At 44.9% G+C, this 72,089-nt stretch overlaps 1 protein-coding gene across 1 annotated transcript; it reads right to left on the bottom strand.

Annotated features, from left to right (window-relative positions):
* Positions 1-34,056: 34,056 nt before the first annotated feature.
* LOC100193449 (vacuolar protein sorting 26) lies at positions 34,057-37,526 on the bottom strand. The gene is made up of 11 exons (NM_001138567.1): positions 37,291-37,526; positions 37,079-37,153; positions 36,890-36,964; positions 36,724-36,796; positions 36,312-36,356; positions 35,946-36,057; positions 35,756-35,822; positions 35,446-35,490; positions 35,044-35,099; positions 34,774-34,949; positions 34,057-34,573 (listed from the first exon to the last, which is right to left on the bottom strand). Exons 1-11 carry the CDS (start codon positions 37,291-37,293, stop codon positions 34,386-34,388), a joined length of 915 nt encoding a protein of 304 aa, NP_001132039.1. The 5' UTR covers positions 37,294-37,526; the 3' UTR covers positions 34,057-34,385.
* Between the last annotated feature and the right edge of the window lie 34,563 nt (positions 37,527-72,089).

The following is a 72,089-nucleotide window of genomic DNA, read 5'->3' as shown; positions in this document are numbered from 1 at the left end:
GTTGCCCCTTTGCTCCTTTATTGAATCCAAAACTTGGTCTTTTTATTGGCTGAGGGTGAACCTTTTACACCTGTATAATCTACACACTTGGGCAAAACTAGTTAGTCCAATTATTTGTGTTGGACAATTCAACCACCAAAATTATTTAGGAACTAGGTGTAAGCCTAATTCCCTTTCAGTCAAGTTGTAGCACTTCTCCCCCTAAAAATGTGCATCATTCACACATGGACTTGTGAGGTCCGGGGATCCCTTGCACAACTTGAGCACCATAAATAAACAATAAATCTCATAAATGCATAAAGTAACTTGATCAAAGGCATAAAACAGATGCATGCTATAAATCAATTCAAGTTACGCGAATCTAAGACATTTAGATCACTACGCAGCCTGCAAAAGGTTTTCTCATCTAAAGGCTTGGTAAAGATATCGGCTAGCTGGTTCTCGGTGCTAATATAGAACACTTCGATATCTCCCTTTTGCTGGTGGTCTCTCAAAAAGTGATGTCGGATGTCTATGTGCTTAGTGCGGCTGTGTTCAACAGGATTATCTACCATGCGGATTGCACTCTCATTGTCACATAGGAGTGGGACTTTGCTCAGATTGTAGCCAAAGTCCCGAAGGGTTTGCCTTATCCAAAGTAGTTGCGCGCAACACTGTCCTACGGCAACATACTCGGCCTCAGCGGTGGATAGGGCAACAGAAGTTTGTTTCTTTGAACTCCAAGACACCAGGGACCTTCCTAGGAATTGGCACGTCCCTGATGTACTCTTCCTATCAACCTTGCACCTGGCATAATCGGAGTCTGAATATCCAATCAAGTCAAAGGTAGACCCCTTTGGATACCAGATCCCAAAGCAAGGCGTAGCAACTAAATATCTAAGGATTCGCTTCACGGCCACAAGGTGACACTCCCTTGGATCGCATTGAAATCTAGCACACATGCATACGCTTAGCATAATATCCGGTCTACTAGCACATAAATAAAGCAAAGAACCTATCATAGACTGGTATGCCTTTTGATCAACGAACTTACCTCATTTGTTGAGGTCAACATGTCAGTCGGTGCCCATTGGTGTCTTCGCGGGCTTGGCGTCCTTCATCCCGATCCGCTTGAGCAATCTTCTGTGTACTTCATTTGGGAGATGAAGGTGCCGTCCTTGAGTTGCTTCACTTGGAACCCAAGGAAGTAGTTCAACTCACCCATCATTGACATCTCAAATTTCTGTGTCATCACCCTGCTAAACTCCTCACAAGACTTTTGGTTAGTAGAACCAAATATTATGTCATCGACATAAATTTGGCACACAAATAGGTCACCATCACAAGTCTTAGTGAAAAGGGTTGGATCGGCTTTCCCAACCTTGAAGGCATTAGCAATTAGGAAATCTCTAAGGCATTCATACCATGCTCTTGGGGCTTGCTTAAGTCCATAGAGCGCCTTAGAGAGCTTACACACATGGTCGGGGTACCGTTCATCCTCAAAGCCAGGGGGTTACTCCACGTACACCTCCTCCTTGATTGGCCTGTTGAGGAAAGCGCTTTTCACATCCATTTGGAACAACCTGAAAGAGTGGTGAGCGGCATAGGCTAATAGAATGCGAATAGACTCTAGCCTAGCCACAGGAGCAAAAGTCTCCTCGAAATCCAAACCTGCGACTTGGGCATAACCTTTTGCCACAAGTCGAGCCTTATTCCTTGTCACCACCCCATGCTCATCTTGCTTGTTGCGGGACACCCACTTGGTTCCCACAACGTTTTGCTTGGGACGTGGCACCAGGCTCCAAACTTCATTCCTCTTGAAGTTGTTAAGCTCTTCCTGCATGGCCAACACCTAGTCCAGATCTTGCAAGGCCTCTTCTACCCTGAAAGGCTCAATAGAAGAGACAAACGAGTAATGCTCACAGAAGTTAGCTAATCTTGAGCGAATGGTTACTCCCTTGCTTATATCACCCAAAATCTGGTCGACGGGATGATTCCTTTGAATCGTCGCTCGGACTTGAGTTGGAGGGGCCCGTGGTACTTCTTCCTCCATTGCTGGGTCTTCTTGTGCTCCCCCTTGATCACACGCCTCCTCTTGAGGAACCTGTCCATCATCTTGACTTGGGGAATGCACCATCGTTGAGGAAGAGGGTTGATCTTGCTCTTGTTGTTCTTGTGGTCACACATCTCCAATCGCCATGGTGCGAATTGCGGCCGTTGGAACGTCATCTTCATCTACATCATCAAGATCAACTTGCTCTCTTGGAGAGCCATTAGTTTAATCAAATACAACGTCGCTAGAGACTTCAACTAAACCCGATGATTTGTTGAAGACTCTATACGCCTTTGTATTTGAGTCATAACCTAACAAAAACCCTTCTACAGCTTTGGGAGCAAATTTAGAATTTCTACCTTTCTTTACTAGAATGTAGCATTTACTCCCAAATACACGAAAGTATGAAACGTTGGGTTTGTTACCGGTTAGAAGTTCATACGAGGTCTTTTTGAGGAGGCGATGAAAGTAGACCCAGTTTATGGCGTGGCAAACTGTGTTCACAGCTTCCGACCAAAACCGCTCGGGCGTCTTGAATTCTCCAAGCATTGTCCTCGCCATGTCTATAAGCGTCCTGTTCTTCCTTTCTACCACACCATTTTGCTATGGTGTGTAGGGAGCGGAGAACTCGTGCTTGATTCCTTCCTCCTCAAGGTACTCTTCCACTTGTAAGTTCTTGAACTCGGACCCGTTGTCGCTTCTTATCTTTTTCTCCTTGAGCTCAAATTCATTTTGAGCTCTCCTTAGAAAGCGCTTTAGGGTCCCTTGGGTTTCTGATTTATCCTGCAAAAAGAATACCCAAGTGAAGCGAGAAAAATCATCAACAATAACAAGACCATACTTACTTCCCCCGATGCTGAGGTAGGCGATGGGTCCGAAGAGGTCCATATGAAGTAGCTCCAGAGGTCTTGATGTGGTCATCACATTCTTGCTGTGATGAGCACTTCCCACCTGTTTACCTGCTTGACAAGCTGCACAAGGTCTATCTTTTTCGAAAGATACATTGGTTAGACCTAAGACATGTTCTCCCTTTAGAAGTTTATGAAGGTTCTTCATCCCAACATGTGCTAGACGGCGATGCCACAGCCAGCCCATAGTCTTAGCAATTAAGCATGCATCTAGATCGGCCTCCTTCTTCGAAAAATCAACTAAATAGAGTTTGCCGTCTAGTACACCCTTAAAAGCTAATGAACCATCACTCCTTCTAAAGACAGACACATCTACATTGGTAAACAGACAATTATAACCCATATTACATAGTTGACTAACAGACAATAAGTTGTATCCGAGCGATTCAACTAAGAACACATTGGATATGGAATGCTCGGATGAAATAGCTATCTTTCCTAGTCCTTTAACCTTGCCTTGGTTCCCATCTCCAAAGATGATCGAATCTTGGGAATCTTTGTTCTTGACATAGGAGGTGAACATCTTCTTCTCCCCCGTCATGTGGTTTGTGCATCCACTATCGATAATCCAGCTTGAGCCCCCGGATGCATAAACCTACAAGGCAAATTAGGCTTGGGTTTTAGGTACCCAACTCTTGTTGGGTCCTACAAGGTTAGTTACAATAGTCTTTGGGACCCAAATGCAAGTCTTGTCTCCTTTGCATTTGGACCCCATCTTTCTAGCAACCACTTTTTCATTTTTACATGAAAGAACATACGTAGTGTTGCAAGCATGAAAGATAGAGGTAGGTTTATTACACATTTTCCTAGGCCTACCATTAAAATTGGAACTTGAAGCAATCATGGCATGTGAACTCCTATTATAATGAGAACTTCTAGAAAATTTACTATCATTATACATGAAAGCATGATTCTTTTGATTACTACTAGCCATAGGGGCCTTCCCTTTCTCCTTGTTGGGAATGGGAGCCCTTTGGCTTGTTAGGTTCTTGACTTCCTTTTGAAAGCCAAGTCCATCCTTAATTGAGGGATGTCTACCAACGGTGTAGGCATCCCTAGCAAATTTTAACTTATCAAAGTCATTTTTGCAAGTCTTAAGTTGGGCATTAAGACTTGCCACTTCACCATTTAATTTTGTAATAGAAGTAAGGTGCTCAACACATGCATCAACATCAAAATCCTTACACCTATTACAAATGACAACATGCTCTACACAAGAACTAGATTTATTAACTACTTCTAGCTTAGCATTTAAATCATCATTAATACTCTTTAAGCTAGACACAGTTTCATGACAAGCAAATAATTCTGAAGAAAGCATTTCATTCCTTTTAACCTCTAAAGCAAGAGACTTTTGCACACTTACAACCTTATCATGCTATTCATATAAAATATCCTCTTGCTTTTCTAAAAGTCTATTCTTTTCATTTAAAGCATCAATCAATTCATTGATTTTATCTACTTTAGTTCTATCTAAACCTTTGAATAAGCTTGTGTAATCTACTTCATCATCACTAGAGTCATCATCACTTGAAGTAGTATACTTAGGGGTATCTCGAGCGCTTACCTTTTTCTCCTTTGCCATGAGGCAGGTGTGGCACTTGTTGGGGAAGAGAGACGACTTGTTGAAGGACGAGGCGGTGAGTCCTTCGTCGTTGGAGTCGGACAAAGAGCAATCTGAATCCCACTCTTTGCCAAGGTGCGCCTCGCCCTTCACCTTCTTGTAGGCCTTCTTCTTTTCCCTCTTCCCGTTCTTTTCTTATTCCTGGTCATTAGCATTATCGAAACAATTTGCTATGAAATGACCAGTCTTACCACATTTAAAACAGGAGTGCTTTCCCTTTGCTTTGCTCTTGTTGGGATGCTCCTTGCGTCCTTTTAGCGTCGTCTTGAAGCGCTTGATGATGAGGGCTATTTCATCTTCATTTAGCCCGACAGCCTCAACTTGTGCCACCTTGCTAGGTAGCGCCTCCATGCTGCTGCTTGTTGCCTTGAGTGCAACGGGTTGAGGCTCATAGATGGGCATTGGGCCGTTCAATGCATCATCAACATATCTTGCTTCCTTGACCATCATACGCCCACTCACAAACTTTCCAAGTATCTCCTCGAGCGTCATCTTTGTGTACCTAGGGTTCTCACGGATTATGTTCACAAGATGAGGGTCAATGACAGTGAAAGACCTGAGCATAAGTCGGACGACGTCGTGGTCTATCCATCTCGTGCTTCCATAGCTCCTGATCTTGTTGACCAGGGTCTTGAGCCTGTTGTACGTTTGCGTTGGCTCCTCTCCCCTGATCATTGTGAACCTTCCCAGCTCGCCTTCCACCAACTCCATCTTGGTGATCATGGTGGCGTCGTTCCCCTCATGCAATATCTTGAGGGTGTCCCATATTTGCTTGGCGTTGTCCAAGCCGCTCACCTTGTTGTATTCATCCCTGCACAATAATGCTAACAAAACAGTGGTAGCTTGTGCATTTTTATGAATTTGTTCGTTAATGAATACAGGGTTATCCATACTATCAAATTGCATTCCATTCTCAACTATCTCCCAAATACTAGGATGAAGAGAGAAAAGGTGACTACGCATTTTGTGACTCCAAAAAGCGTAGTCCTCTCCATCAAAGTGTGGAGGTTTACCAAGAGGAATAGAAAGCAAATGGGCATTGGAATTATACGGAATACGAGAATAATCAAATGAAAATTTTGAGTTAACCGGTTTCTTTTTCTCGTCGTAGTCGTCGTCTCTTGGGGAAGAAGAAGACTCGTCGCTGTCGTAGTAGACGGATCTTCTTGATGCGCCTCTTCTTCTTCCTGTCCTTCTTCTTATGACTCGAGCCAGAGTCAGTGGGCTTGTTGTCCCTCGGCTCATTAAAGATGGACTCCTTCTCCTTATCATTGACCACCATCCCCTTTCCCTTAGGATCCATCTCTTCGGGCGATTAGTCCCTTTCGTGAAGAGAACGGCTCCGATACCAATTGAGAGAACCTAGAGGGGTGAATAGGTGATCCTGTAAAATTCAACAACTAATAGCCACAAAACTTGGTTAAGTGTTAGTATGGCTAAGTAGCGAGCTCTTACGAACACAAGTGTCACAGAAAAACAATCACAAAAGACATGTGAGTTTATCCCGTGGTTCGACAAGTATAACACTTGCCTACCTCCACGTTGTGGCGTCCCAATGGACGAGGGTTGCACTCAACCCCTTTCAAGTGATCCAATGATCAACTTGAATACCATGGCTTTTCTCTGCTTATCTCTTTTCCCATTTGCGAGGAATGTCCACAAGTTGGAGTCTCTCGCCCTTACAATAAAGATTACGGTGAAAGCACAAGAGTAAGGATGGGAAGCAACACACACAAATCCACAACAATACACACGCACACAAGCCAAGACTTGAGCTCAAAATGAAGCACAACGAGTTCACTACAAGAAAGGAGCTCAAATCACTAACACGGTTGATCAAGTGCGCGGAGACAGATTATGGAAGACTTAGAATGCTCAAAGTATGCTTGGGTATCTCCTCCATGCGCCTAGGGGTCCCTTTTATAGCCCCAAGGTAGCTAGGAGCCGTTGGAGGCATTCTTAGAAGGCTAATCTTGCCTTCTGTCGGGTGGCGCACCGGACAGTCCGGTGCGCCACCGGACAGCTACTGTTCATGTCTGGTGCGCGATTCCCTTCCTAATCTGGCACAGCCGACCATTGTAGACTTGTGGCAGTTGGCGCACTGGACACTGTCCGGTGCACACCGGACAGTCCGGTGCCCCCTGCCGACCGTTGGAGCGGGCCACGCGTCGCCCGCGGATTTGATGGCCGACCGTTGGCTCACCGGACAGTCCGGTGCACCACCAGACAGTCCGGTGAATTATAGTCGTACGCCGCCGAAGTTTTCTCGAGAGTGACCAGTTCGCCGGAGCTGGCCTAGCACACCGAACACTGTCCGGTGCACCACCGGACAGTCCGGTGTGCCAAGCCGAGCTGAGTCTTTGCTGCTCACAGACACTCTTTTCTAATCCTTTCTTTTCCTGTTTATAGCACTTAGGTAACTTCATTAGTACACAATAACAAATGTACTAAGTCTAGAAACATACCTTGTAATATGATTTTCACTTCTTCACTCTTTGGCACAAATTTGTACTTAATCACCAAAACACTTTAGAAATGGCCCAAGGGCACATTTCCCTTTCAATTTACAACTGGGATGCTTAAAATATATCAAGTTAATTTAGGCGCAGAGCACTAAAAATAGTTATGAAGGCTCTCGAATATTTAAAAGAAAAAAGGCATAATGCTTACATATAGAAGATCTAGTTCCCTTGAGATAGCTAGGCATTCAGACGCCAACTTGACAAGATGTGTTGATATATTAAAATCCACTTTTGTATATACCTTCATATTTGTTAGGGGAGTGCAGAACCATAGTGTTGGTGGACAAAGCAGAGAAAAAATGCCCCCACATAACCAATGGTTTGGTTGTTTTGGACGCTCAAGCAAGATATGGAGTCTAGGGCTACCTGCCATTGTCTGCCTTTGATCATGGCTCACATAGCAGTTCACTTCTACAAGTTAACTACATTGTCGTCCCTAGGTGCAAAAGCTAGCTATGACACGTGGGGTACTTGAAATGGTCAACAGCGCACCAACAAAGTGAAAGTTCAAAGTTCCCAATGCCTCCGAAACCTATGAGCAATTGATCGGGCTGAGCCCATAGTAATGCAAGTATTTGTTTGGTTCAGACAAAAACAGTGTTGTTATTGTTGTTGTTCTAGTAGAAGATGTTGCGGTTTTATAGTTTTGAAGACGAGCAATGGCTTTATGTGAACCGGGTTAGTGTTGTTTATTTGCCCCCAACCTATTAGGAAAGTAGAAGAAAATGTCATCGTCATATGTGCTATATTGAAAGATCATAACAGGTGGTAGGTCAAAATTTAACACAATCATAAAAGATGGTAACAACCACTCATGATCTAAGGAGTGCTACTCATACCACCTAACCAACTTGGCTAGATGCTCTTTCATCTAGTGATAGACACATTGCGTTTTCATTAGGTAAAACAAAAAGGGGGCATTGGGTTGTTTGCGTAATCAACAAAATTAAACTTCCTGTAGTGTAAGACCAATTTCTGTGTTAGTAGCACATTTTGACACAAGCATCAGTTTGAATAGCAAGTGATTATATTTTATCCATTGGGTTGTGGAACTAGTTTATTTAATTGGATCATATGGTTATAATCATTTATTACTTCGTAAGAGCGCGATAATATATGAGATATATTTTTATTTGTTTTTAAATTTTGACAAAAAAAACTACAAGTCTACGACAAACAAGGTAGGCTTTTATATAAAGATCTCTTTCAAGATCTAATCGATACATACATGACTTATTGAAGGTGGTTTTTTAATTTTTTTATAAATTTACATGCTACATATTTTAATTAACATAAATTATATAAAGGCCAACACTATTTGTGGGTGAACCCTTGCCTCGCCCGACCAGCCGTCTAGTGTGCCCCCCAAAAAAAACAGCGCAAAAAATAACTGGAGAAAAAATGCCTAAAATTTGTTTCTGCGCCCGCAGCCAATTAAAAGTCGCTGGCTCGGATCCCGAAATAACCCTAAAAATAGTCTTGTTGGACCCTGCCGCCGCCGGCTGTAGTTCGCCTACATCGTTTCCACACCGCTGCCCGCCACCGGTGGTCAGTAACATCGTTCCTCCCCAACATCCTTCCTCGGTGTCGTCGTCTGCTGAGCGTCCCGAATTCATCAACTCTATGACGTCGAGGTTGCAAGAGAATTGTGTCACACCCAGATTTAGGGGTCCAAACCCGAGCTCGACTCACATATGTGCTGGGATGAAGTCTCACACATATGATAACTCATGACACAGAAATAAATGTCACATCTTTAATATATAATAGAGTTATGTACAAAATAGTTAAATAATCATATCATATGAAGACAATGATCTAGCAACCAAAGTTGACTGGGAGACGACAGCCTAGACCTCTCACGAACTCATCGCGACATCCTTCATACTCCTCATTCTATGGTACTTGTTCTTGACCTGTGGTGATGTGAGTAGAACAAGGGTGAGCTCACATATGTTTATCGCTCAACAAGTTGTGAGGAATAATGTCCATGAGCTCACTTACAGTGGGGCTCATGTGAAGTGTAAGGCTTACTAAAGGAGATGGCTAAAGCTGAGCATTGCTTTTAAAGTTGGTCAAAATTTTATTAGCAATTACTAAATATAAGTAGATACCAACCCAATTAAGTAAGAGATCACAATTGATAATAACACCCACAATGCAATGCAAATGTCAAATGAAGTTTAATTCCATAAATTAATCATGCGAGAGTCCTGAGTCATTCTTGACCGTGAGCACGACTGATATACTAGTTTTACACTCTACATAGGTTACACATCTTTACCCACAAGTCGTGTTACCCATTTGCCACGGGTTTGTACGGACCCCATACACCTCTACCGAGGAAGCGAGGCAGGGTAGCACTACGAGGCCTTTCTAAAGTTCCAATAGTTCGAGAATACCCACTACGGTTTCAGGAAGAAGGAAGCATAGGAATCCCTCGTCCGAACTGCCATCGCAGCAATTCAACCCGAGAACTTCCCTATACTCTGCAGCGACGCCTCCTTGCTTGCCCCTTTCGGGTAAGGTAATCTCTCCCTAGCTTTCCTAATTACTTGGCCAAGGGCGTCCCATTCTACCCTTCTGGTAGCACTGTTATCTCAAGTTAAGCCCCATGTTCCAATTAACACAATGATCTTGTCATGAACAATAATTAAAACAACAAGATAATTGGAACATGATCATAATTCAAATATAACATTAATCCCAAAACCAGGTAGAGCAATAGCAAATCTACCCAATAGTTCATATGTTTGCAAAGGGGTGGGGTAACCAAATCTAGAGAAACTTATTAGGTCCCATTAAATTAACCTGAGCATGTCACAGTGATTACCAGGAACATTATTAGGTAAAGAGAAAAGTGATCAAGGGCACAACTTGCCTTATACTTGAGACACCCAGGTACCAACTTGGTCTTCAAGTGACTCGTAACCTCGCTGCTACTCGTAGTAATACAAACAAACATGGTATAATCAAAATTAACATCACACCAAACATAAGAATAAACTGCAAAATAATGATTTACGCATCGTAACGAGATCCTAGGTTCGAGAGTCACTAAATTCGGAGTTACGGTTAAAAAGTTATGATTTTTCGAAGTTTTAAGTGTTAGATATAGAATAAATTAAGTGCATAATTTTTTAACCTATATTTCATAACAAAATAAGGTCTCTAGATGATAAACAATATTACCATGAGATTAATGTAACTGGAATGGATCAAAATGAGTTAAAATAAATTACTTATGAATTAAACAAGGTTCTGAAATTATTTTTATACTAGAAATCCCTTTCTTTATTAATTTTACTCATTTTATTTAATCCTTGGACTGCGGCCACTATTTTAGAAGAGTTCAGGGTTTATTCTGTAAATTCCAGGACCTAAACGCATTGATCTTTCTATAGCAGGAGACGACGGGTTTATTTATCAAAAACTAGGGGTCTCATATGTGAAAGTGACACAGCGAAGGGGTATGGGCGATCGTGAGTCGTTAGATCTCATGTCAACAGCCCAGGTGAGATCTACTCACTTAACGAATCGATACGCACAAGGCACCATCGGATTGAAGATCCACGGTCTGGATTTAAAACGACTAAGATCGACTTTCGTCCACCCGATCACTAACCTACGACCCAGATCCGGTCGGCAAAGGGGTATGCGATGTCATAATCTCGTCCACCCATCGACGATCCGACGGCCAAAACACTACAAGGCGAATCGTTATCCGAGGTTTTAATCTCAGCCCTCCATCTAGATCTCAGCGTCCATGAGCTATCACCTTCCTCCGTCAACAAGCAGGCCATGGCGCCCCTTGGCCTACGGCAGCGACGCACGCTGGAGCTCCGGGTTTTGACCTACCGACTATCGTGCCCTAATCCCAGGCCTGAACAGCACAACGTGAAGCAGAGGCAATAACAAATCACTGGAGAAGGTACTCACTGTCGCTGAAGATGTTGCTAGGTTTGCAGACAGATCGGTGCGGCTAGGGGCAGACGCCTGCCAACGGTGAGCAATTGCTCGATCTCCGCCCCCTCTGTGGCTCCACAAGACCGCAACCATGCCCCACGGATCCAGGCGACTCACCCCGAGCTTCGAGGACTGCCCTGAATGACATGATGGCAGCACACCGAGGTGCAAACGCGACGAAGTTTCTCCTCTCCTTGCCATCGGCGGCCCCTGGTTCCCAGCGTGGACACATGATTTGGCCCAGGTCCGCACAGGTGAGCTTTTCTCTTTTGCCTTTTTTCTTTCAGTTTTTTGAAGTTTCAGTTTTAAATCTTGTTTTGGAATTCATACACAAGTTAAATGCACAAACAAACAAAATGTCAGCATGAATGCAAAAGCATAGTATTTTACCTGAATTACTTATTCCCTATCTCGTTCATTTTAACAATATCCTTCTAAGTATTTTATACCCTCAAGATATGTGTTTTGAGGAAATAATTCCTATTGTACAATAAAGAAGAAAAAATGGTTTAACACTAATTAGAGAATATCTCTAAGTATATATTATTCAAAATAACAATTTAACTTATAGAAGATCTTTTCATTCGATCTTTTATGAAAACTATATTTATTTTTAGAAGGTGTGACTTAAAAGGTGAGTAAACTCTTGTTAAAAATGCATTTTGAATCAAACTTATTTGTATTATTTTATTAAGCACCTAAAATAAGATTTTGAGGTGCTACAAATTGGCAGGAATACCTCGACGCTACGATCATTCAGCTCTTTCTGTATTCTGGTAAGTCATTCGAACTACGTGGTTAATTTGGGTTATCATGACATAGATTCTTGACAAATAAAAATTGAGCCATTGTTTTGTGATTGATAAGTTCTTAGAGGTAAATGGAACATTAGTGACATATTTTTTGTTTTGTGTTATTGCTATGTTGTCGATGTTGAATATTGATCTAGTAGACTGTTAATATTGAGCGATAGTAATGTTATTACTGGCCCATATATTATAACTGAATTATTACTAAGCCACTATTTGTGTCTAATGAGTTATTATTGATTGGTAAATGAATATTACTAATAGATTTATGTTTTGTATTATTGCTATTTTATCAACGCTCAATACTAAGCTAATAGAATATTGTTACCGAGTGATATAAATGTTATTAATGTTCGTTTTTATTACTGAATTATTACTAAGTCATTGATTGAGTCTGATAAGTTAATATTGTGTGCTAAATGAAAACATGCGCTTGGATCTCTCTACAATCACAGAACTATGTTGATGCAATGAATTGGAGTGTTGGTGTGCTCTTAGTATGCTTGGGTACTACTCCATAGCGCCTAGAGGCCCCTTTTATAGCCCCAAGGGGCCTAGGAGTCGTTGGAAACTCCATTTCAAAGCTTCACACTTGCCATGTCTACGTGTGCACCGAACTGTCCAGTGCACACCAGACAGTGCATGGTCCAACGGTCGACAAATCTTTGATCGGCTGGTTTCCTAATATGGGGGGCACCAAATTGTCCGGTGGAGGGCACCAGACTATCCGGTGACCCAGATGACCGTTGGAGCCACTAACGTGGCCGATGTAGCCGTTGGCCGCATGTCACACCGAACTGTCCGGTGATCAGCCTGGACTGTCCGATGATTTTTAGCCAAAGAGGCCGAGGCTGGACAGTTGGTCCATATAGGCCCGGACTGTCTGGTGTTGCCTATACCAGCCCAAGTTTGGCTCCCAAACTTCTCCATCTTTTCTTGACTATTCTTGAGAGGTCCCCTAGCACTTAGACAAACATAGTTAGTACCTAAAACAATTTACTAAGTGTTGGGATCATACCTTTTTCATTCCTTTTCTCCAGGATTTGCAATGTGCCCACAACTAAGTCCAAATGGCACTTTTCTTGCACAAAAGAGTTAGCAGCCAAGCAAAGGTGCAAGAAACATAGTATTATGTATGTGCAACTTATTCAAGTACTTAAACCTCATGTTTTTGTAGCTTTACCCAAAATTGCACTTTTGGCCTTCTAATTCAACACATTTGGACTTCTTGTCTTCAACTTGCTTTTGCTACACCTATGCTCATGGTCATATAAAGAGTGTTATTTCAAAGTGGTGTGTTGAGCATTTAATCACCAAAACAACTAGAAATGAACCAAGGGCACATTTCTCTTTCAATCTCCCCCTTTTTGGTGATTTATGCCAACACACCAAAAGTAACTCGAAACTTACTAACTTAACAAATATGAGCCAGAAAATGCAAATTCAAATCCAAACTAAAACAAATTGAATATACATAGGATCTGGCATATTTGGATCATTTAGCCACCACTCGTTTTGAATTTTGCATTCAAACTCCTTTTTTAACTTTTAAGTCGAAACTTTGGATTTTGCAAATCAAACCATGTTTTGATCAAAAACACCAAAAAGCTCCCCCTTTCTTTCTTAAGAAAACCATCCCCACACAAGAGAGTAGATTTTTCACTAAGAGAAATCCTCTTTGCAATCAAGAGGGTTTTGATCAAAAAGAACAAGTTAAAACTCAAAATATTTTTAAAATTCTAAGTGGTGGTTGATCCAATTGCTTTGGCCTTAACTTCTCCCCTTTGGCATTAAGCACCAAAACAGAGAAACTAGTGGCCTTTAACCTCATTGCTTCACCAAAATTAACAAAGTAAATGCAAAAAGGCAATGAAACAACAAAGGGCATCTTGGAACAAAGTACATTGATACTGTTATGCAGTGGAAGACTTTTCCTTTCTCCAAGTCCACCTTTTCCCTTCCAATCTACTTTTGAGATTCCATCAAAATCAACTCAAGCAAACACATTAGTCTCAAAGGGTCAAGTTGTAGCATATCATCCCCCTCAACATATGCATCAATGTACAGGGACTTGTGAGTTCGGGGAAGACATTCTACAACTTGAGCACCAAAATAAATAATAAAGTACAATAATTGTTAAGAACATGATCAAAGGCATATAAATGCATGTATGGTATAAGTCAATCCAAGTTCCGCAAATCTAGGACATTAAGCTCACTACGCATCTCAACTTCTTTCATCAAAAGGCTTTGTGAAGATATCAGCTAGCTGGTGATTGGTGCTAACATAGAAAATATCGATATTTCCCCTTTGTTGGTGGTCTCTCAGAGAGTAATGCCCGATGTCTATGTGCTTTGTGCGGCTGTGTTCCATAGGATTATCCGCCAAGCGGATTGCACTCTCATTGTCACATTGAAGTGGGGCTTTACTCAGATTGTATCGAAAGTTTCAGAGATTTTGCCTCATCAAAAGTAGTACATGCAACACTGGCCTCTGGCAACATACTCGGCCACAGCGGTGGATAGGGCAACATAATTTTGTTTCTTTGAACTCCAGGACACCAGGGACCTCCCTAAAAACTGACATGTCCATTATGTGATCATCCTATCTACCTTGCACCCGGCATAATCACAGTCTGAGTATCTAATTGGATCAAAGGTAGACCCTTTAGAATGCACTACAGGAATCCAATTAATTCCCGTCGGCTCAGAACCGCCGGGAATAAGCACCAAACCGACAGGGATTACTAATTCCCGTCGATATACGGTTAATTCCTGTCGGCCCTAAGCCGACGGGAATTAGATGGCGGGGATAAGCTAATTCCCATCGGACGCTGACGGGAATTAGTAATTCTCGTCGGCTGCATACAAGCCGACGGGAATTAGCTTACTCCCATCGGCTACGGCTGGCCGACGGGAATTAACTGTTAATTCTCGTCGGCCCAGTAACACACGTCGGCCCTATTTGGCCGACGAGAATTGTTCGAATTATTCCCGTCGGCTATGGTAGGGCCGACGGGAATTAACAGTTAATTCCCGTCGGCATTAACCTATACTGCTGCAAAACCAGCACCAAATGGTCCTTATTTCTCCACAATTGCACACAACAACACACATAACATATATATCATCATACAAATCTGACACATTACAAACACATACATTGATAATCAATTCACACATCACCAACATAATTTACACAAACATTTCAAATATGAACAACGAGATAAGTTAAAGTGTTTAGTTCACGAAAAACATAGCGTGCACGAGTTAACAAACAAATACGACAAAACACCATATTTAGTGATAACCACCACTTAGATGGTTAGAGCTTTGACCGCTACCGCCACCAGGAGGAGGGAACGCGAAGAGGGACTCAACAAATCCACTACATGTTATGCGATCAGACCCACTACCACTCGCTTCGTCGGGCGTAACCTATGCAAGTTAGCAAATATCAACATGTTTAATGCAAATATCAATACGTTAAATGCAAATATAAACAAGTATACAAGTGTATAAATTCATCGAGAGTTAACAAACGTACTCTATCTCCAGGTGCAGGTATATATGTCGGAGGGGTGTTGAACTGTTGAGTCCCCAATCCCTATTTAATGAATATTCAACAAGTTAAGTATACGGTTCATGTTTTGCTATTACACTAACTAGATGAATTACTAGTTTAGACAATGTTATTAACCGAATTTGCTAAGATTAACATATCGGAGCTGGTGTGGATGCAAACTGGCTCCATTGTGGTGGCGGTGGAATATTTGGTGTCATGCGTCGTTGCTGCATTAACTGTTAAACATATGTGTTACTATTGAAGATGTTGTATTGAAATATAATAATTTAGAGTTCGGATTATGTATACTCAATTTATACATCGCTTGGTTATGTGCATTGCAAGCCTCCATAAATTCTCGTTGCTGTCTCATCTCCTCACGCATCCTCATAATCTCCAACTACTGCTCGTTCGGTCGACGAGAGCACGAGATACGGGAAGACGAACCCATCCTCTGAGATCTCACCAACGATGAGTCAATGAATCCATCGAAGAGTGTGTATCTATAAGTGATTCAAAAATTTTGATTATTGCATGATCAATTTAGTGTCAACCATGTAATTTCGTAAGTTAGAGCTTACCATCCATGCGCTTTTCCACCACCACTTGTGTACACCACCGAGGGATCCACCGGTTCATGTCGCCAGTCGAAGTCAGGGCCATGGCGCCGAACCATCTCCTCCCCATATGCCACCTATAAATCATTCACAACCTTACAAATGTAGGAATTTCTATACTTTGAATGTTTGTAATTTTGGGCCAAAACTCACCAACCGATCCGTGGTTGTCTGGCTGCAGAACTGGTCAAGGTTGTTAGGGTCTGGTCCTTTGTGGCCCTCCTCGTAGACCTCAATGTCACTAGGCTTTTGACCACGCGTAGCTTCCTGTAAAAACAAAAAACATCCATAAGCAATCGTACTATTTGGTGATTGACATAGCTAGATCAAACTTACCATTCTTTTTGCTTTTCGGAGCATGTCGTCACCACCAAACTTGTGGTTAGGATTGGTTCCTCGACATTGCCTGTGATGCGCTGACGCTTTTTGGAAGCCTTCGGAAGCCCAATATCGACACCAAGCATAGTACGTATCAGGCACAGGTGCCATCCATGGAACCATCACTTGCACACATAATGTTACATATTATATCAATCACAGCAATCAATAAAAAGGGTAAAACAAATTGAATACTAACCTCACGAAATTGATCCTCAGTCAAATATATATTTGACGACCCTTCCTTTTTGTTCAAGGGGTCTGCTTCTTCCGGATGATTTTGAAAATATAGGTTTGTAGCCTGAATTCTCGCATAGTATATGGCATCCTTCACCAGCTTCTTTGCATTGTTTTGGAACACACGTTCAGCGTGCCCCATGTAATCCTCTCCGTCAGGCAACCGATATCGAAGCTACAACATAAAGAATACAAATACAATGGTATAAGTAATAGAATTACAATATTAAGAAACAGAAAAAACGATAAAGAATTCATACCCAAAAGTCATGACGCATAAGTCCCTGTCTATCGGTGTGGTTTCGTTCCTTTTTTAACTTTTACTCATCCCAGGTACTGACGAGCACCTCATCGACGCTATCTCCGTCTGACACCTTCACTATACCAGGGTAGTGAAGGCGGCAAAGAGAACCCAACGTAAGGTTAACCTGAGTGTGGTGTCCCTTGCCATCAAAGGACAGATCCTCCCAATTCCTGCATTACACAAAAACATTAACAATACACATAATAGTTATATGAGACAGGTTAATATATTATACTCACCGATCTCCATGAGGCATGATTAAGATCCTATCAGCCTCTCGCTCTATCGTGTGACGAGGCTTTACTGAGTGGCTTTTTCTTGAGCGAAGTGTGCGTGTCGCTGAAGAGCCTCCTGAGGCATCATCCATCAGGTTGTGAGCCGGTTAGGCCTATTGGGCCCACTGGTCCCACACCTGTTGCTGCTCTCTCTGGTCCTCCCACTGGTCCCATGGCTGGTGCTGGTGTGCGGCCTGGTCCCATGTCGCGTACTGCACCTCCTCATTGTGCTGCACCTCCTCATTGTGTTGCACCTCCTCATTGTGCTGCTCCTCCTCATTGTGTTGCTGCTCGGTGTGCTGCTCATCCTGGTACATACAACTCAAGATTTAGATATAGGTAAATATGTAAACAAATTTATTTGTACAAAATATGTTACCTCATCTCCATGTATAGCGCTCAACAGCTCTCGACGTCTGCTGCTGCTCGAAGAACTGCCCTGAAATAGGCCTAGACCCTTAAACAACCCCTTTAGTGACTTCTTCGACTTTGGCGGCATCCTGCATCAAAATAAGAAATTATTCATTAGTGGAATGTTAAAATGACATAATCCTTAAAAATTAGAAACAAATGAAAGAACAAAATAATTTACTTGTCAAATATCATCAAAATCAGGATCTATTTGTTCTCTTCTATGCAGAGGTCGCCATGTAACTTTTCTCCTAACAGGTTGTCTTCTCTGTCTCTTGGGAAAGGTTAAGTCGTTAATGTCTGTAGCTAGTGAATCTAATGCCGGTGCATGATCAATATGAAAACTAGTTGGCAACTCTTCTTCTTGAAACACCTCGTCAACCTGCTCAAGGTGACCAAATTGATCTTCATCCTCACCAGGCGTGTATAGGCGTTCGCGGGGAATTACATTTTATACAACCCTCCATGTAGACAACGTTTTGCATGGATATGTCGAGAAATAAACTTGGTCTGCTTGATGGGCAAGGATATATGTGTCGTGTCCTTGAAGCAATTTTTTAGGTTGGATCTGTGTCATCCCAAATTCAGTCCTATAATACTTCGGGTCATACCATTACACTCAAAGAAAACTAGCGCTAAAGGCTTATTTCCAGCAAATGTAATCTCGATTATATTTTTGATTTTTCCGTAATAGCAGGCTTCGTGTCCTTCCATGTCGGTTGCTCTAGTAACGACTCCACTATTTTGAGTGGCAGCCATAGGATGACTAGATTCGAAAATGCTTGAACGAAAGTGATATCCATTGACATCGTAACGTCCATAGCTTTTGGCAGTTACGCTTCCAATAGATAACTAACGTAAGTCATCATTCAAATTCATTTCCTCCCCAAACTATCAATTATGCCACAAAGCATTAGCAAATTGTGTAATATTAGTTAACTAAAATTAGGTCTCGGAGCCACATAATTGAGACTTACACGGTCCCGAAGCCACATAATGAAATTAGGTTGCCCATGCATTCCATCACGTCGCAATTTGTCTATGTCTCTCGCTTTTGGCCTACCGAGACATCTCATGTTTTGTTCATCAAACTCGTTGTCAAATATTATTGTAGGACATGAGACATTTGATAACATAAACTAATTCACATATGAACAATTTAAGGAAATAAGTCTTACACAAAGTATTTCTCCACCTCAGGCATATTCGTGAACATGTATAGTAAAGCAGACTTCCGTTCTTCCATAGTGAGGTGATATGCCTTGGGTGGACCAATGGCTTTGCCGATTGTTTGAAAAATCGAAAGATCACTACACGGAGGCATCTGTCGTTCATCATCATGGTACCTCTTCTTTCAAGCAAATACATTATGTTCTTCTGCAAAGTAACAACTTGTGAAGTGTGCTACCTCCTTCAGTTTAAATTGTTCCGCAATACATCCTTCAACTCTTGCCTTATTGCCCACCATTGCTCTAAGCTTCTTTAATGCTCTTTCTATATGAAACATCCACCTGTACTGAACAGGACCACCGACTTTAGCCTCATATGGAATATGTATAAAGAGATGCTGCATAGGATTGAAGAAACCCGGTGAAAACATTTCTTCCAATTTGCACAAAAGCATCGGTGCCTCTTTCTCTAGCTATTCCATCACATCTATTTTGATTTCTTTAGCACACAATTGTCTGTAGAAATAGCTAACTTTAGCTAACGTTTTCCACACAGCATCGGAAATGTACCCACGAAACATTACAGGCATTAGCCTTTCCATAATTATGTGGAAGTCATGGCTCTTCAGTCCATTCATCTTCATTGTCTTCAAATTCATAGATCTTCTAAAACCAGCAGCATAACCATCGGGGAATTTCAGATCCTTCATCCACTTCATCACTTCTTTCTGTTGCTTATGTTTCATGCAATAGTCAGCTTTTGGTTTGCCTCCGTTTTCTCTAAGCCCTTGGGTTGGACGATCACATATCACGGCTAAGTCCATGCGTGCCTTGTCATTGTCTTTTGTTTTATCTGGGAAATTCATGCATGTATTTATGAGGGCTTGGCAAAAGTTACTCTCTTAATGCATGACGTCGATGTTGTGCATCAAAATCAATGACTTAGAATAAGGAAGCTCCCACAATCCACATATGTGAGTCCAGTTATGCTCCTCACCAAAACCTTGATACCTTTTCCCACTCTCGTCTAGGACAAATTTCCTATGCTCTTCTGTAATTTCTATCCCACTACGTCTCTTGGGCGGTCCCTTCGTTACGATGGTGCCTTCCTAAACTCCTTTCTCTGCCTTCTGAAGGGGTGATTGAAGGGTAGAAAACATCTATAGCAATCAAAGTAACATATCTTGCCACCAGCACTAAGATGAAAACAATCTGTATCTTATGCACAATAAGGACACGTCAATCTACCATGCACGCTCCATCCAGATAAAATACCATACACCATAAAATCATGAACCGAGAACATATACGCAACACAGAGATTGGATTTCTCCTTCTTGAAGTAGTCATAGGCTTCCACTCCTTGCCATAGGTTCTTTAACTCTTCAATCAGTGGTTGAAGCATCACATTGAGGCGTACGCTAGGATGCTCAGGCCTAGGTATAACAAAACATAGGAACATAAACTCATATTTCATGCAAAGAGCAGGTGGAAGGTTGTACTATATGGTAATGACAGACCAACATGAATACGACGCAGCGGTCATATTGAAAGGCGTGAAACCATCAGTTGCCAAGCCGATACGAACGTTTCTTGCATCGCTGGCAAAATCTAGATCAAAGTTGTCAAGAGCCTTCCATGCATCACCATCTGACGGGTGCACCATTAACCCATCTTGTCTGTCCGTACAATCTTTATGCCGCCTCATGTGCATAGCGGTCTTCCTCGAGAGAAACAAACGTTTCACTCTAGGAGTGAGAGGCATGTACCGAAGCTGTTTATGTGCAACCTTTGTCACCACCTTCTCCCCATCTTCATTTACAAGCTCCACGTACCTCGACTTCCCACATTTTAAACATTTCTGCTCTCTGCCATGTTCCTTCCAAAAAATCATACAGTTGTCCTGGCAAACATCAATCTTCTCATACTCTATACCAAGACCTTCAAGAAATTTCTTGGACTGGTACATGTCTTTGGGCATCTTATGACCCGTAGGAAGAACCTTGCTAATCAAATCCACAAACTCCTTGTAACAATTAATAGAGAATGCAAACTTGGACTTGATTGACATTAGTCGTGTCACGAATTCGAGAAGGGTCACATCGGTGTGCCCATGAAGAGGCTCTTCTGACGCTTTGAGGAGGTCGAAGAACTTCTGAACCTCCGGTATTGGTGAATCATGATGATCTGGGGCCAATTCAGGTTGCAGATCCTCAAACATATGATCCATCCTATCAACATCTTCACCGTCATCAACTTCTACTTTTGATGCTCGTTCAAGGCATGACTCCCTGTGAAGATACCAGACCTTATAGCCTGGCACAAAACCATGCGAGCACAGGTGTAGTGTGACCTGCCTCTTGGTATGGCTCGTCATATTTCTACATTTATTGCATGGACACCTAATATTATCTATTTGTGACAAAGCAGTTGCATGGTCCAAAAACATCTGAGTCTTGGCAAACCATTCACTTGTGTGACACCCACCCTTCTTGAAACCTTCATACATCCAATCACGTCTATCACTCATTATTGTGGCTGTGTACGAGTAAGGAGTGCGTGTGAGACATTCATGTTTCTACACGTCACACATATATCTATAGGTAAGTAGTAAAACTATATATATACATAACATCACCTTCATCACATTAACATGATATTCATCAAATAACAATATTTGCAACATCTAATCCATCAAATTAAATTATAATTGTAGAACATCAAATTCATTACCTATAACATCAAATCTATCAAATTGATAATACTTGCATAACATCAAATTCATTAAATAATAATATCAAAACACGTCATATCATATTTACAAAATCAAGTTAGAAATAACAAATATCATACATCAAATCATATTAGGTCAAATCATACTAACAAATAATAATATTAAACAAATTGTAATCGCATTACAGTTAACTCCCGTCGGCCATAAAAACCGACAAAAATAAAAACCACCATAATCATACTTCTAATCATGAACCATTTGTTTATACTGCTAATCATAAACAATTTATTTAACTGTGATAGAGCAAACACCTGGACACGGACGACGATGATGGACAGCGTCGGTCGGAGTTGGTGCAGCGTCGGTGGCAGCACGAGTTCGTCGGAGCCGCGGCTAGGAGAAGGTGGGCGAGCGGGGCGGGTACCACCGGCGGCTGTGGCCGAGGCGGGTACAGGCGGCGGTTGTGGCTGGGGAGACACCGGCGGCAGCGGCGATGGGAGACAAGACGGGCGGCGGCTAGGAGAAGGTGAGTGGGGCGAGTACCGCCGGCGGCTATGGCCGGGGCGGGTACGGACGACGGCTACGGTGGAGATCACCAGCGGCGACGGCGGTGGGAGAGAAGACGGGCAGAGGCGTCAGCGGTGCAGAACACGGGCACATCGGCGGTAGAAAATTAGAGACAGAGGAATGAAGTTTGGACTCTCGGGTGAGTCCCTAACAATAGTAACTCCCGTCGGCTTGGTCCAGAGACCAACGAGGATTATTAACTCCCGTCGGCCTGGTCAAGCGACCGACGGGGATTATTAACGCCCGTCGGCTTCGTACAGAGATCGACAGGGATTATTTAATCCCCGTCAGCTAGAGGACGACCATCGGGGATTGCTTAATTGTCGTCGGCTTGGGACAAAACCGACGGGGATTAAAATAGCCAACGGGGATTTTCAGTATTCTTGTTGTGATACCAAAGCCCGAAATGAGGCATATGAACTAAATATCGAAGAATTTGCTTCATGGCCACAAGGTGGCTTCCTTGGGTTGGATTGAAATCTAGCACACATGCAAATGGAAAGCATAATATCCGGTCTACTTGCACATAATAAAGCAAGGAACCTATCATAGACCATTATACCTTTTGATCTACAGACTTACCTCCCGTGTTGAGGTCCAAATGCCCGTTTGTTCCCATCAGTGTCTTGATGGGTTTTGCATCCTTCATCCTAAACTTCTTGAGAAGATCTTGCATATACTTTGTTTGGGAGATGAAGATTCCTTCCTTAAAATCCTAGAAAGTATGACAACTCGCCCATTATTGACATTTCAAACTTTTGCACCATCACCCTGCTAAACTCCTCACAAGACTTTTGGTTAGTAGGATAAAATATTATGTCATCAACATACATTTGGCATATAAACAAATCACCATCATTGTCTTAGTGAAGAGAGTGGGATCAGCTTTCCTGACCTTGAAAGCATTAGAAATAAGAAAATCTCTAAGGCGTTCATACAATGCTCTTGGTGCTTTCTTAAGCCCATAGAACGCATTAGAGAGCTTATAATCATGGTCGGGACTATCATCCTTGAAGTCAGGGGTTGCTCCATGTACACCTCCTCCTTGATTGACCCGTTGAGGATGAAAGGGAATTAGGCTTACACCTAGTTCCTAAATAATTTTGGTGGTTGAATTGCCCAACACAAATTATTGGACTAACTAGTTTGCTCTAGATTATATGTTCTACAGGTGCCAAAGGTTCATCTATAACTTTACTAAATCGACTGTCCAGAATACCGTAGATTATTCCGGGCAGGAGAAGCTTTTTGGAAAAACAGGCCAAGCGCGGACCGTCCGGGCCCCTGCAGCGGACCGTCCGCGATACCAGGATACCCTTCGGACAGAACCAATGCAAAAATACAAGTCTCCACTATGGACTGTCCGGAGGAAAAGCAAGGACCGTCCGAGCCCTCGCGCGGACCGTCCGGCCTCAGGCGCGGACCGTCCGGTAGGTGAGAAACCGAAAAACCCGAAGGTGACGGGTTCGGAGAAATGAATTATAGCGGCCTCGCGGACCGTCCGGGGTGCACAACCGGACCGTCCGCGACTGGCTTTATCTGACATCTGACGACGCATTAAATGCAATATAGCCGTTGATATAGCCGTTACTGCTGACCGTTGCGTTTTCAGCCGTTGATCTACAGGCGCGGACCGTCCGGATCAGGCGGGCGGACCGTCCGCGGTTGGCAGAATGGAGCAACGGCTAGGAAGTGGTTGGTGGCTATAAATACAACCCCAACCACCTCCATTCACTTCAACCAAGCATCCCAACCTTCAACATTCAATACAAGAGCTAGCAATCCATTCCAAGACACATTCAAAGCCTCCATCTCTCCAGGTTTCACAATTGAGAAAAGAGATCATTAGTGATTAGTGACTTGGGAGAGAAAGTGATCCGTGTGTTATTTGTCGCTCTTGTCGCTTGGCTTTTGCAATCGTGCTTTCTTCCATTCTTTCTTGCAAACAACTCAATTGTAACCAAGGCAAAAGACACCAATTGTGTGGTGGTCCTTGCGGGGAAGTTTGTTCCCTTTTGATTGAGAAGGAGAAGCTCACTCGGTCCGAGGGACCGTTTGAGAGAGGGAAAGGGTTGAAAAAGACCCGGCCTTTGTGGCCTCCTCAACGGGGAGTAGGTTTGCGAGAACCGAACCTTGGTAAAACAAATCCGCGTGTCACGCTCTTTATTTGATTGCGATTTGTCTTGCACCCTCTCTCGCGGACTCGTTTATATTTCTAACTCTAACCCGGCTTGTAGTTGTGATTATTTTTGAGAATTTCAGTTTCGCCCTATTCACCCCCCCTCTAGGCGACTATCAGAGGAAGGCGCTCTTCAAGTGCATTTGAACGAGCTTAAAGGAATGGTGAGCAACATAGGCTAATAAAATTTGAATAGGCTCTAGCCTAGCTACAGGAGCAAAAGTCTCATCAAAATCCAAACCTATGACATGGTCATAACCTTTTGCCAAGAGTCTTGCATTTTTTTCTTGTCACCACCCCGTACTCATCTTGCTTGTTATAGAACACCCACTTGGTTCCCATAACGTTTTGTTTTGGACGTGACACCAAGCTCTAGACTTCATTTCTCTTAAAGTTGTTGAGCTCTTCCTGCATGACTATCACCTAATCTAGATCCTGCAAGGCTTCTTATACCCTGAAAGGCTCAATAGAAGAAACAAATGAGTAGTGCTCACAAAAATTAGCAATACATGAACGAGTAGTTACTCCCTTGCTGATGTCACCTAGGATTTGGTCCACCTGATGATCTCTTTGAATGGTGGTGCAGAATTGGGCCGGAGGTGCCTATGTACTTCTTCCTCCTTGTCTTCTTGTTCATGCACTCCCCTTGATACATGCCATCATATGGAGGTACTTGCTCCTCACCTTGATATGGGGGTTGCGCCATTGTTGAAGAAGAAGGTTGATTTTGTTCCTTTTGTTCCTGTGGTTGCACTTCACCTATTGCCACAGTCCTCATTACAACCGTTGGAACCTCATTCTCATCTACATCATCAAGATCAACTTGCTCTCTTGGAGAGCGATTAATTTCAACAAATACAACATCACAATTGACTTCAACTAGTCCAGAGGATTTGTCGAAGACCCTATATGCTTTTGTATTTGAATCATAACCAAGTAAAAACCCTTCATTGAATTTGGGAGCAAACTTTGAATACCTACCTCTCTTTATCAAAATGTAGCATTTGCTCCCAAATAACAAAAATAGGAAACATTGGGTTTGTTACTAGTTAGGAGCTCGTATGCCGTATTCTTGAGAATGCGATGAAGATAGAGGCGGTTTATGGCATGGCATGTTGTATTCATGGCTTCCGACCAAAACCGCTCTGGCGTCTTGTATTCTCCCAGATTGTCATCGCCATGTCGATGAACGTCCTGTTCTCCTCTCCACTATGCCATTTTGCTGTGGAGCGTAAGGGGTGGAAAACTCATGCTTGATGCCTTCCTCCTCAAGGTACTCTTCCACTTGTAGGTTCTTGAATTCAGAACCATTGTCGCTCCTTATCTTCTTCACCTTTAGCTCGAACTCATTTTGAGCTCGCCTTAGGAAGCGCTTGAGGATTCCTTGGGTTTCATATTTATCATGCCTAAAGAATACCCAAGTGAAGCAGGAATAGTCATCAACAATAACTAGACCATACTTACTTCCCCCAATGCTAAGGTAAGCAACGGGTCCGAAGAGATCCATGTGAAGTAGCTCCAATGGTCTTGATGTCGCCATTATGTTCTTGCTTGGGTGACTTGTTCCCACTTGCTTCCCGACCTGACATGATGCGCAAGGATTGTCTTTCTCAAAACAGACATCAGTTAGTTCTAACACATGTTCTCCCTTTAAAAGCTTATGAAGGTTCTTCATCCGAACATGTGCTAGACGGTGATGCCAGAGCCATACCATGTTAGTCTTAGCAAGTAATCATGCATCTAGATCGACATTCTCTTTAGTGAAATCAACCAAATAAAGCTTGTTGTCTAATACACCTTTAAATGCTAATGAACCATCATTCCTTCTAAAGATAGTTACATCAACATTTGTAAAAAAAGATAGTTATAACCCATATGATATAAATGGCTAACTGAAAGCAAATTATAACAAAATGATTCTATCAAAACAACATTAGAGATCGAATGCTCGGTAGTAATCACTATCTTACCCAACCCCTTTACCTTGCCTTAGTTCCCGTCTCCAAAGATGATCGTGTCATGGGAACCCTTATTCTTGATGTAGGAAGTGAACATCTTCTTCTCCCCCATCATGTGGTTTGTGCATCCACTATCGATAATCTAGCTTGATCCCCCCAAATGCATAAACCTACAAGGAATTTAGGCTTGGAGTTTAGGTGCCCAACTTGTGTTGTGTTCTGTCAAGTTAGTTACATAAGATTTTGGCACCTAAATGCAAGTCTTACCCTTCTCGCATTTAGGTCCCATATTACAAGCAACAACTATATCATTTTTGCAATATAACACATAGGAAGCATCAAATGTGTGAAATATCATAGAAGGACCATGAGATGCATTCCTATCCTTAGGCGCATGAGAAGCAGCATGATTATGGCGAACGTGTGAAGAACTAGAAGATGTAGTCATGGCATATGAAGAATAAACAACATCATGACACATAGAAGGCATAGCATGATCAACACAAGCATGATGATGAACATTACGAGAAGCATTCTTGACATGAGCATAGATAAAATCATGGTTCTTTCTATCATGTGAAGAATGTGAACTACTAGCCATAGGGGCCTTCCCCTTCTCCTTAGTGAAGTTGGGGGCCTTATCGTCTTTGTGTCCTTGGCTCCCCATGGAAGCCAAGTCTATCCTTAATGGAGGGACGTCTACCAATGTTGTAGGTGCCCCTAGCAAATTATATTTTTTCACATTCATCTTTGTAAGTTTTAAGTTGAGCATGGAGTTTAGCAATATCATCATTCAACATTGAAATCATAGAGTCATGATCATTGCAAGCATCAATACCGAAGTCCTTACATCTATTGCAAATAGATGAATGAATACGCGCTGAGTATAACTAGAAGTTACTGAACATATAATTAGATAATTACTGGGTTGTAACATTTAGTTTTTGGAGGAAAGTAATTATCATATGTGTACACAATAAACAATAATTGCGCTATAAAAATAAATGAATATATTGTTGCTGATCAATCAATGTCTATCGTCTCTGTTATTACTGAGTAGTGTGGTTTACTTATAGGAAGGTTGCCATAATTTGTTTTCTTGGCACTGTTTGACCTTTTGTCAAGATCCAAAATATGTTTTATTGTACTTCTGGTGAAAACACTCCACCTAGGTGTTCCTCCAAGCAGCGCCAACCCCACATTGCAAGTTGTCGAGATAATACAACTACGAAAAAAGGTAAAAATGAATGAAAAAAGGTCTTACTACATAGGAAACACTATTGGCAATGTGCATCATCTAAAAAACGTCTAGTATCAAACAAACATATATAGTACTTGTCGGGGACCATAATTAGGGGTACCCCCAAGACTCCTAATCTCAGCTGGTAACCCCCATCAGCACAAAGCTACAAAGGCTTGATGGGCGCGATTCCGGTCGGGCAGGAACAGCCGACCCAGACAGATTCATGCCTCGCCCGAGGGTCCCCTCAAGCGACGGGCACACCTTCGACTCGCCCGAGGCCCATCTCGGATAGGCTTCACGGAGAAGCAACCTTGGCCGGATCGCCACGCCAACCGACCGTATCGCAGGAGCATTCAATGCAAGGATCGCCTGACACCTTATCCCGACGCACGCTCCTCAGTCGACAAAGCGGAAGTGACCGCAGTCACTTCGCCCCTCCACTGGCTGACCTGACAGGAAAACAGCGCCGCCTGCGCTGCTCCGACTGTTGTGCCACCCGTCAGGGTGAAGCTCACAGCCGCCAAGTCCAGCCTCGGGCGCCATAGAAAGCTCCGCCTTGCCCGACCTTAGGGCTCGGACTCAACCTCGACTCCAGAAGACGGTCTCCGCCTCGCCCGACCCTAGGGCTCGGACTCAACCTCGACTCCGGAAGACGGTCTCCGCCTCGCCCGACCCCAGGGCTCGGACTCCACCTCGACTCCGGAAGACGATCTCCGCCTCGCCCGACCCCAGGGCTTGGACTCAACCTCGACTCCGGAAGACGGTCTCCGCCTCGCCCGACCCCAGGGCTCGGACTCCACCTCGACCTCGGACGACGGTCTCCGCCTCGCCCGACCCCAGGGCTCGGACTCAACCTCGACTCCGGAAGACGGTCTCCGCCTCGCCCGACCCCAGGGCTCGGACTCCACCTCGACCTCGGACGACGGTCTCCGCCTCGCCCGACCCCAGGGCTCGGACTCCACCTCGACCTCGGACGATAGTCTTCGCCTCACCCGACCACAGGGCTCGGACTCAGCCTCGACCTCGGAGGAGTCACCGCCTCGCCCGACCTCGGGCTCGGACCGACCACGTCACGGGGGGGGCCATCATTACCCTACCCCTAGCTAGCTCAGGCTATGGGGAACAAGACCGGCGTCCCATCTGGCTCGCCCCGGTAAAACAGGTAATGATGGCACCCCGCGTACTCCATGACGATGGCGGTTCTCAGCCCCTTACGGAAGCAAGGAGACGTCAGCAAGGATCCAACAGCCCCAACAGCTGTGCTTCCACAGGGCTCAAGCGCTCCTCCGACGGCCATGACATCACATGAACAGGGCAGCAACACCTCTCTGATAGCCACGACGGCATGTACAAAGGACTCTGGCTTCCCTCTGCTAGACACGTTAGCACATTGCTACACCCCCCATTGTACACCTGGGCCCTCTCCTTACATCTATAAAAGGAAGGTTCAGGGCTCTCGTACGCGAGGGTGGCCACTGAGGGTGGCCGCGAAGGTGGCCACGTGGGAGAACAGGCCGACGCACAAGGCTCACGCTCTCTCTCTCTCTCTCCCACGCGAACGCTTGTAACCCCCTACTGCAAGCGCATCCGCCCTGGGCGCATGACAACACGAGGCCGCAGTTTCCCCTTTCTGTTTTCCCCCTTGTGTTCCGTCTCGCGCCGACCCATCTGTTCTGGGACACGCAGCGACAATTTACTCGTCAGTCCAGGGACCCCCCGGGGTCGAAACGCCGACAGTACTGAATAAAAATAAAAATACATACAATCAGAAACAGTACACATCTATGTATGGTGGGTGTAGCTACTTTCTTGTAACGATTCCTCCTGAATTTGACTGCCTTTATTTTGAGATCATCACAAATAGCCTAGCAACAATCATATCGTTGTGCTACCTCCAATGCTTCGGCACGAGCAAAATCACTCCCTTAAGATATTCAAACTGGTCGAATGGAACAGAAGAGAATTGCTTGCAAGAACAAAAAACATTGTAAAATTCAATCTTCTATGTGGTTTCTATGGTTGTTGGTCATTCTTTCAACAACCCAACGAAGAACCTCATTGGAATGGAGCTTGTTATAAGCAGATATTCACTTTGTGCGATCATTTGTGAACATCTTAACCTTTCCATTTTTCTCACATAGTTTTCTATATAGAAAAATTACTAAACATACGGCGAACACAAAAAGGAAAAAACAAAGAAGGATCTTATTGTTACTGACCTAAAACTGTATCTGGCAGTACTCATGGAATGGTAGTCTAGCTCCGGGAACTTCTCGTCTCCCCTCATCAATCCAGCAACAAGTTGAACAACCTTTGCTGTTATTGGCAAGGACCGGCCACCGACTTCGATGTATAGAGGGGAGTCATACACACTAGACAATAAAAAGGCAACAAGGATCTTATCCTCAATTGTTTCGATGTTCATTTGCACTAGTGAGTCAAAGCCTAGCTCCTTTACCCTTTCTTTTAGCCTATCTGACATCATAAATTCTGCATTTTTCAAGGTGCCTGGAGTGCATCTCATTGTAGAGTAGAACCCATGCATCTCCTTCTCCCCCTTCATAGCTCCGAGTTGCTTCGGAGTTTGATCTTTGGTAGCTTCGCTGGTTGTGTGGCATCTAGATGATTTCTCCCTCGCAGACCTCCAAACGGTGAGTGGTCTGGACTATACATCTAAGTCATCAACGCTTGAAACATAAACTGGGGAGTTTTTTCAAACTCCGGTTGAGCCACACCTGGGGCCCCTTAGGGCTTGTTCGGTTATTTTCAATCCATATGGATTGAAGGGGATTGATACGGATTGGGGGAGATTTTGACTTACTAGAGATTGAAACTCCCTCAATCCCCCTCAATCAATATGGATTAGGGTAGAACCGAACAAGCCCTTAGCGGGATTTTCCTCGGTTTTACGAAGTACTTGAATGTGTGTGCTCAGTAGGTTTAGACATTGTTTGCGACAATGAAACATAAAAAAATTTAGATACAAAGATAATTATATATATATTACTGATTGCTCGACGTTGCTACTGAATGTTAGTCATATTATTGATACTGATAGCTTAAAAATAGTTACTAATGGACCATAATATTCCTATACATATTACTATGCATTTGATCGGGACTGATAATTATTGCTAATCCTATTCATTTATTAACGAGTAATGTATTATTGGATCTATATGCACAAATTATAACTAATAAAATCTTATTACTATTATTAAAAATCACACATATTGTCTGACAAAAAAATCCCTTGTTGTCTGCTGAGCATTTTTGCCGATTTGAAATATACATATTACAGGAGATTGTTACCGATTAGAATACATATTACTAATTGTTGGACATTGTTACTAAATGTTCGCCGTTGTTACTGACTATAAACAAAAACGCAGATAAAGACTATGTATAACATATATTACTGATTGCTCGACGTTGTTACTGACTAATGCGGTGGTTACTGACAATATGTATATATTATTGTATTAAACGCTATAGTGTATTGATTATATGATAAAATCAAATACAAAACTATTAGACCCCGTTTGTTTCGTTGGAATTGAATTCCATTTTAATAATTATAATTTAGATAAAACCAATTAAGTTTATATATTTATATATGTAATATATTTGTGTATTATCCTAAATCATATGAGAGAGATAGTTATATACTACATTTATGTTATAGCGGCGCAAGTAGAAGAGTATACTATAAGTTGTACATTGAAAAAATAGTATGTAAATCTATAGAATCAATTTCCATCTTCCACCCCATGAATTTGAGATAGGCTTATATGATAACTTTGGAAAGTGGTGGAATGCCACATTCTAAAAAAATAGCTTATTCCATTAGTAAGATTCCAATTCCTCAAAATGAAAGGAAACAAACGGGACCTTACTGAAAAATCTATTAGGATGTTACTGGTGCTAACAAATAAAAAACATCATATCATCACTCCTCATCAATGATTTAAAAAAAGGAGTGTTGCAGAGTATGGTTCACTTGAAAACAAAATGTATGCATAATCCAACAAAATGTATGCATAATCCAGTATTAACTTGACCATAAATATGTTGGAGAAACTGTTGAAAAAATCAACAACGATTTTGGTACCGATAAGCAAAACCCTACCTGATAGCGAATCGCAAACCCCACTGTCACGGCAGGTAGTGCCATGGAGAGCAAGGAAGACTGAAGAAGCAGAGAGTGCGTGGTGTGAGTGCTGTTGGGCTCAATGTGTGTGTGCGTGAGTTTGGTGTGGTTCGGCCCATGTAAGAGACCTATAACCCTGTAGCGAACTGAGAATAACGCAGAGAAGAAATAGAACCAGAAAAGTTCCCAACCGTAACCTGGCAGCGTACCTGGCGGCTGCAGGGAGCTCACGTCGCGGCGGGTCTCCCGTCGGCGGCCACGGGCCATCACAAGTGGTATCAGCTTCAGGCGTCCTCGGCGTGGATCCCCTTCCTCGCGTTCCCGCACCGATTGCCGCTACGGCGCCCACACCGAAGCCGTCGGCGCAGACCAAGATTCTCCTGGAGGTGATGACGAACAAGGAGCGAGATGATGTCGATCGTTGGGATCGGGTGATGGCGCAGCTCGATCGGCTCACGGAGAAGGTGATGTGCATGGATGATGTTCAACAACAGTTGCTGGCGCAAGCGGGGCTGGCGGCCGATGTGGCTCGGCAGGCGATGGAAGAGCGGGTTCGCTTCGCGCAGCAGTTGGACCAAGCGGAGAAGGCGCTCGCGGAACTCCGTCTGGAGCAGATGGCGCGGGACATGGAGTCAGCGCAATCTGTGCGCAGTGAACGGCATCGCGGCGGGCCACCACCATCTCCGCCGCTGGTTCCTCCAGGTCCACAGCGCAGGTATGCAGGTGTGCCATTGGGTCGTCCGAGAGAGACTGGAGGGCGGAGGGTTGAGGATTTTGAAGGTGGGCATCTCCCAATACCACGGATGCCATTTCCCAAATTCGAAGGGGAGGAACCTCGTATCTGGATTGATCAGTGTGTGGATTATTTCACTTTGTATCGGGTCCCTGAGTCAGTTTGGGTGATGTCAGCATCGTTGAACATGGAGGGGAATGCTAAGACGTGGTTTCAGATTTTTAAGATTCAGTATGGTCCATGTTCGTGGGAGGAGTTTTGTGACGCGGTGCTGTTGAAGTTTGGATCCGAGGAGTATTCTCAGGCTATGCAGTCTTTGCTGGACATTAGACAGTCGGGGTCTGTGGAGGAGTACAAAAAACTGTTTGATGAAGCAAGATATGCCACTTCTATCCACAATCATGATTTGGATGAGACTCTGTATGTGGCTCATTTTATTAAGGGACTCAAGCAAGAATTACAAGGACCGGTTAAATCTCATATGCCTGCTTCTGTTGAACGAGCGGCATTATTAGCCAGGATTCAGCAGGGTATCTTGGATAAACAGCGCCATAAACCTTTCTCGACTAGCAGTCAAGGTCGATTTGGTAGTACTGTGCCCAAAGCTGACAGTAGAAGCTCGGTTTCGTTGCCCGAGTTGTCTAAAGAGCGATTGGTGAAAGAGTATCGGAAGCAAAATGGTTTGTGCTATACCTGTGGTGACAAATTTGAACCCGGCCATCAAGCTCGCTATCCCAAAAGGGTGCAGATGCAGTTGAGTGCTCTTACTGCTGAAGAGTTGGGTATGACCCTCTCAGAGCAAACATTGACACAGATTGAGTTGGAGGAAAAAGGAGAAGAGGAGAATTTTCGATTGTCTCTAAATGCTCTCGGCGGTACTACAAATGAAGAATGTATGGCTGTGCGCGCCTTGCTGCAGAATCAAGTCATGTTGGTCCTGGTGGATTCGGGGAGTTCTACGAGCTTTATTAACAAGCAACTGGTCGATCGAATTGGCCTGACCGTGCACCCTTGTGCTTCATGTAAAGTGAGGGTGGCCAATGGAGAGATTATGTATAGTGACATAATGGTGCGATCATTGGAGTGGTGGGCCAACGGACACACATACCAGAATGATATGAGGGTGCTAGGGCTGGGGGCCTATGATGCTATTTTAGGTTATGATTGGTTGAGAAGGCACAGCCCTATGCATTGTGATTGGGACGCTCAGGTGATCAGTTTTGTGGACAAAGGGATCGAGGTCCAGATCGATTTACATACAACGATTTTGGTACCGATAAGCAAAACCCTACCTGATAGCGAATCGCAAACCCCACTTCGTCGCGGCTGATGATCTTCAAGACTCTGTAACCACGCCTCCACCGGATTTTCACTCGTATCGACCAAATACGAAACCCTAGAAAATACGCGATGAACCTATTCTGACCAGTGGTTGCAAGCGCTTGGAAAGCGATTTCAAAAATAGGGGAAGCGATGGAAAATATGGCATTGTAAAAGGCATCCGACATTTTTGTTGTGTTCATGCTGGCGTGCGGTGCAACCAGGTCGGGTGTGGACGCGGCCGGTGCAGTCAGACCAAATCAGTGCATCGGCTCGCTTGGGTGATGCTTCACCTAAGGTGATATATAGCATTCAAAAAAGGAAAATTAAAAGTAAACAAAGCAAAATCCAAACATGACGCAAATATCATCATCATACACATGGAGAATCATCCAAAGCTTTACAAGTCCAGCAAGGACAAGAAAGAAACAAGGTGAAGGCACGTTGATACAAACATTTCCATGACTTTATCCAGAGTAGTTTCAAACAAAGGCAGTAACAAAGCAACACCATATGGTAGAACTGCATTTTTATGTCTCTTACATAAGAACTGCATTGCTCCATCGGGAGAGTTATGTACAAGGCGGGACCAAAAGTAAGGCCACCAACTTTGGCGTCCTCGTGCAAGGTTAAACCAAAATGCCTCTAGCTCTGGTTCCAACTCATAGAAAGCAAGGAAAGGAGCCTATGAAGATTGTGGGGTTTCTAGAAGGCGATACATTGTGATCTCATGTTGCTTGAAATACCTCCGGTCTTCCTCATCAACAATGACTAGGTTTAGGTAGTACTTGACACTAAACTTGTTGTTTATGTTGCGATGAGTTGGGGTAAGCTCATATGGCGTCAAGAATAGTCTCACCGGAATCGATTCTCCTGCGCAATCATTGTTGATAAACTTAGCAATTACTGAGTGGAAGAGAAATTTACATAGAAAATTCAACGTAGTGTTCTCAAATGCCAAAAAATAACGCTTACCTGTTACCATTTAACAAGGATCAAGTGACAGCAAGTTTGCTTGAAACCTATGCATGTCTTTAAAAATACAAGAAGGGGAGGGGGCATATGAGCAATACCTCTAACTGGGGCGCCATCCATAAGCTCAAATTTCGCTAGTGTCTCAGTCTCAACGTATGTGTTAGGACCAGACCCTGTAGATTCACGCCGACGAATCTCAAGCTCCATGTTCTTTATCTTTATTCTGACCAGAAGAAAATATATCTTTCCTATGATGACATCTTTGAGATGATACCTGAATTAGATTTGGGCCATAAGAAAGTATGTTCCTGACTTGCCAAAGCAGGTGAACACAAGAGCATGCTGTTAAAATAGTATGTAGTGCTTACTTGCTTTTGCTGTACTCAAATTCAATATGCAAGCAATCTTCAATGCCAACTTCCATCTGAAAAGGCAAGACCGTTATACTCATCTAATGAAAACATCCAAATATTAACTCCAATATTTGTAACAAAAGTTCTGCAAATTGGTGCTATAAACAATTCACTAGGCAATCTATTAGGGTGCACTCTTATCTTCTCTTCAAACTATTATGATATTTCAGATGCGGCCAAATGGTAGCTCATATAATTATGGGCAAGAATTGAAATTAGCATATGGCTATCTAAGCCCTAATTGATAAACTAGACAAGTCTCACTTACATGGCCCAAAAGGCATCATGACTTATTAAGTCGGGTCAAATTGCTAAGGCTTTAAAATTGGAATAAGCCACAAAGTTATGAGGACTCACCTTGATGCTGTTGTTGATTGTGGGAACTAGAGAGTAGTTTCTTACCTGAAAACAAACATTAGAAGTATGATTGGGTGGTGCAAAAGAAACACAAACTACAAAATCTTAATAAATTCCTAGGAATCATTCAAGATTTTTTTTTAAAAAAAATATCGGTACATGTAAAAAAGAGATATATGCCATGTGGCATTTAAATTGCCAAAACTCAACTCAAATTAAACACAACAATTACAAGTTGGAGACACCAAAGGTTGCACTGACCCAGACAAATAATAGATCAATGAGATGAAGTCCCCACTTAGTCACTTACACAGAAGTCCCGCGATTCCACAATGCTGCCAACATAATTTCTGCCAATTGTTACTTTCAGTATGTACCTACAATATAAAGTTCACTTTTAGAAATGATGTTATGAGAGTAGTTGATACCGCACATCATGCAAGCTAGTTAGGATGAGCCATGCAAATCATAACACAAGCATTTTACTATTTCTGTTTTACCTCAATCTGACATTTGTCCCATTATATGACTCATATGGCATTTCAACAGTAGAAAACTCAAATGGATAAGTCTTTCTTTCATATATTTCACCAGGGACATCTAATTCACGCACTGCAAGGACAAAACAGGCACTTCAATGGAAGAGATAGGCATAACAGAGAAACAGTGAGTTAGCTCTAAAACAAAAGGTGCCAAGTTATACATGTTACAGATAACCATTGTAGTAAAGAAGAGAGCGAAGAATATATGAATTAAACAAAGGTACCATTTAATAGTGCTAGTAAAACAAAATAATGATAGAACAGAAAACAATAGTTTCAGGAAACCACATTGACATCTTGAATAAATTCAACAGAAAAATCTACCTATTGAAGTGAAGTCGTAGAAGTTGCCTCTGTCAAAATACAGCTCTGTAGTACAAACAATGGCACACAAAATTTGTTAGAACCTATCAAGAGATATAAAGTGTCGAAGAGCAGCATTATATCTTATGGTTGGAGAACAAGGATCAGTTCTCAGCAATTGCTCTTGCTTCATCTTCCAAATTTTTGCAATTTGTCAGTAGCCCAACGGTTCACCATGAATGGAAATTGAACAAAACTCTGACTGTGAATACACTTCTACAAATCGTTTCTCAACAAACAGTTCATTCAACGAACTGGATCGACTGCCACACTCATATGGCTCCCTATATCGCACTAGGGCACCTAGGTTTAGAACAGAACAGATCAGAGGAACATGGGAGAAATTTGGGGAGTAGCACAGTCGAACTTGTACCTATCTGACCCAGCAGCTCAATCTTCACACCCGTGTGTTCAAGCCTTTTACCTGGGACTGGAGCGATCGACACCTGCATGCAATTTCGTAAGGACTTAACCCACTCAAGTCACTCACACCAGCGTGAACAGAGAGGAAAAGGAACCACAACTGGCACTAGCACTACCTCTCCGGCTATGGTCTCAAGGGTCTGGAAGGCCGGCACCATGACAGTCTTCCCGTTGTCCTTCTTGATCTGGACCTGCAAGTGTTCAAGGAGCCAATCAAATTGACCCAACAGCAAGCCCGATAAAAATCTGTAAGGATGTAGCAGTGACATCAAGAATCAGGAACGAAGAGGGGAGTGAGGACGCACCTGCTTCCGGGTTCTCTCATCGGCGAATGTGACGAAGATGTCGCAGGGCGGCTTGAATGCGCCGATGATGTAATTCTGGGACAGGAAAGAGTGCAAATCAGAGGGGATCTAACCTCTAAGGCTCCACGCGCCGTAAAGGTGCCAAAGATGCCATCTTGGAGAGGGAAACGAATTAAGAGCAGCCAAGATTAGATGGCCTGGGCGTTGATTACCATCGTAGCTTCTGGGTCAGGGAAGCGAGTCCAGCGGCGATCCAGAGATGGCGGCCAAGCTGGTGCGACGGCGACGGCGACGGCGAAGGAGGGAGGGGATCACCGGCGAATCAGCAGCATATGCTTAATCTGGTGAAACTCCTGAGTCCCAACTCCCAACCTGAGAGGCTGACTGCCTACATGGGCTGAGCCGCTGAGCTCACCTGACTGGACCGTTTAGCCTGGATCAGCATGAGCAAATTTCGGCGCAACTGGTTCAATCGCATGAGATGATGGGCTTGAAACCACAAGCAGAAGTGGAAAGCTTCGTGAGCTCAAGGTCCAATTCTGGATTACACGGAGACAGGCCCATAAGCGCAAATATTAAAAGAAGTGGATCTAAAACTGCTAATACTCTTCTAAACGGATCCTATACATTATTATTTATAAAGTTATTCTATCTCTAATCTAGGACCTTGCTTGGAGTAGGGAAAGATTTTTTTTTCTAAATCTTATTTTTCTCTACAAAATCAAATTTATTTCCATAAAATTTATTGTATGATCTTTTATAAAAAAATCTTTTATTTCTAAAGCTGACCTAAAACATAAATTTATAGGGGTGAAGAACTTCTAGAGCACAACCTGAGGAGAATGTATCCTATGCTAAGACCAACTTTATGAATATACGATTAGTAAATTTAGATACTTCACTCAACAACCTTCGGCTGAGCATGTGGATTTTTTTAAATATGTAGCTAGACGCAGGAGAGAAGAGTGTGGAAGATGTTTTTTTTAAAACACGTCAGTTGTAATTTTTCAGACAGATAATAAATTCTTTCATCTAAGATCTAGAGGTTGTTTGAGTGTTAGTTTAAAATAAGTTAAATTATATAATTTAAAATATTATAATCACAAATATATAGGTCTCTAGATGTGGGCCAGCAACCTGGCCACGCTATGACACACTGCATGATGAAGGAAGCTCGAGCTCACATGGTGACAGGGCCGGCCTTGATAGGGACAGGGGATGGCTGTCATGGGCCCTCGAAACTATGGGGCCTCTAAGTATGTATTAAGTATATAATGTATGCTATAAATTTTTAGTAATAGATTTTAGTTTAGTCACCATTCGGTAGTATATTCGTTAACTGTAGTTTGTTGGAAATGTAAGAAACGAATCGATGAGTCTGCCGCTGTCTTAGAGAAAACAAATCGTCGCAAACTGATAGTGAGACGCAACTACACACTGAGTGCATGTTCGTTAGATGCATGTAACCATAGTGTATATGTACTAGTCCTTGTATTAGTCCTTGTATTATATATGTGTGTATTTTTTTCAATCTCACAGATTCATGATTGATCGTTGATTATTCTATATATGGTTCAAAAGTCAAAAAAAAAGTCCCAAACTCTTACCTTACCTTGGCACTAAGTGATTAAAAGGGCAAGATAAAAGATTTTTTTGATAGGGTATTATATGCTATAGAAATTTTTGAGCATACAAAGAGGTGGATTGTTATCCTAATATCTCTATTGCATATCAAATCTTATTTATTGTGTGCGTGAATGTTCTATCCGTCGAAAAAATCTTTTTAAAACTAAAATTAGTGAAAAACTATTTGAGACCAAAATTATATGTTCATAAGGTTTCATATATATATATACTTAAAGCACCAATTTCAATGGTCATTCTGCATTATCTTTTTACAAAAAAGTCAATACATTTCTTCCAAATCAACTCAGCGTAAAATATTAAAAAACAAAGCAACAGGTGGGGTGTGTTATTAAAAAGTGGTGTAGGAGGTGGGGTTTGAACCCACACCCTAATAATGGAAGAAGGGTGGAAGACACTGGACGAAGATGTCTAACCAGTAGAACATCATGCTCAGGTATTTATAATATTGAATATAAATTGTACATATGTATATATGATTTTTTGTAAAATAAAAAAATAATCGTGTCGGGTCGGGCCGGGCCAGCACTACGGGCTGAGGCTACGGCCCAAGCACCGCACGGGGCTCGTGTCGGGTTGGCCTAGGCACTATTAAATGGGTTGTACCTCGAGTCGGCTCGCCAGACACGACCCATTTGATCATCTATACCTCCGCACGATAATAATGGTCCTCGCCTCAGTTGCCACCACCTCGTTCGTCATTCTACTTCTTTTCTCTCTCCCCTCGTGCCTCAAACTCCGCGCCACCCCATTCTCGGCAGAGGGCATAGGAGCAGGCGTCTCCTCCCCATATTTGTCTGATACCAGCCCTGACACCGATTCACGTAGTGGCTAATGCACGCCCACGAGGACGTTTCACATCATGCGCGCACCATCGTTTTCACCATCGTCGGACGTCCTGTTCGTCTTCCCTGCCTTCGCCCTATTATTCCACCCCAACCTGCTGCCCCCGCCCTCGGTCGCAGCATGACCGACGCTCGTCGACGCGGGTACGGGGCGAGTCGGTCATGCTCCTGCCCTTTCTCCGTGTGTGCCGTCGATGTCGTCGAGGAGGACATGGTGGCGCCTGCCACGCTTAGTTTATCTTAGCGATGAGGAGTCCAGGTATGAGATATTGGACAACTAAGGCTCGTAACATGGCAGCAGTCGACATATGCTATGGAGTTGGTGGTGGTGTTGTGTCGCTTCGGCGGGTCCAGGGTTGGGAAGACACTCGCATTCTCTCGCCCTTATCGGACTGATGCCTGGTGCGGGTGCTCTTGGTTTAGAGCTGCTCTGGCTGGGCTTTTTCTCCGCTTGCGTGCTCTCTCCCTATATATCTAGTGGTATACTGCCTATGTCGCCTCCAGATGCCCAGGTCTTTGTCGTGTCCTTCTCCGGCAACGAACAGGTATGTCCGCCTCTTTCCTTCCCCTCCTGCTCTACGAAACCTTGGAAGTCGGGGAGGCGAAGGATGGGGTCTCTGATTTACTCCCTATGGTACTCGTGCGTTCATAAAAAATATTATGTGAAGAGTGGAGACAACCAATAAAAAGTCTTGAGATCTTTTTGGTGGATAGTTTATGTGGGTATTGTTGGGAGCCGTCGCAACGCACGGGTAACCTGAAAGGGAAATGTGATCTTAGGCAATTTCTATAAATGTTTTGGTGATTAGATGCTCAACACAAATTGATTTTAAAGGTGATGAACAAAGCAAGAATCAAGGTATGACTCTAGCCTTTGTGAATTGTTTTTTATACTAACATATTCCTCTAAGTGCTAGGAACCTTGATAAATGAACTAAGATTGGATTGAAGATGGTTGGCCAAGACCAGCCAGGATGGACCAGCCTACGGTGCACCGGACTGTCTGGTGTGCATCGGACAGTGTCTGGTGCCCAGGCTGGCCCGGCGATGAACTCGTCGCTCTCGGGAAAAAGCCGAGGGCGCTGCGGCTAAAAATCTCCGGACTGTCCGGTGAGCCATCAGCGTCCGCGCCAACGGTCGGCAGCGCGATCAGCGGGTGACACGTGGGCCGAACCAACGGTCACCAGGCCGCACCGGACTGTCCGGTGCGCCAAGGGGATCAAAGGCTCAACGGTCAGCTTCGCCAGAAGAGGAAAGAAATCGGGCACTGTTCATGTCCGGTGGCGTACCGGACTGTCTGGTACGCCAACCGGCAGAAGGCAAGAATTGCCTACCAAACGGAGATCCAACGGCTCCTAGCTACCTTGGGGCTATAAAAGGGACCCCAAGGCGCATGGAGCAGTACACCAAGCCTCCATTGAACATCCTAAGACGCCTAGACTCCGCAAACACGCATCCGGATCATCGTGATTGAAAATTGAGCACTTTGTGAGCTGTAGACTTGCTGCGTTGTCTTTGTGTGCTCTGTTCTTAACTTGTGTGTGGAGGATTGTTGCGACTCTAGATCTTGTGTGTGTTTCTTTCCCTCCCTTACTCTTGTGCTTTTTGTTGTGATCAACATTATAAGGGTGAGAGGCTCCAACTTGTGGAGATTCCTCTCAAACGGGAAACAACGATAAGGAAGAAAATAGTGGTATTCAAGTGGATCATCGGATCACTTGAAAGGGGTTGAGTGCAACCCTCGTCCATTGGGACGCCACAACGTGGAAGTAGGCAAGTGTTATACTTGGCTGAACCATGGGATAAAATCACCGTGTCTCTTGTGTCTCTTTTCATTGTGATTGGTTTTTCTTCTAAAGTTCTCGCCTAATCACTTGTGCTATTGTTCCCAAGTTCAATACTCATTCGAAAGGAACAATCAAGTGAAGAGTTATCGCTATAGCAACTTGGTTTTAATCTTACTAACATTTCATAACCAAGTTTGGGCTATTTAGTGTTTGTTTTTACAGGATCACCTATTCAATTGGTATCAGAGTCGTACTCGTCATTAAGGGACTAACCGCCCGAAGAGATGGATCCTAAAGGCAAGGGGATGGTGATCAACGACAAGGAGAAGGAGACCCTCTATTAGTCAAAAGACGACAAGCCCACTAACTCGGGCTCGAGTCACAAGAAGAGGGATGGAAAGAAGAAGAGGCACATTAAGAAGATCATTTATTATGACATCGATGCCTCATCTTCTTCACCAAGGGATGACGACGACGAAGACTCTTCATCGAAAAAGAAAATGGTTAATCAAAACTATTCTTTTGATTATTCTCGCATCCCTTATAACTCGAATGCCGATTTACTATCTATTTCACTGGGAAAACCCCCTCACTTCGATGGAGAGGATTATTCATTTTGGAGTCATAAAATTCGTAGTCACTTATTTTCCCTCCATCCTAGTATTTGGGAAATTGTTGAAAATGGAATGCATTTCGATAGCACTGATAATCATGTATTCATAAATGAGAAAATACACAAAAATGCCCAAGTCACTACCGTTTTGCTAGCATCTCTATGCAGGGATGAATACAATAAAGTGAGCGGCTTGGACAATGCCAAGCAAATATGGGATACCCTCAAAATCTCTCATGAGGGTAATGACGCCACCATGATCACCAAGATGGAACTAGTGGAAGGCGAGCTGGGGAGATTCGCCATGATAAGGGGAGAGGAGCCAACACAAACGTACAACAGGCTCAAGACCCTTGTCAACAAAATCCGAAGCTATGGGAGTACAAGATGGACGGATCATGACGTCGTCCGACTCATGCTAAGGTCATTTACCGTTATTGATCCTTGTTTTGTAAATCTTATTCGTGAGAACCCTAGGTACACCAAGATGATGCCCAAAGAAATTCTTGGAAAATTCGTGAGCGGGCGCATGATGGTGAAGGAAGCAAGGTATGTGCACGATGCCTTAAACGGGCCGCTTCCTCTACACGAGTCGCAACCCGTTGCTCTCAAAGCAACCAGCGGCAAGGAGGCGCTACCCAGCAAGGTAGCACAAGTGGAGGCTGTCGGGCTCAACGAGGACGAAATGGCGCTCATCATCAAGCGTTTCAAGACTGCCTTGAAGGAACGCAAGGAGTACCCTAACAAGAACAAATCAAGGGGAAAGCGCTCCTGCTTCAAATGCAGTAAGTCTGGTCATTTCATAGCACAATGTCCTGATAATAACAACGACCAGGCACAAGAAAAGTATGGGAAGAAGGAAAGGAAGAAGAACTATAGGAAAGCGAAGGGCGAGGCACACATTGGAAAAGAGTGGGACTCCGACTATTCTTCATCCGACTCCGATGATGAAGGACTAGTTGCCTCGGCCTTCAACAAGTCTTCTCTCTTCCCCAACGAACGACACACATGCCTCATGGCTAAGGAGAAGAAGGTATGCATATGAGATACACCTAAGTACACTTCTTCTAGTGATGAGGAATTCTTTGATGATGATGAAATAGATAATAGTGATCTTTTAAAAGGATTAGATAGATATAAGGTAGACAAAATAAATGAATTGATTGATGCTCTTAATGAAAAAGATAAGTTACTAGAAAAATAAGAAGATATTCTCTGTGAGGAACATGATAAGTTTATTAGTGTTCAAAAATCTCTTGCACTAGAAGTTAAGAGAAATGAATTGTTGTCTTCTGAATTGTCTACCTGTCATGATTCTATTTCTAGTCTAAAAAATTTGAATGCTGAATTAAATACTAAGCTAGAAAAAGTTAATGTGGTTAGTTCATGTGTAGAGCATGTTGTAATCTGCAATAGGTGTTAAAAATTTTATATTGATGCTTGTAATGAACATGTCTCAACTATCCTTAAATTAAACAATGATGTTGCAAGTCTTAATGCTCAACTTAAGACTTGCAAGGATGACTATGCTTAAGGAGTTATGATCTATGGGAGAACTTTGAGATTTAAATATTAAACTATATTATAAATTGGTTAGTATAAATCATATGAGAGGTTATTCTATAAATAATTATCTTGACTTTAATCTAAGTCATAAATTGACCATAGATCATATTCTAGTTGATTTTAATGATAAGCAGTTTAACCAGACTAACCAACATAAGTTAAATAAATATCTAATTATAAAAGAATGAGATATGGTACAATAAATGTTGTTATTGCATAGTAAATATTCATATGAAGCTAACGCAACTGGCATGATTCAAAATTCGGAGTTAAAATGGGGGAGTTATGAATTTTCGAAGGTTTTATGTATTTGATATGAGATTAATTTAAGAGATAAATTTTAATATGGTTTTCATGTCAAAAAAGAGACACTATGTGATAAACATTATTACAAAATTATAGAAACTGGAATGGATTAATTTGGAGCTAACATGAATTAAATATGAATTATACAAGTTTCTAGCATTATTTTTATACCAAAAATTCATTTTCTAATTTAATTCTAAATATCCTAAGGTTTCTGGACTGGGGACACAATTTTTTAGATAGTTCAGGGCTTATTTTGCAAAATTCTCGGGCCTCAGCGCAGTATTCTTCCAATGCGAGAGGACGGCGTGTTAATTACCCACAATGACAGGGGCCCATTTACAATTGTTCTGAAGCGAATGGGTATTCCCCAACCTCAGTCGTTAGATTCACTACCTGCAGCCGAGATTAGATCTCAATAACAATTGAATCAATAGGTTATGTGGGCCGCCAGATTGGTGATCCACGGCCCGCACGCGCGAATGACCCAGACCGCCAGATTCGCCCTGAGCGGCCAGATTTCCCCCAATCGAACAAGTACACCCTAGATTGATCTGGACCGTTGGCGCATAGATCCACGACCGCGACCCTGTGTTCTACCTTCCACCAGCCAATCCCGGCGACGCACAGGCCCGCAATGGAGTCCCGCGCCGGTGAGCGCCAACCACGCCCCCAGGCTCCCCCTGACTGCCGCCAACAAAAATACGATGCGCGAGGAACCAAGAATACGATAGGGAAGTCCTTACTGGGTAACTCGCGGCCGCAATCCATGGCCACGACAGGGTGGTGCCCCAAGGCGGAGCAATGCTCCCAGTAAGAAATTGGGCCGAAGATCGTGGCCAATCCCACCCGACGACCCCACAAAAAGCTTGAATAGCATCCAGCGATCACTCCCGACTACTTTGCCCCCAACCTGGTATACCCGCAAGGTGACGCCGGCGCAAGCTCAACACAACAATGGCGGACTTCGAACCACTCTCTCTCTCTCTCACCGGCGAGACCCTCGGTTGGTGATGGCGTCCAAGCGACAATGAGATGGGTGCGCGTAGACGACCGACTTCTGTTTTATCGCAGCGGAGAGGCGGTTGGGACTCTAGCTAGCACAGGTAAAGCCGCGACAATGGGGGCGATTTTGTTACGCCCAAGCACCCGGATCGGAGGGGATGACCCAACACGGCGGTCCCACAACGCAGTGATCCCGCACGCGGAGAGGTTGACGCGCTAGGCCCGTTGTGTCAGTGACTGAAGGCGAGAGGGAGGCTATGCAGGCAGCAGCTGGGCCGAGGGGAAGAAGGGCAAGTGGGCTGGTTCCTGCGATTTGAGCCCAAAGCGCCCAATAAGTCTTTTTCTTTTCTTTTCCTCTTTTTCCATATTCTTTTATAATTCTAGTTTATTTCTAAATTCAAAGATTCAAATTTCCAAATTCCAAATATGAATCATCTCCCTAATGAAAATATAACATCTACTATTTATATTAATATTATTTTTCTCGTCACTCATTTAGGGGAGGAATAAATGGGTACATAACCATTTTCCTTTCTCATTTTCTATTTTGTATTTTCATTTGATTTACAAATTTCAAGTTCGAATCCAAAATAAAGTTTAAGAATTCAAATTTTTAATATATATACTCAAAAACAATTATGATGCAATAGATATATATTTATTTTAATTAATTTATTTGTTTGGTAGATGTTTGAATTATGAAGCACACTCATATTGTTTTCTTTCTTTTTTTGAAAAAATAGTATTTTGAAGGTGGGATAAGAAGTAGAAGTTACTTCAAAATTAGATATTCAAATAAATAAATGCTTATGGTGCATCATTTAATGATTTTCATAATTATTTAGTTGAATAGAAAACTTTTCTATTACTTTTTTCCTAAAATAATTCTTGGTTTTCAAAGTTCAGTCCTCAAATTTCAACACTTAAATATAATTTGAGAAATCTGAATTTACTATTTCAATTCTTGATTTATTATTTTTTTCTTATACAAATTTTGGGCCTTACAAATCCTACCCCCTAAACAGAAATCTCGTCCTCGAGATTTGTAAGAAAAGGGTGTATAACTATATTGTCTCAGAACATATGCACAAACAAAAATCTCAGCATGATGCATGATTTATTAGCAACACATGGGGTCAATTAGACCTTATCATTCCTTCTAAAATAGTATCATACCAACCACTAACTAAACTAACATTTAACTAAAATAGTAATATATATATATATATTTATGTAGCTTGGTGGAGCTGGTGGCGGTGGTAGAGGTAGTGGGCGTTGTCGTTGTTGTCTTTCCAACTGTGCTTGCCTTATTTCTTGACGTATCACCAGCCGGTCCTGACGTATTTCTTGGCGTTCTTGTCTTATCTGATTTTGCATTTTGTTAACCACTTCTGCCATTTGTTGTATTACCAGCATTTGGGCAGCAACCACTTGATCGATTCCAACCGGTGGGGGATCTGGAGGATTCATTTTTGTTTGTTGTTGCCTGAAAGTCCTCTCTTCCTGACATTGACCATCAGAGTTAGAAGCATATGGTAAGATAGTTTTTTGCAAGGGAAATTATTTGGTAGGCAGAACGAATAGGCTAGTAGCTGGTTATGAACTGAAGATTCTTTGGCAGAGCTTAATCTGTTGTATTATGTCAAGATTGGGGTAACTAGTCGTATAAGGTGAATATCCAAAGGTAGGATAGAATTTGTCAAGATGAGATAGTCTTCATGATGTAGGTCAAAAGTTTGTTTGTTGTTAGGTGGGGATAGTCAGATTATGCAATTCATCATGACTCTATGGGTTGGGTTAGCACTTCTGCTCATGGTTGAGTTGGTCTAATGTGCTAAGTCAAGTTATGAAGCGTCCCGATCCTTTGAGACTCAAATGTGATACAATTACTAGTCCCAGGAGGCTAGTAACCACATTCCTTACTTCAAATAGCACAGATTTTTGAATAAAGGTTATTACAATACCGGGGTACAAGCTCGAGAGAGAGCCAGAATATAAAACGCGGTAGAAGGCACACTAGCGCAAGCCACAACCAGAACTGGGTGCAGACACAGCCCTCTCAATCAAGCATAGTAGAAAAGAAGTCTTCGGCTGCTGAAAAACATAAATAAATCTGGGTGAATACACTAGGTATTCCGCAAGCCCATCCCGCTCCCGTAAAGAGAAAGAGGCCTATATCATACATGCTTTATATGGTGGAGTTAAAGTCGCTCTTCTTTTCTCAGAGAAAGGCAGTTTATGTAGGGTTTTTCCCAAGGAAATAAAAACAACACAATACTCAACCACCACTGAGCTTCCCGCTCCCGTGGCCTTGTTTTAATTTTCAAATACGCACTTACACACACATTTCCCTATTCCCGGAGGTTGTAAAAATCTCTAATTGTCATACCACACCAGACTCGTCTGAAAGTCGCCTAGAGGGGGGGTGAATAGGGCGAAACTGAAATTTACAAATATAAACACAACTACAAGCCGGGTTAGCGTTAGTAATAAAGGAATGAGTCCGCGAGAGAGGGTGAAAAACAAATTGCAAGCAAATGAAGAGTGTGACACGCGGATTTGTTTTACCGAGGTTCGGTTCTCGCAAACCTACTCCCCGTTGAGGAGGCCACAAAGGCCGGGTCTCTTTCAACCCTTCCCTCTCTCAAACGATCCACGGATCGAGTGAGCTTTCTCTTCTCAATCACTTGGAACACAAAGTTCCCACAAGGACCACCACAAGTTTGGTGTCTCTTGCCTCAATTACAAGTGAGTTTGATTGCAAAGAAAGGATCAAGAAAGAAGAAAGCAATCCAAGCGCAAGAGCTCGAAAGAACACAAGCAAATCACTCTCTCTAGTCACTATGGCGTTGTGTGGAATTTGGAGAGGATTTGATCTCTTTGGTGTGTCTAGAATTGAATGCTAGAGCTCTTGTAGTAGTTGGGAAGTGGAAAACTTGGATGCAATGAATGGTGGGGTGGTTGGGGTATTTATAGCCCCAACCACCAAATGTAGCCGTTGGGAGGTTGTCTGTTCGATGGCACACCGGACAGTCCGGTGCACACCGGACAGTCCGGTGCCCCCTGCCACGTCATCACTGCCGTTGGATTCTGACCGTTGGAGCTTCTGACTTGTGGGCCCGCCTAGGTGTCCGGTGCACACCGGACATGCACTGTTCCTTGTCCGGTGTGCCAGTATGGGCGCGCCTGACTTCTGCGCGCGCTGCGCGCGCATTTAATGCGCCGCAGGTAGCCGTTGGCGCTGACTAGCCGTTGCTCCGGAGTTGCACCGGACAGTCCGGTGCACACCGGACAGTCCGATGAATTATAGCGGACTAGCCGTTGGAGTTTCCCGAAGCTGGCGAGTTCCTGAGGCCGCTCTTCCTTGGCGCACCGGACACTGTCCGGTGTACACCGGACAGTCCGGTGAATTATAGTGCGAGTGCTTCTGGAAATTCCCGAAGGTGGCGAGTTTGAGCTGGAGTCCTCTGGTGCACCGGACACTGTCCGGTGGTGCACCGGACAGTCCGGTGCTCCCAGACCAGAGGGCCTTCGGTTCCCACTTTGCTCCTTTGTTGAATCCAAAACTTGGTCTTTTTATTGGCTGAGTGTGAACCTTTTACACCTGTGTAATCTATACACTTGGGCAAACTTAGTTAGTCCAAATGTTTGTGTTGGGCAATTCAACCACCAAAATTAATTAGGGACTAGATGTAAGCCTAATTCCCTTTCAATCTCCCCCTTTTTGGTGATTGATGCCAACACAAACCAAAGCAAATATAGAAGTGTATAATTGAACTAGTTTGCATAATGTAAGTGTAAAGGTTGCTTGGAATTGAGCCAATATAAATACTTACACGATATGCAAGGATTGTTTCTTTCTTATATAACATTTTGGACCACGTTTGCACCACACGTTTTGTTTTTGCAAATTCTTTTGTAAATCTATTTCAAAGTTCTTTTGCAAATAGTCAAAGGTAAATGAATAAGATTTTGAGAAGCATTTTCAAGATTTGAAATTTTCTCCCCCTGTTTCAAATGCTTTTCCTTTGACTAAACAAAACTCCCCCTAAATGAGATCCTCCTCTTAGTGTTCAAGAGGGTTTTGATATGTCATTTTTGAAATACTATTTTCTCCCCCTTTTGAACACAATAGGATACCAATTGAAAATATTCTTGGAAACGCTAAGTTTTTGAAATTGGTGGTGGTGCGGTCCTTTTGCTTTGGGCTCTTACTTTCTCCCCCTTTGGCATGAATCGCCAAAAACGGAATCATTAGAGCCCTCGAAGTGCTTTCTTCCCCTTTGGTCATAAATAAATGAGTTAAGATTATACCAAAGATGAAGTCCTTTTGCTTGGTGCTCATGTTTTCTCCCCCCTAGAATGGAGAGTTGCGTGGAGCGACGGCGAAGGATGAGTTACGTAGTGGAAGCCTTTGTCTTCGCCGAAGACTCCAATTCCCTTTCAATATACCTATGACTTGGTTTGAGATAGACTTGAAAACACATTAGTCATAGCATATGAAAGAGTCATGATCAAAGGTATATAAAAGAGCTATGTGTGCAATTTTAACAAAAGAAGTTCCTAGAATCAAGAATATTTAGCTCATGCCTAAGTTTGTTAAAAGTTTGTTCATCAAGAGGCTTGGTAAAGATATCGGCTAATTGATCTTTAGTATTAATGTAAGAAATCTCGATATCTCCCTTTTGTTGGTGATCCCTCAAAAAGTGATACCGAATGGCTATGTGTTTAGTGCGGCTATGCTCGACGGGATTGTCGGCCATTTTGATTGCACTCTCATTATCACATAGCAAAGGGACTTTGGTTAATTTGTAACCGTAGTCCCGCAGGGTTTGCCTCATCCAAAGCAATTGCGCGCAACAATGGCCTGCGGCAATATACTCGGCTTCGGCGGTGGAAAGAGCGACCGAATTTTGCTTCTTTGAAGCCCAAGACACCAAGGATCTTCCCAAGAACTGGCAAGTCCCTGATGTGCTCTTCCTATTAATTTTACACCCCGCCCAATCGGCATCCGAATAACCAATCAAATCAAATGTGGATCCCCTAGGATACCAAAGCCCAAACTTAGGAGTATAAGCCAAATATCTCAAGATTCGTTTTACGGCCGTAAGGTGAGCTTCCTTAGGGTCGGCTTGGAATCTTGCACACATGCATACGGAAAGCATAATATCCGGTCGAGATGCACAAAGATAAAGTAATGAACCTATCATCGACCGGTATACCTTTTGATCCACGGACTTACCTCCCGTGTCGAGGTCGAGATGCCCATTAGTTCCCATGGGTGTCTTGATGGGTTTGGCATCCTTCATCCCAAACTTGGTTAGAATGTCTTGAGTGTACTTCGTTTGGCTGATGAAGGTGCCCTCTTGGAGTTGTTTGACTTGGAATCCTAGAAAATACTTCAACTCCCCCATCATAGACATCTCGAATTTCTGTGTCATGATCCTACTAAACTCTTCACATGTAGACTCATTAGTAGACCCAAATATAATATCATCAACATAAATTTGGCATACAAACAAGTCATTTTCAAGAGTTTTAGTAAAGAGTGTAGGATCGGCCTTTCCGACTTTGAATCCATTTGCAATAAGAAAATCTCTAAGGCATTCATACCACGCTCTTGGGGCTTGCTTGAGCCCATAAAGCGCCTTAGAGAGCTTATAGACATGGTTAGGATACTCACTGTCTTCAAAGCCGGGAGGTTGCTCAACATAGACCTCTTCCTTGATTGGTCCATTGAGGAAGGCACTTTTCACGTCCATTTGATAAAGCTTAAAGCCATGGTAAGTAGCATAGGCTAATAATATACGAATTGACTCAAGCCTAGCTACGGGTGCATAGGTTTCACCGAAATCCAAACCTTCGACTTGGGAGTATCCCTTGGCCACAAGTCGAGCTTTGTTCCTTGTCACCACACCATGCTCATCTTGCTTGTTGCGGAAGACCCATTTGGTTCCTACAACATTTTGATTAGGACGTGGAACTAAATGTCATACCTCATTTCTAGTGAAGTTGTTGAGCTCCTCTTGCATCGCCACCACCCAATCCGAATCTTGAAGTGCTTCCTCTACCCTGTGTGGCTCAATAGAGGAAACAAAAGAGTAATGTTCACAAAAATGTGCAACACGAGATCGAGTAGTTACCCCCTTATGAATGTCGCCGAGGATGGTGTCGACGGGGTGATCTCGTTGAATTGCTTGGTGGACTCTTGGGTGTGGCGGTCTTGGTTCTTGCTCATCCTCCTTTTCTTGATCATTTGCATCTCCCCCTTGATCATTGCCATCATCTTGAGGTGACTCATTTGATTGATCTTCTTCTTCATCAACTTGAGGCTCTTCCTCATTTTGAGTCGGTGGAGATGCTTGCATTGAGGAGGATGGTTGATCTTGTGCTTTTGGAGGCTCTTCGGATTCCTTAGGACACACATCCCCAATGGACATGTTCCTTAGCGCGATGCATGGAGCCTCTTCTTCACCTATCTCATTAAGATCAACTTGCTCTACTTGAGAGCCGTTAGTCTCATCAAACACAACGTCACAAGAAACTTCAACTAGTCCCGAGGACTTGTTAAAGACTCTATATGCCCTTGTGTTTGAATCATATCCTAGTAAAAAGCCTTCTACAGTCTTAGGAGCAAATTTAGATTTTCTACCTCTTTTAACAAGTATAAAGCATTTGCTACCAAAGACTCTAAAATATGAAATATTGGGCTTTTTACCGGTTAGGAGTTCGTATGATGTCTTCTTGAGGATTCGGTGTAGATATAACCGGTTGATGGCGTAGCAAGCGGTGTTGACCACCTCGGCCCAAAACCGATCCGAAGTCTTGTACTCATCAAGCATGGTCCTTGCCATGTCCAATAGAGTTCTATTCTTTCTCTCCACTACACCATTTTGCTGTGGCGTGTAGGGAGAAGAGAACTCATGCTTGATGCCCTCCTCCTCAAGGAAGCCTTCGATTTGAGAGTTCTTGAACTCCGTTCCGTTGTCGCTTCTTATTTTCTGGATCCTTAAGCCGAACTCATTTTGAGCTCGTCTCAAGAATCCCTTTAAGGTCTCTTGGGTTTGAGATTTTTCCTGTAAAAAGAATACCCAAGTGAAGCGAGAATAATCATCCACAATAACTAGACAGTACTTACTCCCGCCGATGCTTATGTAAGCGATCGGGCCGAATAGATCCATGTGTAGGAGCTCCAGTGGCCTGTCGGTCGTCATTATGTTTTTATGCGGATGATGAGTGCCAACTTGCTTTCCTGCTTGGCATGCGCTACAAATCCTGTCTTTCTCAAAATGAACATTTGTTAGTCCTAAAGTGTGTTCTCCCTTTAGAAGCTTATGAAGATTCTTCATCCCAACATGGGCTAGTCGGCGGTGCCAGAGCCAACCCATGTTAGTCTTAGCAATTAAGCAAGTGTCGAGTTCAGTTCTATCAAAATCTACCAAGTATAGCTGACCCTCTAACACTCCCTTAAATGCTATTGAATCATCACTTCTTCTAAAGACAGTGACACCAATATCAGTAAAAAGACAGTTGTAGCCCATTTGACATAATTGGGAAACAGAAAGCAAGTTGTAATCTAAGGAAACAACAAGAAAAACATTGGAAATGGAATGGTCCGGAGATATGGCAATTTTACCCAAACCTTTGACCAAACCTTGATTTCCATCCCCGAATGTGATAGCTCGTTGGGAATCTTGGTTTTTCTCGTAGGAGGAGAACATCTTCTTCTCCCCTGTCATGTGGTTCGTGCACCCGCTGTCGAGTATCCAACTTGAGCCCCCGGATGCATAAACCTACAAAACAAGTTTAGTTCTTGACTTTAGGTACCCAAATGGTTTTGGGTCCTTTGGCATTAGACACAAGAACTTTGGGTACCCAAACACAAGTCTTTGACCCCTTGTGCTTGCCCCCAACATATTTGGCAACTACTTTGCCGGATTTGTTAGTCAATACATAAGATGCATCAAAAGTCTTGAATGAAATGTTATGTTCATTTGATGCATTAGGAATTTTCTTCTTAGGCAACTTAGCATGGGTTGGTTGCCTAGAGCTAGATGTCTCACTCTTATACATAAAAGCATGGTTAGAACCAGAGTGAGACTTCCTAGAATGAATTTCCCTAATTTTGTCCTCGGGATAACCGGCAGGGTATAAAATGTAACCCTCGTTATCCTGAGGCATGGGAGCCTTGCCCTTAACAAAGTTGGACAATCTTTTAGGAGGGGCACTAATTTTGACATTGTCTCCCCTTTGGAAGCCAATGCCATCCTTGATGCCCGGGCGTCTCCCATTATAAAGCATGCTACGAGCAAATTTAAATTTCTCATTTTCTAAGTTGTGCTCGGCAATTTTAGCATCTAGTTTTGCTATATGATCATTTTGTTGTTTAATTAAAGCCATATGATCATGAATAGCATTAATATCAACATCTCTACATCTAGTACAAATAGATACATGCTCAACAATAGATGTAGAGGATTTGCGAGAATTAAGTTCAACAATCTTAGCATGAAGAATATCATTTTTATCTCTAAGATTGGAAATGGTAGCATTGCAAACATCTAGTTCTTTAGCCTTAGCAATTAAATTTTCATTTTCTACTCTAAGGCTAGCAAGAGAAATGTTTAATTCTTCAATCCTAGCAAGCAAATCATCATTATTATCTCTAGGATTGGGAATTGAAATATTACAAACATGTGAATCAACCTTAGCATTTACATGTCTAAGGTTGTCAATCATTTCATGGCAAGTGCTTAGCTCACTAGATAGTTTTTGACATTTTTCTACTTCTAGAGCGTAAGCATTTTTAACCTTAACATGTTTCTTGTTTTCTTTAATTAGACAGTCCTCTTGGGAATCCAAAAGGTCATCCTTTTCATGAATCGCACTAATTAATTCATTTAATTTTTCTTTTTGTTCCATGTTAAGATTGGCAAAAAGGGTACGCAAGCTATCCTCCTCATCACTAGCATTTTCATCACTAGAGGTTTCATATTTAGTGGAGGATCTTGATTTTACCTTCTTCCTTTTGCCGTCCTTTGCCATGAGGCACTTGTGGCCGACGTTGGGGAAGAGAAGTCCCTTGGTGACGGCGATGTTGGCGGCGTCCTCGTCGTCGGAGGAGTCGCTAGAGCTTTCGTCGGAGTCCCACTCCCGACAAACATGGGCATCGCCGCCCTTCTTCTTGTAGTATCTCTTCTTCTCCTTTCTTCTCCCCTTCTTGTCGTCGCCTCGGTCACTGTCACTTGATATAGGACATTTAGCAATAAAATGACCGGGCTTACCACATTTGTAGCAAACCTTCTTGGAGCGGGACTTGTAGTCTTTCCCTCTCCTTTGCTTGAGGATTTGGCGGAAGCTCTTGATGACGAGCGCCATTTCCTCATTGTCAAGCTTGGAGGCGTCTATTGGTTGTCGACTTGGTGTAGACTCCTCCTTCTTGTCCTCCGTCGCCTTGAATGCGACGGGTTGAGCTTCGGATGTGGAGGGATCATCAAGCTCGTTGATCTTCCTCGAGCCTTCGATCATGCACTCAAAACTTACAAAATGCCCGATTACTTCCTCGGGGGTCATTTTAGTATATCTAGGATTACCACGAATTAATTGAACTTGAGTAGGGTTAAGGAAAATAAGAGATCTTAGAATAACCTTAACCACTTCATGGTCATCCCACTTTACGCTCCCGAGGTTGCGCACTTGGTTCACCAAGGTCTTGAGCCGGTTGTACATGTGTTGTGGCTCCTCCCCTTTGCGAAGCCGGAACCGACCGAGCTCCCCCTCGATCGTTTCCCGCTTGGTGATCTTGGTGAGCTCATCTCCCTCGTGCGCGGTTTTGAGCACATCCCAAACCTCCTTGGCGCTCTTCAACCCTTGCACTTTGTTATACTCCTCTCTACTTAAAGAGGCGAGGAGTATCGTTGTCGCTTGAGAGTTGAAGTGCTCGATTTGGGCCACCTCATCCTCATCATAATCCTTATCCCCTATGGATGGTACCTGTGCACCAAACTCAACAACATCCCATATACTTTTGTGGAGTGAGGTTAGATGAAAACGCATTAAATCACTCCACCTAGCATAATCTTCACCATCAAAAGTTGGTGGTTTGCCTAATGGGACGGAAAGTAGAGGTGCATGTTTAGAAATGCGAGAATAGTGTAGGGGGATCTTACTAAACTTCTTACGCTCTTGGCGTTTAGAAGTTACGGAGGGCGCATCGGAGTCAGAGGTTGATGTTGATGAAGTGTCGGTCTCGTAGTAGACCACTTTCCTCATCCTCTTTTGCTTGTCCCCACTCCGATGCGGCTTGTGGGAAGAAGATTTTTCCTTTTTCTCTTTGTGGTGAGAAGAGGATTTCTTCTCCTTCCTTTTGGTGCGGGACTCTTCCGATGAAGTGCTCCCATGGCTTGTAGTGGGCTTTTCGCCGGTCTCCATCTCCTTCTTGGCGTGATCTCCCGACATCACTTCGAGCGGTTAGGCTCTAATGAAGCACCGGGCTCTGATACCAATTAAAAGTCGCCTAGAGGGGGGGTGAATAGGGCGAAACTGAAATTTACAAATATAAACACAACTACAAGCCGGGTTAGCGTTAGTAATAAAGGAATGAGTCCGCGAGAGAGGGTGAAAAACAAATTGCAAGCAAATGAAGAGTGTGACACGCGGATTTGTTTTACCGAGGTTCGGTTCTCGCAAACCTACTCCCCGTTGAGGAGGCCACAAAGGCCAGGTCTCTTTCAACCCTTCCCTCTCTCAAACGATCCACGGATCGAGTGAGCTTTCTCTTCTCAATCACTTGGAACACAAAGTTCCCACAAGGACCACCACAAGTTTGGTGTCTCTTGCCTCAATTACAAGTGAGTTTGATTGCAAAGAAAGGATCAAGAAAGAAGAAAGCTGTCGGGGACCATAATTAGGGGTACCCTCAAGACGCCTAATTCTCAGCTGGTAACCCCCATCAGCATAAAGCTGCAAAGGCCTGATGGGTACGATTAAGTCAGGGATCAGTCCACACGAGCGACTCGATCACGCTTCACCCGAGCCTAGCCTCGGCCAAGGGCAGCCGACCTCGAGAGACTTCCGTCTCGCCCGAGGCCCCCCTTTTTACGGCGGACACATCACCGGCTCGCCCGAGGCCTTGGCTTCGCTCAGAAGCAACCCTGACTAAATCGCCACACCGGCTGACCAAGTTGCAGGAGCATTTAACACAAAGGTGGCCTGACACCTTTATCCTGACACGCCCCCCCCCCCCCCCCCCCCCGGCAGAGCCGAAGTGACCGCCGTCACTTCACCGCTCCACTGACCAGTCTGACAGAAGGACAGCGCCGCCTGCGCCACTCCGACTGCGGTGCCACTCGACAGAGTGAATCTGATAGGCAGTCAGGCCTTGCCAAAGGCGCCACGGTGAACTCCGCTCCGCCCGACCCCAGGGCTCGGACTCGGGCTAAGACCCGGAAGACGGCGAACTCCGCTCCGCCCGACCCCAGGGCTCGGACTCGGGCCAAGACCCGGAAGACGGCGAACTCCGCTCCGCCCGACCCCAGGGCTCGGACTCGGGCTAAGACTCGGAAGACGGCGAACTCCGCTCCGCCCGACCCCAGGGCTCGGACTCGGGCTAAGACCCGGAAGACGGCGAACTCCGCTCCGCCCGACCCCAGGGCTCGGACTCGGGCTAAGACCCGGAAGACGGCGAACTCCGCTCCGCCCGACCCCAGGGCTCGGACTCGGGCTAAGACCCGGAAGACGGCGAACTCCGCTCCGCCCGACCCCAGGGCTCGGACTCGGGCTAAGACCCGGAAGACGGCGAACTCCGCTCCGCCCGACCCCCGGGCTCGGACTCGGGCTAAGACCCGGAAGACGGCGAACTCCGCCTCGCCCGACCCCAGGGCTCGGACTCCGCCCTGCCCTCGGCCGAACGACTTCCGCCTCGCCCGACCCCATGGCTCGGGCTCGGCCTCGGCAACAGAGGACAGTCTCAACCTCGGCTTCGGAGGAGCCCCCACGTCACCCTGCCTAGGGCACAGACCCGCCACGTCAACAGGAAGCGCCATCATCATCCTACCCCGAATCGACTCGGGTCACGGAGAACAAGACCGGCGTCCCATCCGGCCAGCTCCGCCGGATGGGCAATGATGGCGCTCCACAAACTCTATGACGACGGCGGCCCCCAGCTCTCTTACGGAAGCAGGGCGACGTCAGCAAGGACTCGACCGCTCCAACAGCTGTCCCTCCGCCAGGCTCCGTCGCACCTCCGACATCCACGACATCACGCCAGCAAGGTGCCAAGACCTCTCCGGCTGCCACATTGGCATGTACCTAGGGCGCTAGCTCTCTCTCCGCTAGACACGTAGCACTCTGCTACACCCCCCATTGTACACCTGGATCCTCTCCTTACGACTATAAAAGGAAGGACCAGGGCCTTCTTAGAAAAGGTTGGCCGCGCGGGACCGAGGACGGGACAGGCGCTCTCTTGGGGCCGCTCGCTTCCCTCACCCGCGTGGACGCTTGTAACCCCCCTACTGCAAGCGCACCTGACCTGGGCGCGGGACGAACACGAAGGCCGCGGGACTTCCACCTCTCTCACGCTCGACTCCGGCCACCTCGCCTCTCCCCCCTTCGCGCTCGCCCACGCGCTCGACCCATCTGGGCTGGGGCACGCAGCACACTCACTCGTCGGCTTAGGGACCCCCCTGTCTCGAAACGCCGACAGTTGGCGCGCCAGGTAGGGGCCTGCTGCGTGCTGACGAACAGCTCGCCGTCAAGCTCCAGATGGGCAGTCTCCAGCAACCTCTCCGGCCCGGGGCGGTGCTTCGTTTCGGGACTCTTGAGTTCATGTCCTTCGACGGCAGCTATGACATGATACTTCTTCCACCGCCGCGCGACAACGACAATGGCTGCCGACAACCCGTCCGCCGGCGGCGGAATCGACGACATCTTCCCCGCGTGGAGGAAGAGCAACATTCGAGCTCGCTCCGTTCTCTCCCCCGCCAACGGAGGAGGAGGCGGGGCCGTCAAGGCCAGGCGGGAGGCCGCGCTTCATTGGCCGTCGAGCGAATCGACGCCCCCGACGCCCCGACGGGAGGCACGCCGGACGTCGACCTCGCGTTCAAGACGGAGGCAAGCGCCGTCCCCCCGCGACACGCCGACCCCGAACAAGAAGACGACGCCAGCGCGCTCGCGGAAAGCCTGCAGGACGTCGCCCTCGTACCTGAGATGACGGTGCAACCAGTCCCCGATGTGACTACGTCGCTCCTCGTCGACCAAAAGGTACCGACTAACTCCCATCTTGCGTCATTTCGACTCGGCCTCAACCCGCCAAACGACCTCGTTTTGGCGGGCGCTCTCATTGAGGCGAGTGCAACCCCACTGGGGTTCCGTATGCGGTCGCCTTGGGACCGGCTGACGGATGTCTCGACCTACGGGCCCTCTGGGTCCGAGGAAGATGACGATCCCAGCATCTGTTGGGATTTCTCCGGACTTGGCAACCCCAGTGCCGTGCGGGACTTCATGACCGCATGTGACTACTGCCTATCCGACTGTTCCGACGGAAGCCGCAGCCTTGGCGACGAGAGCTGCGGCCCAAGCCGTGAATGTTTCCACATCGAGCTAGGGGATCTCTCCGAAGGCAACCATCTCGGCATGCCGGAGGACGGTGATCTTCCTAGGCCGGTGCCTCGCGCCGACACCCCACGGGAGCTAGTTGTGGTCCCCGCTCCGGCGGGGGGTTACGACCCACAACTCGAGCAAGTCCGCGAGGCGCAGGCCAGGCTCAATGAGGGAACAGGAGCGCTTGAGCCGATCCGTCGGGACGTCGGACAGGCATGGGCGGGCCAGCCCCTGGCCGGAGAAATACGTCACCTGCCCCAAGGTCTCCAGCACCGCGTCGCCAACGATGTCAGGGTCAGGCCGCCGCCCGCATCCAGCGGGGTTGGTCAGAACCTGGCAGCCGCAGCGATGCTCCTCCGCACAATGCCGGAGCCATCAACCACCGAGGGTCGGCGAATCCAGGGAGAGCTCAAGAATCTCCTGGAAGGCGCTGCGGCCCGACGGGCCGAAAGCACTGCCTCCCAAAGGCAAGGATATCCCTCGGAACCTCACGCCGCGACTTCCCGATTCATGCGGGAAGCCTCGGTCTACACCGGGCGCACGCGCAACACCGCGCCTGCGGCCTCGGGCCACCTCGGCAACGAGCACCATCGACGCGACCGTCGGGCTCACCTCGACGAAAGGGTGCGCCGAGGCTACCACCCCAGGCGTGGGGGGCGCTACGACAGCGGGGAGGATCGGAGTCCCTCGCCCGAACCACCCGGTCCGCAGGCCTTCAGTCGGGCCATCCGACGGGCGCCATTCCCGACCCGGTTCTGACCCCCGACTACTATCACGAAGTACTCGGGGGAAACGAGACCGGAACTGTGGCTCGCGGACTACCGCCTCGCCTGCCAACTGGGTGGGACGGACGACGACAACCTCATCATCCGTAACCTCCCCCTGTTCCTCTCCGACACTACTCACGCCTGGTTGGAGCACCTGCCTCCGGGGCAGATCTCCAACTTGGACGACTTGGTCCAGGCCTTCGCTGGCAATTTCCAGGGCACATACGTGCGCCCCGGGAATTCCTGGGACCTTCGAAGCTGCCGGCAACAGCCGGGGGAGTCGCTTCGGGACTACATCCGGCGATTCTCGAAGCAGCGCACCGAGCTGCCCAACATTACCGACTCGGATGTCATCGGCGCGTTCCTCGCCGGCACCACTTGCCGCGACCTGGTGAGCAAGCTGGGTCGCAAGACCCCCACCAGGGCGAGCGAGCTGATGGACATCGCTACCAAGTTCGCCTCTGGCCAGGAGGCGGTCGAGGCTATCTTCCGAAAGGACAAGCAGCCCCAGGGCCGCCCATCGGAAGAGGCTCCCGAGGCGTCTGCTCCGCGCGGCGCCAAGAAGAAAGGCAAGAAGAAGTCGCAATCGAAACGCGACGCTGCTGACGCGGACCTTGTCGCCGCCGCCGAATACAAGAACCCTCGGAAGCCCCCCGGAGGTGCAAACCTCTTCGACAAGATGCTCAAGGAGCCGTGCCCCTACCATCAGGGGCCCGTCAAGCACACCCTCGAGGAGTGCGTGATGCTTCGGCGTCACTTCCACAGGGCCGGGCCACCCGCCGAGGGTGGCAGGGCCCGCGACGATGACAAGAACGAAGATCACCAAGCAGGAGAGTTCTCCGAGGTCCGCGACTGCTTCATGATCTATGGAGGGCATGCGGCGAATGCCTCGGCTCGGCATCGCAAGCAAGAGCGCCGGGAGGTCTGCTCGGTGAAGGTGGCGGCGCCAGTCTACCTAGACTGGTCCGACAAGCCCATCACCTTCGACCAGGCCGACCACCCCGACCATGTGCCGAGCCCGGGGAAATACCCGCTCGTCGTCGACCCCGTCATCGGCGATGTCAGGCTCACCAAGGTCCTGATGGATGGGGGCAGCTGCCTCAACATCATCTACGCCGAGACCCTCAAGCTCCTGCGCGTCGATCTGTCCTCCGTCCGAGCAGGCGCTGCGCCCTTCCACGGGATCATCCCTGGGAAGCGCGTCCAGCCCCTCGGGCGACTCGACCTCCCCGTCTGCTTTGGGACGCCCTCCAACTTCCGAAGGGAGACCCTGACGTTCGAGGTGGTCGGGTTCCGAGTGAAAGGATCACGATGCCCAAGAGGGGGGGTGAATTGGGCTTTTCTAAAAATCAACACTAATTAAAACCTAAGCAAGAGCTAAACAAGAGCCCAACTTCACCCCAACAACTAGCACTAAGAATATAATACTAGAAATGTAACAAAGCTAAGATAATACTTCAAATACTTGCTAAACAAATACACAATGTAAAGTGCTTGAATTAAGTGCGGAATGTAAAGCAAAGTTTAGAAGACTCCTCCAATTTTTCCCGAGGTATCGAAGAGTCGGCACTCTCCACTAGTCCTCGTTGGAGCACCCGCGCAAGGGTATCGCTCCCCCTTGGTCCTTGCAAGAACCAAGTGCTCACTACGAGATGATCCTTTGCCACTCCGGCGCGGTGGATCCCTCGAGACCGCTTACAAACTTGAGTCGGGTCACCAACAAGATCTTCACGGTGATCACCGAGCTCCCAACGCCACCAAGCCGTCTAGGTGATGCCGATCACCAAGAGTAACAAGCCATAGACTTTCGCTTGACCAAGAGAAGCCTAATGCAAGTGGTGTGTGCTCTAGGTGGCTCTCACTAGCGCTAATGAGGAACAAGCGCGGATTATGATTCTCTAATCTCCTCACTAGGCTTTTGGTGCTTGCAATACTCTACCAAGGTGCTGGAATAAATGTGGAGTGCAAGACATTGAATATGGTGGGTGGAGGGGGTATAAATAGCCCTCACCCACCAACTAGCCGTTACAGGCAATGTGTTGTGCGATGGCGCACCGGACAGTCCGGTGCGCCACCGGTGCGCCAACGGTCACTTCCAACGGCTAGTTCTGACAGCTAGCCGTTGGACTTATGGCGCACCGGACAGTGAACAGTTCACTGTCCGGTGCACATCGGACAGTCCGGCGCGGTGTCCGGTGTGCCACTAAAATTCATTTCCGAAGGCTGCGCTCTCGGGTTTCTGCGACTGGGAGAGTCCCTGCCGTGGACCAGCCTGGCCCACCTGGCAGAGGGTGCACCGGACAGTCCGGTGCCCCAAAGCCAGAAACACTAAGTCTTGTTTTTCAGCTGATTTTCAAATCGGTTTTCGTTCTAACTTGTGTGTGAGTTCTAGAGTGACACCTAGCACTGTATATGAGTGTGATTGTGCACCAACACTACACTAGAACTCTCTTGGTCAAACTACTCATCGACAACCCCTCTTTATAGTACGGCTAAAAGAGAATAAAAAGCCTAACTAAATCGCGAGTGTCCACATCTCCTTGACACTCGGACTCCGTAGACCTTCACCTTTTGTTTCGTCGTTTTAGCCGTCGCTTCGAGTTCTTATTTCCGGGATTGTTTTCACCGTTGTAGTACTTCTACCTGTCATGCGACCTAACTTACCATTTGTCTCTGCAAAACACACGTTAGTCACATATAATATTACGTTGTCATTAATCACTAAAACCAACCAGGGGCCTAGATGCTTTCAATCTCCCCCTTTTTGGTGATTGATGACAACCCTACAAGTTTTGTGAGAGTAGTTTGTTTTGAAGATTCTGTCAATAGAAAGAATGGTTAGTTATACTCAGTAATTTTTGACAGAAAGAATGTGTACCATAATAATAAGAGTGAGCGCATACACATCATAAGATTCTTGCTCATATAAAAGAGAAAGTAAATAAATGAAACAAGAGCTAGAAGACTGGTGATATGATATAAGGTGAAAACGTAATACACACAGTCAACCATAAGCAACGAGAGTATATGACGAGTTTGTGAGCCAAAAACATCAAGCTAGTACAGAGAGTAGCAGGCACAAATATTACATCAAAAGAACACTGACTCTCTACTAACTCTCTAACTCCCCCTAGCTCTCACAACTCATATCTCTCCCCCTTTGGCGTCAAACACCAAAAGGGACCTAAACCTAAACATCTGATGCAGGAGGAGGCGGCGGGGGCGCATCCGGTCGAGGTCGAGGTAGCAGAGCGAACGCTGACGGAGGGTCAGAGTCAGTCTCGGATCCAGGATCTGCGGTAGAAGCTGGAGCTGGTACTGACTCGGACGCAGGCAGCGCTGCAGGAGCTACCGGAACAGAAGCGGTCACAGATACTGCCACAGCGGTAGTGGTAACAGCAGATGCTGGTGGCACTGGCGGCTGCGGGCAGACAGAGCTGAGGACCGGAGAAGTGAATGCCAAGGTGACCGGCCGGAGCGGAGAGGTAACAGCAGGGGGTGCAGACAATATCGAAGGCACCACTGGAGCGTGAAGCGAAGAAGGCGGAGCAGACTGAACCGGAGGTGCGGAGATACCAGAGTGCTGAAGCATGAGAGCCATGAATTCCCTATTCTCTGCCCTATCCTGAATAAGCTGCTGCTGAAGTGCATCCTGCCTGTCCTGCATGTTCTGAAACATGGAGAGCATCCTATCTGATAAACGGGCCTGCTCGGCTGCTAGGTGAGCCTGCTGCTGAGTGAGAGTCTGGAGAATCGAAGCAAGAGCAGGGTCCATAGCCGGAGGAGTAGCAGGGACAGCACTAGAGCTCCCAGCCTCATGATCATGTGAGCGTGGAGGCATAGGAGGCGGAGGCGGAGGAGGAATCCCAAAATCATCATCATCATCATCAGCTGCTGTGCCCTGGGTGTCAAACTGTCGAAGTGCTGCATCCTCGGCCTGAGTGTCAAACACAGGAGCATAAGCTGGCACTGGAATCTCAGGAGCAGGACGGTAAGATCCAAACACAAGGCGTGAGGCCTCAAGGGTGCTCTGAAAACGAGGTGGCTGGATCAGCTGCGCAAAGATGTGGCATAAGTAGTGAGCATAGGGTAGCTGCCGTCGAGCACGAATCCCATCCAGAACAGTGTCCTCAATCTCACAGATCAGAAAGTCCACAACATCAAACTCAGAGTGGGATACCAGGGCACCAAGGAGCCAAAGCTGAATATGAGTGGTAGCCTCCCTGTATCCCATCCTAGGTAGGAGTGTCCGTCTGACGAGCTCATATAAGTACTTCGCTGCAGTAGTGAAGTCTGCTGGAGAACGTCGCGACCCATCTGTGAAAGGCGGGCGGAACAGAGCCGCGACGTGAGCTGTCCCTGGAGCCACACCGCCGTGAGGGCGACGTGGAGGATCTGAAGTGCCGTAGCAGAGACTGTGAAGGCGATTCGTCGACTCAGGGAATCCAAATAGCTGTCGAATCTGACTGGCAGTGATCGTGACATCCTCGCGCTCAAAGCGGAACCTCATCCAATGATGATCCGGGTCAATCCAAACAGAGGCATAGAAGACGCGGACCCACTCCTCAACATATCTGCCGCTGATAGTCAGAAAGGACAAAAGGCCTGGCAAATAGGTGAGATGCGCCTCAGACTCAGCACCGGCTGCTAGCAAGAAAGCTGGAAGATCCAATAGGCGGTGCACTCGCAGCGCAATCTGAGCAGACATCTGAGCCCTGAAGAATGACTCCTGAATCCGTGTGCTAAAAAGGACTCCTGCTGCTGGGTCTCTCTGAGCTGGCAGCCAAGACTCCACGGGTACGTACCTGAACCGACGTACTCGGGCTGCAGTAGCACGCTGAAGATCAAATAGACGAGGATCCGAAGCCAGAGGACGGACCTCAGTCTCATCACGCTCCCGGAAGCGAGGTGGAGGGACAGGTGGAGCAGAAGCGGGAGCGGGTGCAGGGGTAGCAGTGGAAGCTGGCGTAGTGCTGGTAGTGGGTATGGCGGTGGAGGTGGATGGAGCAATAGGGGTGACTGGAGCAGGCAGAGTGGGTGGCGGAGTGGAAGCGGAGGTGTGAGTGGAGGAGCGAGACCGGGAGGCGAGATGACGAGCACGGAAAGCAATCTGATCTGATGGAACATCCGGCTGATCTCCAAGTGCTGCCTGTGCAGCGGCTGCGGCAGCTGCTGCTGCTGCACGAGCCTCTCTGTCCGAACGCCGCTTCTTGCGGCCTTCCTGCTGCTCCAGATACACAGTCTTGCCCTTCACCTGCCTGAAGGGGCGACGAGGGTCCTCATCGTCGCCACCCCCTGATGTCGACGCATTCTTCGTGCGCGGCATCCTGAACTAAAGTCTGCAAATGAGATAGAGAGACTAAGCACAGAGCAAAAATGACCGATAGATTTAGCAAACAGTGAGATGTCTACCTGGAAAGGTCACACGAGAGGTGACGATACAGGCAGGACGGGAGACGGCACACGGTCACACAAGGTCACTGAAATGACAGAAGAGGTGAGCACGTATTAGTCACATAGTCATAAGCATATGAAATGTGAATAAATACATACACAGAGAGATATGGCATGAGACAGGACGATCAAGAAGTCAAACGACGTGAAAACGGCGTTTGACAGACAAATAGTGACATAGGATGATTGGAATTCGAAGTAAGGCACGAAACGATATGGGATTGAGCCGATACTTCACAAATAGGTTTATATAGGTCAATATGAGTGAAGTGTGTGCTTGGTTTGAATTTAGGCGAAGAAAAAGGGTTTTGGGCACACGGCTCGGAAACGATCGCGCAAAACGGGAATATTGGTGAAATATAAGCCTGGGATCTCGGATTGGCGTGAAATTTGGCAAGTAGGTTACTGGAAGTGTGGTGAAGGTGCCTGAAAAGTTTGGGTTCAATTGGAGCAAGTTTGGCTGGTTTGGGCATTTCACCGAGCACGTGGTGTGCGGGGATCTAGGGTTTTGGTGAAACGGCCATTCGAGGTGGGAATGCCCTCCCGAAGGAGCTAAAACTTGCAGGGATACACAAAGGGGATAATGCAATGCATTCCACCAGCAGGATTCACAAAATTTCACAAAGATTTGAAGAAATTGCTCGAAAGGAAGAGGTGGGAGGCTCTGCTCACCAGAACAGAGAAGAACTGAGGGAGGAGGGAGGGAGAGCCGCTCACCGAGGAGGGGAGAGGAAGGGGACGAGGTCGCCGGAGATGGTGGCCGCCGGTGGCTGGGAGTTTGCCGGCGGCGGAGGAGTGAGTCGCCAGAGACAGAGAGAGCTGAGAGCTTGCGGGCGCTGGCTGGAAAAAGGAGGCTTCTGGCCCGGCTCGGGCTGGGGGCCGTTTTTTAAAACGCGAGATGGGCACACCGGACAGCGCACAGTAGCTGTCCGGTGAACCACCGGACAGCGCACAGGAAAAGAGGAATTTTGCGCGCGGCTGCCGGTGCACCGGACATTGCACAGTGCAGTGTCCGGTGCACACCGGACTGTCCGGTGAGCCCAGACAGAGGGGAGTTTGGAAAATTTTGAATTTTTCTATCTAACTCCTAACCAAACCAAATCCCAACTTATAATCACACAAAATAACACTTGTTGGGACAGGTATTGGCACCCTCATATACTTTTCAAAATACTTTGCCATAGGCTAGATAATTTTTAGAGAAAATAGGCAAATGGTGAAATTTGCATTTGGGCTTGCACTAGGGGTTTTTAAGAGTGATTTGAGTTTTGAATACTCCCCCTAAGTGCAGTACCTCATGTTTATTTCAAGAACCAATAATTGCATGAAAAGTAAGAATTTAAGTGCTAAAAGCTTAAAAACTAAGACTTGTCAAGTTTGACCCGAGTTAAGCTTTTTCACTCGCTTTGTTGGCGGTTATCTCAACTAGGTTAGACAAGTCCTAGATGCAATACAAGGAATTTAAATATGCAATGCAAGCTTGACAACACCATTTGACATTTCACATAAAATTTTTGAGATCAAGAATATTTAGTTCATTCCTCAACATGCAAAAGCGGGTCTTATCAAGTGGCTTAGTGAAAATATCCGCTAATTGATCTTCCGACCTCACTCCTTCTAAAATGATATCTCCTTTAGCAACATGATCTCTAAGGAAATGATGACGGATATCAATGTGCTTGGTGCGAGAGTGTTGTACAGGATTATTAGCAATTTTAACAGCACTCTCATTATCACACAACAAAGGTACTTTTTCTAGAACTACGCCATAGTCTAGAAGAGTTTGTTTCATATATAAAATCTGTGTGCAACAAGCACCTGCGGCAATGTATTCCGCTTCGGCAGTTGACAAGGCAACACTATTTTGCTTTTTGGATGTCCATGAAACTAGTGATCTGCCAAGCAGATGACATCCCCCAGAAGTACTTTTCCTATCAATTTTGCAACCGGCATAATCCGAATCGGAATAGCCAATTAAATCAAAAGTAGCTCCTTTGGGATACCACAGACCAACGCTTGTGGTGTGCTTGAGATACCTAAGAATTCTCTTAACAGCGCGAAGATGAGCTTTCTTAGGATTAGATTGAAATCTAGCACACATGCAGACACTAAACATAATATCGGGCCTAGATGCGGTAAGGTATAATAAACTACCAATCATAGAACGGTAGAGAGTTTGATTAACCGGGTTACCTCCCTCATCTAAGTCGAGATGTCCATTTGTAGGCATGGGGGTCTTGATTGGTTTGCACTTCTCCATGTTGAACCTTTTCAACAAGTCTTTGGTATACTTCTCTTGTGAGAGAAAGTTACCATCTTTCATTTGCTTGACTTGAAAGCCGAGGAAGTATGTTAGCTCACCAATCATTGACATCTCGAACTCCTTCGACATCAACTCACCAAATTCCTTGCAATGACAGTCATTTGTCGAGCCAAAGATTATATCATCAACATATACTTGACAAATGAAAATATCACCGTTATGTTTCTTTGTGAAGAGAGTTGTGTCGACGGTCCCGATTTTGAAGCCCTTTTCGATGAGGAAGTCGCGAAGACGTTCATACCAAGCCCTTGGAGCTTGCTTTAGCCCATATAGCGCCTTGGACAACCTGTAAGCATGGTTAGGATATCTAGGGTCTTCAAATCCAGGCGGTTGCTCAACATATACAAGTTCATTTATGAAGCCATTTAAAAATGCACTTTTTACATCCATTTGATAAAGTTTTATATCATAGCATGATGCATATGCAAGTAGGATACGGATGGCTTCCAGTCGAGCAACCGGTGCAAAGGTCTCTCCAAAATCTAGGCCTTCAACTTGAGAAAATCCCTTTGCGACAAGTCTTGCCTTGTTTCTTACAATCACACCTTGATCATCTTGTTTGTTTCTGAACACCCACTTTGTTCCAATGATTCTTGCATCTTGTGGGGGCTTCTCCAGGGTCCAAACTTCGTTACGGGTGAAGTTGTTAAGTTCTTCATGCATGGCATTCACCCAGTCCGGATCCTGTAGCGCCTCATCTATACAAGTAGGCTCAACACAAGAAACAAAAGAGTGATGTTCAATAAAATTAGCATGTTTATGTGATCGAGTAATAACCCCTTGTGAAGGACTCCCAATGATTTGGTTTTGAGGATGAGCTTGAAGTAGTGATGAGTTTCTCCTGTCAACCACTTGGGAAGAAGATCCTGGAGCATCAACATCTTCGGCTTGTACCCTTGCTTGTTCATGAGAGACAAATGTATCTTCATTTGCATGCCTCTCATCTTTTTCATCATCTTGTGGTACATTTGATGAAGAAGGCCTGTCAATGATTTGCACTTCTTCTTCATCTTCTTTTGGTTTGATAGTTCCAATAGGCATGTTCTTCATTGCTTCCCTGAGTGGCTCATCACCTACATCATCAAGATTTTCAAGTGCTCCTTGGGAGCCATTAGTCTCATCAAATTCCACATCATATGTTTCTTCTACCACGCCAGTGGCATGGTTGAATACTCGATATGCTTTGGACTTTAATGAATAACCCAAAAGAAAACCAATATCACAACGTCTTTGAAACTTCCCTAGGTGATGGCGTTTCTTGTAGATGTAGCATTTGCACCCAAACACCCGGAAGAAAGAGACGTCTGGCTTTTTCCCATTTAGCAGTTCATAAGGAGTCTTCGCAAGTAGCCGGTGAGGAAATAGCCTGTTTGATGCATAGCAAGCAGTGTTGACAGCTTCGGCCCAAAACCTCTCCGGTGTGTTATACTCATCAATCATTGTTCTTGCAAGAGTGATCAAGGTCCTATTTTTCCTTTCAACAACTCCATTTTGTTGAGGTGTATATGTGGCAGATACTTCATGCTTGATCCCAATTTCATCACAGTACTCATGAATGTTGGTGTTGTCAAATTCTTTGCCATTGTCACTTCTAATCTTCTTAATCTTGCAGTCAAATTCATTTTGTGCTTTCTTGGCAAACTTCTTGAATATAGATGCAACTTCAGATTTGTCATGGAGAAAGAACACCCAAGTGTATCTTGAGAAGTCATCAACAATCACTAGACAGTAGAGGTTGCCACCGGCACTGACATAATTTGTAGGTCCAAATAAGTCCATATGAAGTAGTTCCAGTGGCCTTGATGTTGACATGAAAGCTTTAGTAGGATGTGTATTTGCAACTTGCTTTCCAGCTTGACATGCACTGCATGGCTTGTCTTTTTCAAACACCACATCTTTTAATCCTCTAACCATATCTTTCTTTAATACCTTCTTGAGTGTGCTCATCCCAACATGTGCAAGCCTCCTATGCCAAAGCCATCCAAGAGAAGCTTTGGTGAAGAGACAAGTTCTTAAGTCTGCATCTTCTGAAGTGAAGTCCACTAAGTAGAGGTTGTTGTATCTAAATCCCTTGAATACCATTGATTCATCATCCATTTTTGTTACAATAACCTCTGATGGAGTGAATAAGCATTGAAGTCCAAGATCACAGAGTTGTCCCACTGATAATAAATTGAAGCTCAAAGGTGCAACTAAGAGAACATTTGATATTGATAAATCATTTGAGATTGCCACCTTGCCAAGTCCTTGTACTTTTCCTTTTGAGTTGTCTCCAAATGTGATTTTATCTTGACCATCAACATTCTCATCTAATGAGGTGAACATCCGTGGGTTGCCTGTCATATGTTGTGTGCATCCACTGTCAATAACCCAATGGCTCCCACCGGTCTTGTAGTTCACCTACATTCACAGACAATTCAAGCTTGAGTTTTGAGAGCCCTATATTGCATAGGACCAGTGACTCTCTCAATTAAGGACTTTGCCACCCAGATTTGTCTAGGTCTACTCTTATTTGGTGGACCTAGGAATGTAACCTTAATCTTTCCATTTGCAACCTTTCTTAGAACATAGTGAGCATTGAAAGCAAATGGTCTTGAGTGCTTAGGCAAGGGAGTTGGTGGTTTAGCTTTGCAGTTGTGGGCAAAATGACCTTCATTTCCACACTCAAAGCATTTGATAGGCTTGTGAGTCTGCATTGGCTTGTATTGAGTGATAGCTTTCTTTTGCACAAAAGCATTGTATCCAATACCACTCTTGTTATTTTTCATAACAGTGTTCATAAGCAGCTCATTTTGGAGGTATTGACCCTTGTTGAACTTTTGCACACTTGTTGCAAGATGTTCATTTTCACTTTTTAGTTTCTTGACCTCATTCTTAAGCCTTTGATTATCCACTGCCAACTCATTGTTGAAATCATTGTTCTCAATAGCAACTTTTCCTCTAGTAGTTGCATCAGTCAAGTAATTCTTCAATTTTTGGTTGTCTAAAGTCAGGACTTCAACTTTTTCAGTCAATTCAGCATGTAGACTAGTTTGCTCTTCTTGAATCAAGTCATCACATGAGGTTGCTACATCAAGCTTAACAACAGGGTTAATAGCCTCATGTGTTTTGCAAGATAAAAGTTCATTTTCAACAAGAAGATTGTCATGATCAAATTTAATTTGAGTATAGTCTTCCTTGATCTTAACTAGTCTATTTTGCAACTCCCTATTAGCTTCATTTAATTTGTCATATTTTTCCTTAGCATCTTTTAGGGAGTTTGTGAGCTCATTTACAGTTGATGACATAGTTTTATTTTCTTCTTTTATTTCATCACTAGCCTTTGTAACTATGTCATACTTGGCATTTAAAGATTCATTTTCATTTTTCAACCTATCACATTTAGCTTTTGACTTTCTAATGATTTGAGTATATTCTTTAAGTAAGTCAGCTAACTCATCATATGAAGGTGAAGCAAATTCTTCATCACTATCACTATCACTATCATCATCAATATTAATATCATTTTGTACCTTTCGTTCACCCTTAGCCATAAGGCACAGGTGAGAAGTGGATGATGGCGATGGTGGTGGTGAAGAGAAGTCCCCGGCGATGGCCGCAACTTTTTCATCATCCTCTTCTTCACTTGAAGAAGATCCACTTGATGATTCAACGTCGGTGAGCCAGTCGCCAACAATATAGGCCTTTCCATTCTTCTTCTTGTGGAACCTCTTTTGCTTCCCATCCCTCCTCTTGAAGAATTTCTTTTCTTTCTTTTCATCATCGCTGTCTTCTTCTTTCTTGCCCTTGAACTTGTTCTTCTTGGGCTTGTTGCATTGATGAGCAAGATGACCAAGCTCACCACAGTTGTAGCAGTCCATCTCAGAAATGGGCTTTCTTTTGTTGGAAAAGAACTTCTTCTTTCTTGAATCAAATTTGATGCCTTCTCTATTTAGCTTCTTCAACATCTTGGTGGTCTTCCTTACCATCAAGGCAATGTTTGCATCAAGGTCATCATCACTTGAGGATTCTTCCTCAACTTGTATTTTTGCTTTTCCTTTTCTCTCAGGATTTGCTTTGAGAGCCAAATCCTTTCTTTTGGAAGATGATTCTTCTTTGTTGATGTGCATGTACATCTCATGGGCATTGATCTTTCCCAAAATTTGTGTAGGTGTGGTAACTGAAAGATCCATTTGATGTAGCACAGTGACAATGTGTCCATATTTGTCTATTGGGAGGACACTGAGAATCTTCCTCACAACATCCGGTTGTGAGATTTGAGTAAGCCCCAATCCATTGACTTCCTCTACAAGAATATTAAGTCGTGAGTACATAGCGTTTGCATTTTCATTAGTAAGCATTTCAAAAGAATTTAACTTTCGCATAGCTATGTGATATCTTTCCTCGCGTTCACTTCTAGTTCCTTCGTGTAGAGCACAAATGTCCATCCACAAATCATGAGCATTTTTATGATTCCGAACTCTATTGAACACATCTTTGCAAAGGCCTCTAAAAAGGGTGTTTTTGGCCTTCGCATTCCATTTCTCATAATTGAACTCATCACCTACAAGATTTGTGGGATCTCTAGGTTGGGGAAACCCTTGTGTGGCGGCTTTATAGACACCAATGTCTATAGCCTCTAAGTATGCTTCCATACGAATTTTCCAATAAGGAAAATCGTCACCATCAAAAACGGGAGGAGGTCCATCCCCACCGGACATCGTAACTCTAGCGGTTAAGCTAATCTATGAGCAACAAGGCTCCGATACCAATTGAAAGGATCACGATGCCCAAGAGGGGGGTGAATTGGGCTTTTCTAAAAATCAACACTAATTAAAACCTAAGCAAGAGCTAAACAAGAGCCCAACTTCACCCCAACAACTAGCACTAAGAATATAATACTAGAAATGTAACAAAGCTAAGATAATACTTCAAATACTTGCTAAACAAATACACAATGTAAAGTGCTTGAATTAAGTGCGGAATGTAAAGCAAAGTTTAGAAGACTCCAATTTTTCCCGAGGTATCGAAGAGTCGGCACTCTCCACTAGTCCTCGTTGGAGCACCCGCGCAAGGGTATCGCTCCCCCTTGGTCCTCGCAAGAACCAAGTGCTCACTACGAG

This window comes from Zea mays, chromosome 2 (assembly GCF_902167145.1).
Source record: "Zea mays cultivar B73 chromosome 2, Zm-B73-REFERENCE-NAM-5.0, whole genome shotgun sequence".
Taxonomy (NCBI): Eukaryota; Viridiplantae; Streptophyta; class Magnoliopsida; order Poales; family Poaceae; genus Zea; species Zea mays.
Note: the sequence above shows the minus strand (reverse complement) of the source record. Positions and strands in the feature narration are given on the sequence as shown.

Coding starts and splice junctions, on each gene's coding strand:
- LOC100193449 (NM_001138567.1), bottom strand. Junction 36,058..36,311: donor CTACGACTTCACTTCAATAG/GTAGATTTTTCT, acceptor TTGTCCTTGCAG/TGCGTGAATTAGATGTCCCT. Junction 35,823..35,945: donor GGGACAAATGTCAGATTGAG/GTAAAACAGAAA, acceptor TTTATATTGTAG/GTACATACTGAAAGTAACAA.